The 72,089-nt window shown below is 39.6% G+C and overlaps 1 protein-coding gene across 2 annotated transcripts; it reads right to left on the bottom strand.

Annotated features, from left to right (window-relative positions):
- Positions 1-25,546: 25,546 nt before the first annotated feature.
- On the bottom strand, positions 25,547-70,635 carry LOC149555955 (methylthioribose kinase-like). 2 transcript variants are annotated; one of them, XM_089830077.1, is made up of 6 exons: positions 70,343-70,635; positions 28,218-28,530; positions 27,867-28,041; positions 27,508-27,709; positions 26,304-26,518; positions 25,547-25,925 (listed from the first exon to the last, which is right to left on the bottom strand). In XM_089830077.1, the coding sequence occupies exons 2-6, from the start codon at positions 28,486-28,488 to the stop codon at positions 25,760-25,762; spliced, it is 1,029 nt and encodes a 342-aa protein (XP_089686203.1). In that variant the 5' UTR covers positions 28,489-28,530; positions 70,343-70,635; the 3' UTR covers positions 25,547-25,759. The 2 variants fall into 2 exon arrangements, with proteins under 2 accessions (XP_089686203.1, XP_089686202.1); XM_089830076.1 differs by having other exon boundaries at positions 28,218-28,527.
- Positions 70,636-72,089: the final 1,454 nt, after the last annotated feature.

Raw genomic sequence — 72,089 nt, 5'->3', positions numbered from 1 at the left:
GGCTAACCAAAGAGGAATAGGTCTCCCCCCAAAAGGGTAAGCTTGAGGTGATAGAGAAACCTATCACCAGCTGGAACCAAGAAAGGAAGCAAAGATTCGGAGAAAGGACCTACTTCCAAAAAGGCCAGGCACAACAAGGAAGCTCAAGATACTCCCTTTGATTTGGAGTCTCCCTTGTTAGACCAAAGATACATATCAAAAGGCAGAACGGAGGGCTTAGTCTTTTTTCTTTTTACCTCGATCCAAACATCCTCCACCCTAGCCGCCGCACCAAACCAATCCTCAGAAGAAACAGAAGAGTGGAAGCCAAGGGGAGCAGGACCAACAAAAAACTCCCTAGGAGAGGAGGGCTGGTCTCCCACTGGAGCAACAACCGAGACAGGGGTAGGGCTAGGAGAGGAGCCAAAGGCCAGACTCGAAAACCTGCCAACCTTAGCAACCACTGGCATCGAATCAACAAGAGGAGAAGGCCTGACATCCACGCCACCTCAGGCTCTAGGATGTCAATAGCATGGGGACCATCCTCAGCCTCTGAGGAAACAACCGAAGACACGTCTGAGGGCTTAAGCACCATGTAGTCTTCAGGGGAGACCCCAGCCCAGCAGGAGGGTGGACGCCTTGGATTAGACTTCTGAACAACACAAGAAGCAACAATGTGTCCTGTCATATGACATTTTTTGTAGTGGAAGGGGATACCTTCGTAATCCAACATTTGAGTCCAGGAGCCCTGCGGATAGGCCAAACAAATCTTTTTTGGAAGGCCCTTTGAGTCGTTCATCTCAACAAGAATTCGAGCACATGTCGAATGGAGAACATCGAAAGTGGCTGAGTCAACATATAAAAATTCACCGAGAGATTCCCCGATAGTTTCCAAAACAGAGTCTATCCAGAGATGCATTGGGAGGTTTGGAAGCCGGACCCAGATAGGAACCTTGTTAAAGGATTCAGAGAGCGGATCAAAATTTATATGCCACAGTTTGGCCATAAGTGGATATCTATCTTGCCATGAAAAACAATTATGACACAATACAGACTTCTGGTCCTTAGCACTTGCAAACTTAACAATGAAGAAACCTCTGGCATTAGGAAAAATCTAAACACCATGATCTAAAATAGGTTCCCAGTGCTTGGAGATCCAAGCGTGGAGATCAGCCAGAGAGGGCCAAAAACCCCAGAAACGGAAAATGGCAGCAAGGGAAGAGCCCTTTGAGACGTTCATCTCAACAAGAATTCGAGCACACGTCGAATGGAGAACATCGAAAGTGGCTGAGTCAACATATAAAAATTCACCGAGAGATTCCCCGATAGTTTCCAAAACAAAGTCTATCCAGAGATGCATTGGGAGGTTTGGAAGCCGAACCCAGATAGGAACCTTGTTAAAGGATTCAGAGAGCGGATCAAAATTTATATGCCACGGTTTGGCCATAAGTGGATATCTATCTTGCCATAAAAAACAATTATGACACAAGATGGACTTCTGGTCCTTAGCACTTGCAAACTTAACAATGAAGAAACCTCTGGCATTAGGAAAAATCTAAACACCATGGTCTAAAATAGGTTCCCAGTGCTTGGAGATCCAAGCATGGAGATCAGCCAGAGAGGGCCAAAAACCCCAGAAACGGAAAATGGCAGCAAGGGAAGAGCCCTTTGAGACGTTCATCTCAACAAGAATTCGAGCACACGTCGAATGGAGAACATCGAAAGTGGCTGAGTCAACATATAAAAATTCACCGAGAGATTCCCCAATAGTTTCCAAAACAAAGTCTATCCAGAGATGCATTGGGAGGTTTGGAAGCCGGACCCAGATAGGAACCTTGTTAAAGGATTTAGAGAGCGGATCAAAATTTATATGCCACGGTTTGGCCATAAGTGGGTATCTATCTTGCCATGAAAAACAATTATGACACAAGATGGACTTCTAGTCCTTAGCACTTGCAAACTTAACAATGAAGAAACCTCTGGCATTAGGAAAAATCTAAACACCATGGTCTAAAATAGGTTCCCAGTGCTTGGAGATCCAAGCGTGGAGATCAGCCAAAGAGGGCCAAAAACCCCAAAAACGGAAAATGGTAGCAAGGGAAGAGAACTCCTTTGCCGTATTAAGAATATATACAGTGATATCAATGTCTAAAAGAACCATGATGGGTTTAGAAACACATATAAGAACAACCTTACGAGGTTGAGAAGGCCCAAAACCAACGAGAGCAGCACCACGAAGACCTGCATCAAAGGCTGCCACGTCGGCATAGGAAGCAGTCCTACCCCTTGATAGTGCAGGAGAAGCCATCCCAGAGCCATCGCCACCAGAACAAGCTACCAAGGGAGAGCCGACAAGAGGCCCTAAACCAACCCCCGAGACAGACCCATCCGGCAAAATAGGCACAGCAGCGCAAGCAGACACAATGGCAGCCAAGGAGGACGGGGAGGAGGCGGAAGGCCCTAGAACAAGCCCATGAGCCGCAAGTCCAGACACAAGAGAAACCATGGGCGGAAGAAGGGAATGCGTGAGCGGGAGCGGTATTTCAAAAGTTGCATCACACTTTGCGTACCATGTGTTACTGTTATAAAAAGTTTAATGCTTGATATCATTTATATTGAATCAAATTTTGTCTAAACTGTGACAGAACAAGACATATTTGTATTCAACTCTAGCAAAGAGCATTGAGATTATGTGGATAATGTGTTAATTTATTTGTGTTGTACTTATGATTATTGTTTTCTATATTTGAATACTATGTAAACAAAAAATTTGACACGTGATTTTTTTGATGTAGATTGAGTGAATGACTCAAATAGTCATAGGTCCACAAATGGGTATGTATTAGCCATGTTTAGAGGAGGTGAGTTGAATGTGAAATACAACCCATAGTTGTTATATCCACTACCACAACAAACTTATAATTATTTTGAAGCAATATGCTTAAAATGATTATGCCAAGTATTATTTCTAATTATGGGACAATTCAAAATGGTTTTGATAGCTAGTGTACAAATTGTCCACCAAATAAATCTTATGTATCATGCCACATTAAGCATTTGTGTGTTTAGTACTACTTTTTTTTTTAAATGATACAAATGAACAAATTTAGTTTAAAAAAATAATTACTTAAAAGAATGTTGTACTTAGTCTTACCAAACTTATAAGCATAAAAATATTCATTTAGTATAATAGATACAAGCCTTATTTCTTATAGATTGTTGATTTTGTTTTCTCAAAAATATGTATACAATATAAATCTCAAGTGAAAAAAAATAGATCTAAGGTGTTATCAACCTTAGAAATATTTTCATTTAATTATTTTGGATGACAATTTATACGCATTTATAAGATGTTCTATTGACAAGTATTTATTATTTACTGATTAAAACCATATTTTTGTAATTTTATGATGATAAAGGTTAAACTAGGTGCTCCTAATTTTTAAGAATAAAAAGTCAATGAAACTAAAATAAAGTCATATGACCCTTTATAAGAGTCTTGGTTTAGTTCATTGGAAACTTTTCTTCAAACTTTGAAACATGATTTTTTACCCATATTTGTAATATCGTTAATGGTGATTGAGAAGAATACAATTCATAATTGTTATACAAGTGCTTGAAAAAGGTAGATGGTTGTAGAGTTTCACAAACTCACAAACTTTGACAATTTGAACGCTCAAAAATTAGAGTGAGTGTCTTGTCTTCTTATTTCATTTTCAATTGATCTTACTCCATTTAATATTATATAAATCTCTTAAATTTATTAATTTCTTTCTTATTTCTAATCACATTTCCATAAATCTCTATTGGATCATATAGGATAAATTTTAGGTTTGTAGTGTAAAAATTATATTTCCATTCAAGCAAGTGTTCCTTCAATCACAACATCTAGATATTTGCAATTTAATTACAATCCAACAATAGAGCTTTGGGAGTCAAATTGTATAGGATGATGAGAATTCCTACCCCTACCAACCAAATAGGATCATTGCTAACCAACATCAATACATAGGTGTAAACATTGTTTTATAAAACCTCAAACCTAAACAAGGGTCACGTAGTAGCTAGTATTTGTCGATAAAATTTAATATTTAGAAATTTGATTATTAAAACATAGTATGAAAATAAAATTGATTATAAAAGCATAGTAGAAATGAATAAAGAATCAAGCAACGGTAATGTCAAAATAAGAAGAAACATTTTATGATATTTTCCAATTAATTAATAGTTTAAATATAATATAAATATAAAAATTATATTTATTTAATATTTAAATTTATGTGATTCCTACAACATTGATGAACATAACTTGAGGGAATGATGAGGAGAAGTGATGGATGTGTCTTGGGTTAGGGCTCAATCCCTAGCCCCTATGCTTGTTTGTCTTTCTTGCTGAAAATTTTTATTGTTCTTTTTTCAATTAATGGATGCTGGATGTAGTAAGTGTGGGCTCCAAATTTTGGTGAACATTTGCAGACATTGTTGGATTGGGGTTTTTATTGTTGGCATGGCAGGGCATGGACTTTCTTCTATGTTGATAATGGCAGATGGATCTTCTTTTCAAATGCATGCAACCAAATCTAAATCATTTCATGTGGGACAGGACTTCAAGCTAAAAAAACATTAATAGATGTATTCCACAAAGTCAGGACCGCCATGTTCTGGTTATTCCTCCACAGGTTGTGAGGGAGGACATTAAGTATTGGACTAAGCATGCATTTAGATGTAAATTTCTTGGAGTGCAGATATCCTTATCGGCTATTGAGGCATGGATTCGATGTTCGTGGCAGGTGAATGGAGATATGGAGATCATGTTGGCTGGGAATAGCTATTTCTTTATAATGTTTTCTTGCATGTATAATTAGGATCGTTATTTGAAGGAGGCCCTTATATTTACAACCATGTGGAGTTATTTGTTAAACCTTGGTATTCAAGATTTAATTTTGTAGACGATCACCCCTCAAAAGTCCCAATTTGGGTTCACTTACCTCATCTACCTCTTAAATTTTGGCAAGAGGCCATTCTTCATCAAATTGCAACTTTGCTTGGAAAGCCAGATGTGATAGTGCATCAATCCCTAGATAAAAAGGTTATTTTGTTTGCTCAAATTTGTGTTGAAATTGATTTGAGTAATCCATTACCAGATTCCTTAGAGATTTGTCTTGGGTCTTCTTCCTAGGTGCAACAACTAGATTATGAATACTTCCCCTTTCGGTCTTAGATATGTCATGAGTATAGTCATTTGCAATGTCAATGCCCTCGGGTTTCAACGTTTAAGGAGGTTGATGGTTTTGTTGCTAGTAACAATGGTGCACAAACGAATAATTCATGAAAAGGAAAATATCAGATGGATAACTCAACCAAGGAGAATATCCAAGTGGGTAATGCAAGTAAAGGAAAAGCCCAAGTGACTAAGGTAGGCCCAAATTAAGATGGTTTTATTTATGTTTGCGTGCAAGATAAGGGATGGACGGAATAGACCCTTCAAAGAATGACAAATTCATTCTAGTTTTAATCAATTCAAGGTCCTTGATAGTCTGGCCTTAGAGAAGGGTATGCCTCATGACCTCTCTTCTAATCCGATTGGCTCAAATGGTGGAGTTCTAACTCATGAATCTTGTGCGTCTTCCCAGATTATGGTTCATCAATAGAGTGAGGCCCATACTGCTCCTGAGTCTGGAGCTTTGGTGACTTCGGTTGTGCCTCAGAATAATGACAAAGTTTTTGTAGACTTGGTTAAGGGTGTGCTAGCATCTGAGAAAGGTAAGGGGTCTCCTCTACGTTTGGGTTTGATGCAAAGGCCTTTTAAGTGGATTAGTTTTACTCCTTTAAAGAATGGGCATAAAAATGATCGAGAGAAGATCAAAATAGCAGGAGATGTGTTGATAGAGTTTGGGGTTGTGAAACCCTTGGATGCTCATTTCCCCTACTCTACTCAATGATGATTAGTCTCTCATGGAATGTTCGGGGGTTGAATAGCATCCCTAGACAAAAGGTTATTCACAAGTTGGTGATTGATCATTCTCAAGATATCTTTTGAGTCTAGGAGACTAAGCTTTCAATTGAGTCTTTGATTCAGTGTGCCTCTAGCATTTGGCGTCACGGGCAGTGCCAATGTGTTGGTGCCATGGGGAGTTCTGGTGCTTTGTTTGTCTTTTGGGATCCACAAAAAATCTCTCCTCTTGGTTAGATATCTTCTCACTCTGCCCTTTCTTTGGTGGTCTCTTCTTTGGATTGTGGTGAGGTAGTTCTAATTACTAATGTCTATGCCCCTATGGACTACGTGGGAAAGGTGGGACTATGGTCACACATTCAGTATGTAAGAAATTGTCATCCTTACCATCTTTGGTTTTGGCAGGAGATTTCAATTCAGTTCTAAGTCTTGAGGAGAAGATGGGTGGTTAAGCTTATTTGGGGCCTTCCTCTAATCTTCTTCATCAATATATTGATACGTTGCCTCTTTCTGATAGCAAGCCAGCTAATGGGCTATTTACATGGAATAATAGAAGATTTGGGATGGAAGCTATCTCTAATGTTTGATTAGATTCTTGGTTTCCTGCTTCTAGGTTAGTGGCTCTCTTACTCTCTCTTTCGTAGGCGGGGTTCTGATCATTGACCAATTATACTTTCTACTACTAGAGTGATTATTCCTAAGCATCCTTCGTTCAAGTTTCAATTGATCTAGCTTTGAGACTCCTCTCTTTATACTCTTATGGTTGGTCGGTGAAGAGAAGGTGTCCCTGCCTATGGTACGCCTATGTATTCTTTCTCTAAAAAGCTTCAATATATCAAAAGACAGCTCAAAAAAATGAAATAGAGAATGTTTTGGGAATCTACATACCACAAAAGGGAAAGCTCGGGAGTGTCTCAATGTCATTACCATGCAGACTAGGGATCTTGGTTTCTTTGAGGCTTTGGATAAAGTTGAATCCCTTGCCTCTAAAGATCTAGAGGAATGGGAGCTTCGTGAGGAAATATACTCGAAGCAAAAAGGCAGAGTTGATTGGCTCCAAGAGGGTGATAGGAATACTGCCTTTTTAAATAAAACAACGCAATCTTGTGAGAATCAAAGCTATATTTCTTCTTTGGTTAACTTTGAAGGTCTTCAGTTGTCTTCCTTGCTTTCTTTGTTTGAGGAGGCCACCAAATACTTTTATGCCCTCTTTTCTAAGGACTCTATGTTGAAGTAAATGAAGAGACTATTTTTTCTTGTATTTCGTCCCTTGTTAGCCAAGAAATGAATGATTTTCTCATGTGACCACTCTCTATGGCTAAGTTGAAGGAGGTGGTCTTTGGTATGCATAGAGGAAACATTCCTGGTCTTGATAGTTTTCTTGTTGAATTCTTTCAAGAATTTTGGGATATTATTAATCATGATTTGTTGGAGGTGGTTAGGGAATATATTTCTAGCAAGTAGATGCTCTGAGCCTTAAATTCTACCTTCTTGGCTCCCTACTATTATCCCAAAAGAACAAGGAGGTTTTATTGCAGGATGACAAATTTTATATGGGATTGTTATTGCTACTGAAGCTATTCACTCTATAGCTAGTTCAAGTGAGGGATCTATGTTTATTAAGTTGGATATGGCCAATGCCTATGATAGAGTTCCATGGAGTTTCCTCAAGAATATTCTTCTTGCCTTTGGCTTTAGCCTAGAGTGGGTAAGTTGGACTATGAGTTGTGTTACTACTACATCTTCCTATGTTCTTAATAGTCAACCTTCCCAATTATTTGGTGCCTCAAGGGGTTTGCGCCAAGGTGATCCTCTCACCCCTATCTCTTTATTATTATGGCTGGGGGCCTAGGGAGATTTATTAAGTATCAGGTTTCTCATAATTCTATTCATGGTGGGCATTGGGATAATGGGTTACCTTCAATTTATTGCTGGTATTGCACTTGCGAGGATTGCTAGGGTCCAAGAAGCTAAAGCTATTTGACATACTCTTGACATTTATTTGGTGGCGTTAGGCAAAAAAATTAATGAACATAAGTCCTCTTTATATTTTTTAATTCTCCTCAAGCTATTCAAAGTAAGATTTCGAATATCTTGCGGTTTTAGATTAGGTCACTACCCGTGACATGTCTCAGTATTCCTATTGATGTTTCTAGGCAACTACATCTCTTCTTGCAAAATCTACTTAACAAGCTTCAGGAGACGGTAAATAATTGAACTCGTAGATGGCTTTTTATTGTTGCTCATGTTACTCTTCTTCAATCTGTTATTCAGGCTCTTCTTAGTTATAGGAGCATGGTTAAGGTTGCAACTGTGTACTTTCTCAAGGAGTTTAATGCTCTTTCTCCACAATTTCTTTGGAGTGGTAATTTTTGCAATTCTAAATGGAGTTTAATCAGTTGGGAGACTATTTGTCAGCCTAAGGACGGTGGTCTTGGCTTGTGCTCTGCTATCTTAAGTGGCCAAGCTTTGGTTGTTGAACTTTATTGTCATTGGTGCTTTGGAAAAAATCAACTTTGGGCCTATATAATCAATTAGAAGTATTTCAGGGGTGTTGATCTACATTTTATTTCCTCGCTTCCTTTAGAAGGTCGTGGCTCTATGGTATGGCAAACTCTTAAGAAAGGTGCTCAACTAATTAAGAGAGGTCTTTTTTGGATATGTAAAGGAGGCTATGAGACTTTGTTTTGGTGTGATGCTTGGGATGGTAACCCTCCTATCTTGTTTGTGTACTGCCATCTTCATGTTCTCTGTGATTCTTTTCTTGCTACTAGATGAGATAGGGTGGTTCATTATAAGGCCCCTTATCACTTGGGCCTTGTTGTTGGCTATAGATGGAAGGCCTCTTTAGATTGACCACCTAGGGGCTTAGAAGAGGACTGCTTGGATCTTTTTAGGATTTTGGCTTCTAGAGAGTGTTGCTCTTTGCTAGGGTTAGATGTTTTGGCTTGGGGTTGTGTTGCATCTGGTAAATACTCTATTTTTGTTGGGTACCAAGAGCTTACTGGACAATTATCTAGAGATGACATGGTGCCTTGGTGGAAACCTGTTTGGAATAAATTTTCTTGGTCCAAATGTAATTTCTTCTTGTGGCTGGTGGCTCACAACTAGTGTCTTATGTGGGATAATCTTTGTAAACATGGATTTCATGGCCCCTCATTCTGTGTGTTGTGTGGTAATGGGGAGGAATCTGTCTCCAACCTTTTCTTCCATTGTTCCTATTCTACCCCGATTTGGCAGATTTGGTGGAATGCTTGAGGTTGTCCTTATAGGCATGCTTCATCCTTTTCTGCTTTCTAGGATTGCTTGGGGAGTGCCCCCACTAAAGCCTTTCCTCTTCAACCTGCATGGGTTGTTGGCCCTTCATTTATTCTTTGGCATTTTTGGTTGGAGAGAAACAAGAGAATCTTTAAAAAAATTTGGATCGGAATTATGCAACTCTAGTGGTAGATTTCTCACTCTTTGCATGAGACAATTCAAGCTAAGTGTGTATTAGATGGGGGTATGGATCCTAGTGACATTACCATCTGTAATTGCCTCAATTTTCACCTTCAGGGAGGGGTCACGAGGGTTGATGGTCAATGGTTGCATGGTTTTCCTAGACAACATAGGCGGAAAATGAAGCGATGAGTGAATTGTGATGTGGCATTGGACTCCTCTTGGAGTTCTAGAAGTCAACACTGATGGTTCTTCCTGAGGGAATCTAGGTCCTATTGGCATTGGGGGAGTGGCTCATTGTAGTTCTAGCAATGTTCAATTTCTTTTCTCAATGCATAAGGATTGTCATACTAATAATCTTATGGAGGTGTTGGCCATTTCACATGTTATGGAACAACATTGTTTGAGGGGTTGGCATAGGATTATTTGTGAGTCTAACTCCAAAGCGGTCGTGGACTTGTTGAATTCGTAGGCGCTTCCAGATGTTAATTGACATTTGGCTTTAGTTGTTAAACTAACTCTCCTCTTTTGTAGAACATTAGAATCTGTTAATTTTACTTACATCAAGGACGACACAAGGAGAGGAGCAACACAATGTAACATGTGTTACTGTTATAAAAGGTTTAATGCATGATACCATTTACATTAAGTCATTTTTTGTCAAAACTATGAGAGAACAAGACATACTTGTATTCAACTCTAGTAGAGAGCCTTGAGATTATTTGGATAAGGTGTTATTTTATTTGTGTTGTACTTACGATTATTGTTTTCTATATTTGAATGCTATGTAAATAAAACATTTGACATGTGATTTTGTTGATGTAGATTGAGTGAATGTTTCAAATAGTCAAAGGTCTAAAATGGTTATGTATTCGCTATGTTTGGAGGAGGTGAGTTGAATGTGAAAGACAACCCATAGTTGTTTTATCCACTGCCACAACAAACTTCTAATTGTTTCGAAGCAGTTTGGTTAAAATGATTATGCCAAGTATTGTTTCTGATCATAGGACAATTTAAAATGGTTATAATAACTAGTGTACAAATTGTCCACCAAATAAATATAATTTATCATGCCACATTAAGAATTTGTATGTTTAGTACCACTTTGTTTAAAGAATGATACAAATGAGCAAATTGAGATTAAAAGAATGTTGTAGTTAGTCTTACCATACCTATAAGCATTAAAATATTCATTTAGTGCATAATAGATACAAACCTTATTCCTTATAGATTGTTGATTTTGTTTTCTCAAAAATATGTATACAATATAGATGTCAAGTGAAAAAAATTAGATCTAAGGTGTTATTAACCTTATAAATCTTTTCATTTAATTAGTTTGGATGACAATTTATACATATTTGTAAGATGTTTTATTGACAAGTATTTATTATTTACTGATTAAAAGCATATTTTATAAGTTTATGATGAACAATGTTAAACCAAGTGCTCCTATTTTTTAAGAATAGAAAGTCAATGCAACCAAAATAAAGTCAACTCTGACCCTTTATAAGAGTCTTGGTTTAGTGCATTAGAAACTTTTCTTCAAACTTTAAAACATGATTTTTTACCCATATTTGTAATATAATTAATGGTGATTAAGAAGAATATAATTCATAATTGTTATACAAGTGCTTGAAAAAGATAGATGGGCATAAGAGTTCCACAAATTCACAAACTTTGACGATTTGAATGCTCAAAAATTAGAGTGATTGTATTGTCTTCTTATTTCATTTTGAATTGAGCTTTCTCCATTTAATATTATAGATAAGATAAGATAAATTTATTAATGTCCAACAAGAGACCAATGAGGGTCTAAGGGACTAGAAACAGTGCAAAGGGCAAACACCAGCAGTGGGGCACCAAACAGTGTGTACAGAAAGAACGTGAAAGCAAAACAACAAAAGAACCAAGAAAAAGAAATAACAATAGCTAAGAACTCCTCATAGGTGAGAAGTAGTCTAGAATGGAAAGGTGGACACTAGTGCAATCAAGTACTCTGGAATGTCGCCTCTGAGGTCTACTAGAGGGACGTTGTCGAGTGTAATCTTTGTGGGATCTCATAGATCTGGTGGGAACCGAAACAGTGCAGAGAGGTCGCTTCGATCCTCGGGTAGGAACTGTAGGACTGAAGAAAGAGGTGATGAGCTGCGTAGGAGTCGATGTCGAGAAAAGCTGGAGTTGTATAGTGTGCTCACGAATCCGCATGGTCTCCTGAAGGTAGAGTGCAAGACAATGTTGGTCAATATATTTGAGGAATGAGGGAAGAGATTGGCACTCTCTAAACAAACAATAGAATCTCCCTCGAGTCTCATAGTAAATGGGACAATGAAAAATAAAGTGAGACTCAGTCTCGACCTCCCCGAGGTGACAAAGCCGATAGATCTTGCCCTCCCTACCAATCTGGTGATCAGTCTAAATACGTAGCTGGTGAGATCCCACCCTAAAAGATCCCAAGGAGATGCAAAGAGCATATAAATCTCTTAAATATATTAATTTCTTTGATATTGCCAATCACATTTCCATAAATCTCTATCGGATCATATAGGATAGATTTTAAGTTTGCAATATAAAACTTATATTTCTGTATTATTGTTGGCGTCTTCATTTCAAACAAGTGTTCCTTCAATCACACCATCTAGATATTTGCAACTTAATTACAATTCAACAATAGAGCTTATGGGGTCAAATTGTATATAGGATGATGAGACTTCCTACCCATACCAACCCATACCAACCAAACAAGGTCATTGCTAACCAACATCAATACATAGGTGTAAACATTGTTTAATAAAACCTCACCTAAATAAGTGTCACGTAGTGGCTAGTATTTGCAAATAAAATTTAATATTTAAAAATCTAATTATTAAAACATAGTATGAAAATAAAAATTGATTATAAAAGCATAGTAGAAATGAATAAAGAATCAAGCAATGGTAATGTCTAAATAAGAAGAAACATTTAATGATATTTTTCAATCAATTAATAGTTTAAATATTATATAAATATAAAACTAATATTTATTTAATATCTAAATATATACCATTGCTACGACATTGATGAACATAACTTGGGGAGCGATGACAAGAAGTGATGGATGTGTGTTGGGCTAGGGCTCGATCCCTAGCTCCTGTGCTTGTTTGTCTTTCTTGCTGAAATTTTTTACTATTCTTTTTTTGATTGAGGGTTGTTGGGCGTAGTAAGTGTAGGCTCCAAATTTTGGTGAACATTTGCAAACATTATTGGATTGGGGATTTTGTTGTTCACATGGTAGGGCTTAGGGTTTCTTGTATGTTGATAATGGCAAATGGATCTTCTCTTCAAATGCATGCAAGCGGATCAACTCATTTCCCCAAGCTAAAAAAAGTTAATGGATGTATTACACGAAGTCAGGATAGCAGGATGACATTAAGTATTGGACTAGGCATGCATTGATATGTAAATTTCTTGGAGTGTGGATATCCTTATCATCTCTCAAGGCATGGATTCGACGTTTGTGTAAGGTGGACAAAGATATGGAGATAATGTTGGTTGGGAATAGCTACTTCTTTGTAGTGTTTTCTTGCATGTGTAATCAGAATCATGTTTTTGAAGGAGGCCCTTATATTTACAACCATGTGGGGTTATTTTTTAAACCTTGGCATTCAAGATTTAATTTTGCAAAGGATCTCCCCTCAAATGTGCCAGTTTAGGTAACCTCGCCACGTCTCCCTCTTAAATTTTGGCAAGAGGCCATTCTTCATCAAATTGTATCTTTATTTGGAAAGCTAGGTGTGATAGCGCATTAATCCCTAGATAAAAAGGTTATTTCTTTTGCTTGAATTTGTGTTGAAATTGATTTGAGTAACCCATTACCAAATTCCTTGGAGATTTTGTCTTGGGTCTTTTTCTTAGGTGCAACAACTAGATTATGAGTCCTCGTTCTGGTGTCGGATATGTCATGAGTATAGCCATTTGCAATGTCAGTGCCCTTGGGCTTCAGCGTCTAAAGGGGTTGATGGTTCTACTGCTCTTAATAGTGGTGGCTAAATGAATAATGCAAGAAAAGGAAAGAAATTGGATGGATAACTCAACCAAGGGGAATATTCAAGTGGGTAATTCAGGTAAAGGAAAGGCCCAAGTGACTAAGGTAGGCCCAAACAAGGATGGGTTTATTTATGTTTGCTTGCAAGCTAAAGGGACGTGGACAAACAAGACCCATTAAAGACCAACAAATTGATTATAGTTTTAATTGATTTGAGTTGCTTGATAATATGGCCATAGAGGAGGGTATGCCTCCTAACCTCTCTTCTAATTTGATTAGTTCAAATGGGGGAGTTACACCTCATGAATCTTGTGTGGCTTCCCAGATGGTTGTTCATCAACAGAGTGAGGTCCCTAGTACTCTTGAGTATGGACCTTTGGTCACTTCGGTTGTGCCTCAGGATAATGACATAGTTTTAGCAGACTTGGTTAACGATGTGTTGGCATGTGGGAAGGGTAAGGGGTCTCCTCTACATTTGGGTTTGATGCGAAGGCCTTTTAAGTGGATTTCTTTTACTCCTTTAAAGAATGGGTGTAAAAAGGATTTAGAGAAGATTAAAATAGTAGGAGATGTGTTGATAGAGTTTGGGGTTGTGAAACCCTTGGATGCTCATTTCCCCTACTCTACTCAATGATTATTAGTCTCTCATGGAATGTTTGGGGGTTGAATAGCATTCCTAGACAAAAGGCTATTCACAAGTTGGTGATTGATCATTCTCAAGATATCTTTTGTGTCCAGGAGACTAAGCTTTCAATTGAGTCTTTGGTTCAATGTGCCCCTAGCGTTTGGCCTCATGGGCAATGTCAGTGTGTTCATGCTATAGGGAGTTCTGGTGGTTTGGTTATCTCTTGGGATCCACGAAAAATCTCTACTCTCGATTGGATATCTTCTCACTCTGCCCTTTCTTTGGTGGTCTCTTCTTTGGATTATGGTAAGGTGGTTCTAATTAATAATGTCTATGCCCCTGTGGACTATGTGGGAAAGGTGAGACTTTAGTCACACATTCGATATGTAAGAAATTGTCATCGTTACCATCCTTGGGTTTTAGAAGGAGTTTTCAATTCAGTTCTAAGTCTTAAGGAGATGGGTGGTTTAGCTTTGTTGGGGCCTTCCTCTAATCTTCTTCATCAACATATCAATATGTTCCATCTTTCTGATATCAAGCCAGCTAATGGGCTATTTACCTAGAATAATAGAAGATTTGGGGTTGAAGCTATCTCTAAATGTTTGGATAGATTTTTGCTTTCCTGCTTTTGGGTTAGTGGCTCTCTTACTCTCTCTTCTGAAATTCTAAACTAGCGGGGTTATGATCATTGACCAATTATACTTTCTGCTACTGGAGTGATTATTCCTAAGAATCCTTCGTTCAAGTTTCAATTGATCTGGCTTCGAGACTCCTCTCTTTATGATTTTGCCCCTGCCTACAATACTCCTATGTATTCTTTCTCTAAAAAGCTTCAATATGTCAAAAGGTAGCTCAAAAAATGGAATAGAGAATGTTTTGGGAATCTTCATACCATGAAAGGGAAAGCTCAAGAGCATCTTGATGTCATTACCATGCAAATTAGGGATCTTGGTTTCTTTGAGGCTTTGGGTAAAGTTGAATCCCTTGCCTCTAAAGATCTGGAGGAATGGGAGCTTCGTGAGGAAATATACTAGAAGCAAAAAGCTAGAGTTGATTGGCTCCAAGAGGGTGATAGGAACACTGCCTTTTTATATAAAATGGTTCAATCTCATCAAAATTAGAGGTATATTTCTTCTTTGGTTAACTCTAAAGGTCTTCAGTTGTCTTCTTTGCTTGTTTTGTTCGAGGAGGCCACCAAATACTTTTATGCCCTCATTTCTAAGGACTCCTCCCTATAGTAAATGAAGTGACTATATTTTGTCTTGTATTCCGTCCCTTGTTACCCAAGAAATGAATGATTTTCTCATGCAACCGCTCTCTTTGGCTAAGTTCGAGGAGGTGGTCTTTGGTATGCATAGAGGAAAAGCTTCTTGTCTTGATGCTTTTCTTGTCGAATTCTTTCAAGAATTTTGGGATATTATTGATCACGATTTGTTGGAGATGGTTAGGGAATCTTTTTCTAGCAAGCAGATGCTCCAAGCCTTGAATTCTACCTTCTTGGTTCTTATTCCAAAACATGATGGGGCTAATCAACTGGAGTTTTTAAAGCCTATTGCTTTGTGTAATGTGGTCTACAAAGTTGGTTTATTGTTGAGAGGCTCAAAAGGTGGCTCCCTACTATTATCTCAAAAGAACAAGGAGGTTTTGTTGCAAGACAACAAATTTTATATGGGGTTGTTATTTCTACTAAAGCTATTCACTCCGTGGCTAGTTCAAGGGAGTAATCTATGTTTATTGAGTTGGAAATGGCAATGCCTATGATAGAGTTAAATGGAGTTTCCTTAAGACTATTCTTCTTGTCTTTGGCTTAGCCTGGAGTGGGTAAGTTGGACTATGAGTTGTATTACAAAATCTTTCTTTGTTCTTCTTAATAGTCAACCTTCCCAATTATTTGGTGCCTCTAGGGGTCTACGCCAAGGTGATCCTCTCACCCCCTATTTTTTTTATTATTATGGTCGATGGCCTAAAGAGATTCATCAAGTATTAGGTTTTTCATTATCCTATTCATGGTGGGCATTGGGATAATGGGTTACCCTCACTTTCTCACCTTTAATTTGTTGATGACATTACTCTTGCGAGTATTGCTAGGATCCAAGAAGCTAAGGCTATTCAACATACTCTTTGGTGGCATTAGGCCAGAAAATTAATGAACATAAGTCCTCTTTATATTTTTTTAATTCTCTTGACGCTATTCAAAGCAGGATTGCTAATATCTTGTGGTTTTAGATTGGGTCGCTACCCTTGACATATCTTGATATTCCTATTGTTGTTTCTAGGCAACTATGTCTCTTCTGGCAAAATCTACTTAAAAATCTTCTAGAGAAGGTAAATAATTGGACTCGTAGATGGGTTTCTACTATTGCTCAAGTTACTCTTCTTCAATTTGTTATTCAAGCTCTTCCTATTTATAGGAGAATGTTTCAGGTTGCTCCTGTGTACTTTCTCAAGGAGTTTGGTGCTCTTTCTTTGCAATTTCTTTGGAGTGGTGATTTGCACAATTCTAAATGGAGTTCAATCAGGTGGAAGACTATTTGTCGGCCTAAGGAGGGTGGTCTTGGGTTGCACTCTGCTATCTTAAGTAGCCAAGCTTTGGTTGTTGAACTTTATTGGTGTTGATGCTTTGGAAGAAATCAACTTTGGGCTCGTATAATCAATTAGAAGTATTTCGAGGGTGTTGATCCGCATTCTATTTCCTCTCTTCCTTTGGAAGGTTGTGGCTCTATGGTATGGCAGACTCTTAAGAAAGGTGCTCAATGAATTAAGAGAGGTCCTTTTAGGATATTTAAAGGAGGCTTTGAGGCTTTGTTTTGGTGTGATGCTTGGGATGGTAACCCTCCTATCTTGTCTATGTACCCTCATCTTCATGTTCTATGTGATTTTTTTCTTGCTATTGGATGGGATAGAGTGGTTCATTATAAGGCCCTTATCGCTTGGGCCTTGTTGTTGGCTATAGATGGAATGACTCATTAGATTGGCCACCCGGGGCTCCAAAGAGGACCACCTAGAACTCTCTAGGATTTTGGCTTCTGGAGAGTGTTGCTCTTTGTTGGGGCCGGATGTTTTGGATTGGGATGGTGTTGCATCTGGTAAATACTTTGTTTTTGTTGGGTACCGGGAGCTTACTAGACAATTATTTGGAGATGATATGGTGCCTTGGTGGAAACCTATTTGGAATAAATTTTCATGGTCCAAATGTAATTTCTTCATGTGGCTAGTGACTCACAACTGGTATCTTATGTGGGATAATCTTTGTAAACATGGATTTCAGGGCCCCTCATTCTATGTGTTGTGTGGTAATAGGGAGGAGTCTGTCTCCCACATTTTCTTCCATTGTTCCTATTCTACCTAGATTTGGCACATTTGGTGGAATGCTTCAAGTTGTCCTTGTATACATGCTTCCTCCTTGTCTGCCTTTTAGGATCGCTTGGGGATTGCCCCCACTAAAGCCTTTCCTCTTCAGGTTGCATGGATTGTTGATCCTTTGTTCATTCTTTGGCATATTTGATTGGAGGGGAATAGGAGAATCTTTCAAAATGTCTAGATCGGAGTTATACAACTCTAGTGGAAGATTTCTCACTCTTTGCATGAGACAATTCAAGCTAAGTGTGTATTAGATGGGGGTATGGATCCTAGTGATGTTACCATCTGCAATCGCCTCAATTTTCATCTTCAGGGAGGAGTCTCGAGCGTTGATGGTCAATGTTTGCATGGTTTGCGTAGACAACATAGGCGATAGATGAAGTGACAGGTGAACCATGAGGGCTATTGGACTCCTCTTGGAGTTCTAGAAGTCAACATTGATGGTTCTTCCAAGGGGAATCCAGGTCCTACTAGCATTGGGGGGGTGGCTCATTGTAGTTCTAGTGATGTTCAATTTCTTTTCTTTGTGTGTAAGGGTTATCATACTAACAATCTTATGGAGGAGTTGGCCATTTTACGTGTTGTGGAACAGTGTTGTTTGAGGGGATGGCATAGGATTCTCTGTGTTTGACTCCCAACTGGTGGTGATGTTAGTTGGCCTCTGGCTTTAGTTGTTAAACTAACTCTTTTCTTTTGTAGAACTCTAGAATCTGATAATTTTACTTACATCCCTCAAGAGTGGAATGGTGTTGCAGATTGCTTGGCTAAATGGGCTTTTGATCATGTGCAAGATTGGAATGTTATGGATAGGAGGCAATTACTCCCCAAATTATCTCATGGAATTGATGACTTTATTGATCGAGATAGAGCTCTTTGTTGAAATCTCCCTTTTGTGTCTCTTCTTATCTTAATAAATTTTTTACCCCTTTATTAAAAAAAATTATGTATAAATAATAAGTAAAAAATAAAAAATAACTTTGTATCAATATTATGAAATTCTGTAGGTTTTAAAATTACTTAATTTAACAACAATACACGAAAATAATATTTATTTAATCATTATTAGTATTTGTCGTTAGGCAATACTATTGTAATAGTGTGGAAAATAAAATGACTTCAATATTTTTTCATAACATATAACATATTATTGAAATTTTAATGAGGTAGTGGATCCAAAGAAATTGCTTCAAAAGTCCTAATAGACATAGCCTTTCTGTAAAATCTAAGGCCTCAAATTTATTAACTAACGAGTTAAGAAAAATAATTTTCATCATTTTGTTATTTAAATATTTTACACATTATTTTGGAATAAAAATTAAGAATACTAGGCAAAAGCTTGCAACGCAACGGTAACTTGTGAGCCTCTCATGTGGGAGGTCTTGGGTTTGAATCTACTTTCGCTTAACATATAATAATAATTAATTATAACAAATAATAATAATTAATCTAGGCTTCAGACGTTAAAAAAACTAGATCTAATTGGTTAAAATAAATTTTATTAATAGCTAGTTAACCAAACTGAATACAATAGTCTATGTCTATCAGCAATTACCGAAAAGACATACACTTGAAATGGTGCATGTTAAATTTGGCATTGTAACTTGTTGAACATGTATCAAAAGTATGATACAAGCCAAATTGTAAGGGTGAGATCAACAAACTTTATGGTGCATGTTAAAATTGGCATTGTACCACTACTTAAACATATGGGTCAAGAAACTTCGTTAGGAGGAGTTTTTTCGCTTTGCTAGGGTTTTCTTGCTTCATGCGAACTTTCAATTTTTTTTGCGTACGGCCTTTCGCTTGCACTCCCCTTCTGTCGACACTTGTCATACCGCATTTACTGCAGGAGCTTTAGGTTAGGATATAATGGCTCTGGCCAGTGGTGAACCAGTTGTTTCTGGTGTTCACGCTGTTGCTTCGGACTGCCATGGCACCGCCACCGAACAAATGCCCGCGCAAGTTTGTCCCGAAGGTTTTCCACGAGGTAATCCTGATATTGTCCTGCCTTTACAAGAATTTGATGCTGCATGTGACTGGTTTGAACAACATACCTTGATAGGGTATTTTGTTGGTAGGACTCCCCCTGAAGCTATGCTCAGAGAATGGGTCAACAAAAGCTGGACTCCTCATGGCGTCCGCCTTGACACTGTGCAAAACCTTACCAAAGATTTTTTTTTATTTCGCTTTGCTAACCCGTTGCAAGCTAACACAGTTTTTACCAACGACCCTTGGTCTGTGCATTCCTCTCTGCTTGTTTTTCAGAAATGGTCGCGAGACTTATCTGTCTCGGACGATAAAAAGCTTAGGGTTCCTATTTGGGTCGAATTCCCAAGTCTACCCTTGCCCTACTGGCCTTTTATTGAGTCTATTGCCCAAGCCCTTGGCAAAGTTGTTACCAAGGAGCCAGAGAAATTTTTTAATGCTCGCCCTCAGCAGCGTGTTTGCATTGAAGTTGATCTTTCTAAAGATCTCAAGGATTCTGTGGAAATCCAGATTGGCGCTCAAACCTTCGCACAAAAGGTGCTTTACTTGAACCTACCTAACACCTGTTATAGGTGCCAGTCTGCGGAACACAAGATCAGGGATTGCCCTTTGGCCACGCCTAAGATCAAACCCCAGCCTAAAGCGACGCCTGTCAAGCAGGTCGAAGGAAAAAAAGCAGAATGGGTTACTGTTGGGCGCAAAGGCAAGCCTGCCTTGAATCCTTTGGCCCCCAAGCCATCCTATGTGGCAATTACCGCGATTCCTCCTGCTTCTACCGAAGTGTCAGCGCCTGCTAGCGTGGAGACGCCAGCAGCTTCTGTTGCACTTGTTTCGGTTTCGCAGGTTTCAAACCCTGCTGGCTCGCAGGGGATTAAAGCAGCCGCCAGGACCTCGTCCTTGGCTGGGGCTCGTTCTCCTCTTGCAGTCTCTTCCATAGTACCACCAGCAACAAGGCGTTCTCACAGTCCTCCTGGATGTGCGGAGATATCAGGGGTCAAACGGCAAGCTGTAAGTCCAGAGGATTTCCCATCTGACTTTCACCCGGTTTCTACCTTTTTACAGAATAGTTACTCCTCTCTCGAGGACGAGGATGATATGGAAGATTTTTCATGAACTTCCTCTCTTGGAATGTTCGGGGCCTTACAGACCTCCCCAGAAAATTCTATGTCCGGGATACCCGTCATAGACTTGGGAATTTAGATTTTCTTTGCCTGCGTGAAGTTAAGATTTCTGGTTTCATGCTTTCTGCTACATGCCGCGTCATTTGGCAGGATAGCGTCATGTTTTCTTCTCCACATGAAGCTGGCCGAGGTGGTGTAGTTACTCTCCTGTCACCTCGCCTTCATTCTGCTATTATTTCGCACGGTTTTGACCCCACACACCGTATTATTTGGCTTTTGCTTTCCATTAACAATCATTCTTTTGGATTCATTAATGTTTATGCCTCCAATGATGCTGTGGAAAGGGCGCAAATGTGAGTTTGGCTTGCTGACAACCTGCCGCCAGCTACTTGGGTCTTGTGTGGGGACTTCAATATGGTTGAAGTGGCCTCTGACAAAGATGGCATTCTGCCTTTCCGTTGGACAGCTGGGGAAAAAGAAGCCTGGTTTAACATGCGTCATAAATTGGGCCTCTTTGATCCCAATACTAGCTGCCATCATGATAATGGGGCTTGGCACACTTGGTCCAATTTTCGAGCCGGTCCTGACCGCATATTGAAACGTCTTGATCGTGCTATGATCTCGGCGCAATCTTTTTTGTATTTTTCTGAAGATCGTGATCTACCTGTCATTCCCTTGACAGATGTGACGTTGTCAGACCACTATCCCATTTATTTTGGCATTTCTTAGCAAACAGTTGTCCCCGAAGTGGTTAAGTCCCAATTCTTCCTCAAAACATTTGTGCTTTTGCATGCCTCCACCATCTCCCACATACGTGTCTGGAATTTGGAACCACGTCCACATTCCCATCGAGGTTGGATTCAATGGTGGAATGATGCCATTACCAGAACGGCTCATTTTTTGCGCATCTACGGGCGTCAGCTGGCAATTTTCAGAAAACGATCTTATGAAGCCAACACCCTTGCCCTCAAAAAAGCCTCTGAAGTGCTCACCTTCAACCCCTTTGATGTGGATCTTCAACTTCAGCTTACCAAGCTTCGCCATGAAAAGCAAATTGCTGATAACTATGCTACCCGAGGAGCTCAAATCAAAGCCCTTCTCCACTGGTTGGAGGTTGGCGACAAAGCCTCGAAGGAGTTCTTCCAGGCTCTCTGAGCCCGTCATACCAATATTGGGATTAAAAAGATAAAATAGGGAACCGATGTTCTTTCCAATCTACCAGACATCCTGCAAGCTTTTGTTCTTCACTATGAGAACGTTTTTGCTTTGCAGGGCCATTTGGTTGCTCAAGAGGAGGCTCTCAGAAAGTGTATTACTGTTACTCCAAACCACCTCGCGGTTGAGCAACGCGCTTTCTGTGAGCAACTTCTTTCCCTCCGAGACCTTAAAAAGGCAGTTTACTCCATGGCGGATGACAAATCCCTTGGGTGTGATGGATTTCCCTGTGAATTTTACAAACATCTTTGGGAGAAAATTGGTCCTGATCTGCGCAAAGTCTATCTTGAAGCATACCATTCTAAAAGCTTAGGAGCGATCATAAATAAAGGCAATATTAAATTCATACCTAAAGCTGGTGATCCTGAGGACATCTGCAACTGGAGGCCCATCACCCTCCTGAATGTGTCTTATAAGATCATTGCTAAGGCGCTCTCTCTCAAAATCTGCCATATGCTTCTTCTAATTGTGCGGCCTGAACAAACTAGCTTCATCAAATCCAAGTATATTCTTGACAACATCATTGCTGTCTGGGAAGGTATGGAATGGGCCTATAAGTCCAAGCAGCAAGCTATCTTTTTAAAGATAGATTTTGCTAAAGCCTATGATCGCATTGAATGGCCTTTCATTTTGGCTATGCTCCAGGCTCTAGGTTTTGGTCCCAATTTCCTTCAGTCCGTGGAGATGCTCTTTGGTGACGCTAATGCTTGCATCACCATCAATAATTCGCAATCTGAAGCTTTTGGACTTTTTCGCTCCATCAGACAAGGTTGTCCGTTAGCTCCAGCGCTTTATGTCCTTGCTGCTGAAGGTTTTGGTTATTTACTTGCTCACTCTGTGTCTTCAAGGCTGGTCCGTGGCATTTCCTTCCCTGATTCTTCCTCCCAGTTAGTCAATGGTCATTTTGCTGATGATTCTTTTCTTACTCTTCTTGAAGATGAAGAAAATATCAAAAATGCTTTAAATTGTCTTGACACTTTTTGTCAAGCCTCTGGCTCTGCCATTCAATGGCATAAAACGCTCTGTTATCGACAGTCTTTTTTGCCAGCTCCTCCTTGGCTCAGCCAATTCCAATGGAAATGGGTTACTCATGGAGAAATTTTTCGCTTTCTTGGCATTCCCTTTGCTTTCCAGGCTTCCCCTGTGGAACTTTGGAATGTTGTGCTTACAAAGATTACCAAAAAGCTTGATTATTGGATCACTAAGCCGCTTTCTCTTGCTGGTAAATTCCAGATTTGTTCTAAGATTTTGGCTGCCACCCATGTGTTTTATTCTTCTTGTTGGGCTCCCTCCAAAGCTTCCTATCTCAAATTAGAACATTTGCTCAGAGATTTTCTTTGGGCCTCTAGTTCTGACCATCATGGTTTTCACAGAGTTGCTTGGGATTTTTGTTGTCTCCCAAGGGAATCTGGGGGTCTCGGCCTGCTTTCCACTCGAAAGCAGGGCCTTGCCCTCTGTGCTAAATGGATTATCAGAGCTATTTTTGGAGATGAAGCCTGGAAAATTCTTGTCAAGCATTGCATCTCTTCCGGCTTCCCTGCTAACAGACCGGCGTGGAAGGGAATTGGTTTTCAGACCCTTCTCACTATGCGTGAACCAATGGTCATACAGGGCTCTTTAGTTATAAAGAGCATCTGGAAAGCCTGGGAAGCTGTTAAACCTTGGCTTTGTTGGGGTGGTGATGAGTTTCGCAATGGGTTGTCCTTAAATCAGCAGAACATTTGGTGGTCTACCCTGTTTGCCTTCCAGGGTATTGCTCTTGCCAAGACTCAAGGTGCTAGTGCTCTGCGTTTCTATAAACGTGGCATTCGCACTACCAAGGACATTTTTTCAAGAGTCACCATGAATTTCAGGTTTTGGGAGGATATGCAAGTTCAATACCGCCTTGTACGTGCTGATCGCCAGACTTATGAGCTTCTGTTGTCTTCCATCCCTGTGCACTTACTTCATAAAGTGGGGATTTAGTCTGTTTGACCTTGGTGGTATGATTGGAAGTGGTTTCCTGCCACTTCATTTACCAATTATAAGCCCAATATGGGATACAAATGGCTTTCGCCCCACCTTCCGATGGTGGACACGCTTAATCAACGGTGGCATTTGCATTCTTCGCTTTCTCAATGGAGAAAACGGTTTGACACCATTTGGAGTGCCATTACAGAACCCAAGATTGCTCACTTTGCTTGGTGCCTTGCTTTCCAAGGTCTTCCCCTGGGGCCTCGGCTCAAGCACATTGGGGTTCCTGATCCCAGATGCCCCTTCTATGGCCAACCTGAGTCCTTTTTGCATATTTTTTGGTTTTGCAAGCGTGCTCAGAATTATTGGCACTGGATTCATGATTTTTTCAAGCCTTTCAGGCTCGAACCTTTTTCATGGCACATGATCCTGCTGGGTGATTCCCCCAGATTTCCTCAGAAGTTTTCCCAGATTTGGCATACCTTCAGGATGGAAATTTTGTTTTCTCTATGGAAAGATAGGAATGCAGTTTTATTCACTCACAGTTTTTTGGATGTTAACATTGCAATGTACACTAAGGCATGCATTTGTAACAATGTCATTATGCAGATACAGGTGCAAGCTAATAAAGTTGCCCTGGAAGTTGCCCACTTACAGGAATTGTTAAACCACTGGGGCAATGCTCCTTGTACCATTGCCAAAGTGCCTCTGGATGCCTCGGCTGATGCCTCCTCTCGCGGTCGCCGTTCCAGACGCCAGTCCTCTGGTCGCCATTCACACACGCCGCGCTCCCAAGGTCCCCACCACCGCTCTCCCAGCGGTGGTCATGGCGGTTGGAGGCGCCACTCCGCTTCCCCACCACGTGGTGGTTTTGGCTGGTCCCCGGCTCCCCCCCCTGGGCGGGCTTCTGGCCGGTCTCCGGCTCCTCCCTCTGGACGGGCACACTCTGGCAAGTTTCCCCGGCTGGCCCTGGCAATTTCTCCTCCGCAGCCAGACAAGAAGGATGCGGAGACTGCAACTACCCCAGATCCTGCAGATGCTGCTGACGGCTGGACTGTTCCTAGTCCGCCTCACAATCCCACTGATGCGTGGGGATTTTTTGATAAAGATGATCCTCCTCCCTCTGTTGGTACTACCTTGGCAGCATAAGGTTGTTTCAAATGTTTTTTTTGATGAATAGTTTATAGTTGCTAGCTGCGGCCATGTTGTTTACTCCGGCTTCGGCCGATTGAACTCATTCGCGGGGTGATCTTGTATTTCCCAGCCCTTTTTTGTGAATTGTAATCTTAGTAAATTTTATTAATTGAAAAGGACTATTCATCAAAAAAAACATATGGGTCAAAATTATGAGACCACAAAATAAATTATGAAGGCATGATTAACAAACTTCCAATTTCATTGTGTTTTCTTCAGAACTTTTTGTTTTTGGTAGTGTAGAAGATTTAAACTCAGCACCATCTACATTCCTAGAACATAGACTTCATCATTAGACCAAATGTCCTTTGACGTATATGTTAAAACTATTGATTAGACAAAAGGTACAGCTAGTAAGGCAAAGGATGCCTTTAGGGGTGTGGCAAAAAGATGAGACAACCCAATTGAAAGAATAAGGTTCAATTGACAAAGCTGCAGCCCTAGACCATAAAAATATACCAGACCTGCTCAAAATCTGTGTTTTAGGGCTTCCTTTAAATCTAACTCTTCCTTATTTTTTTGGTTGCAAATCCTGAGACGATTATTCTGAATAAAAACAAAATGACAGATCAATTTTTAAGGGAACGTTAATCATACCTTAGCAATGCCCTCGAGTAGGTTTGGTTCTATCTGCTTTCAGAGACTTCAAGCTTCCACAGTCTGTTGTAATTAACAGGTAAGCTTCTGGATGAGTGTAACACTTGTTTCTGTTTCATCAATAGTAGTAAATACCATTATGTAATACTGGATTTTTGCAATGCTTAAAAAAGTTCACCATCACATAAAAAGCATCAAACTTGTTTCAGAAAGGCAATCTTCTAGTGTATTTATGTCCAAACACTGAAGGAGATCTCTCTCTCTCTCTCTCTCTCTCTCTCTCTCTCTCTCCCTACATATATATATAGAAGGCCTAATCATTTTCCTTGAATAGCCTGTGCAACTTGGCTGATTGTATCAAAGTTACGTCTTTCCTTCATAATCTTCTTTGCAAGATTGAGAGCTTGGCGCTCACATTCTGCTCTCTTGCTTGCATCTTGTATTGACTCAAAATCTTCTACATGAGCCACCCCCACAATTCGCCTGCACTCCAGAACACAATTTGTCAGATTCTTTTCTCCAAATGGGTTGACCATGTACAGAACTTCTGAATGTAGAAAGTGAGCTACAATATGGACTAGCTGAAATCAGCATATGGAGCGGTAACAACATGCTGTCAGGATATAAGCAATGTTGACAACTGAAAAAAAACAGATACTTGCAAAGAGATGCAAAAAGAATACATGTAGATGACAATATTACAAAAGAAACTTGTATTGACATGCATGTCATGCATCTAACATGAAATAAATCTGGAAATAACAAGCTTATTCTTTCATTTTTTATTACACCTAAGACAGACAAAACTTACGAAGTTAAATAGTACAAGAATGTAAAATTATGCATAGTTGCCATCATAACCTGATCATTTTTGCAGCACCAAAGCCAAGGCTGTCATGGAATAGGTCTTTCATGTACTTCTGCTGCACAATCAATTTAAGTTCAGGGGTGTTGTATACGGCTTCTAGATAAGCATCTCCACAGTGTTCTGTGTTGTTATTCCATAATGCAATAAACTTTGATTCAAAAAGGTTCCATGTTTCTTGTATGCACCTCAGAATCCAATGTTTATAGCCCTGAAAAATCATTATCACAAAGAATCCAATTCCTCAGCATATAGTATAGCATACATAAAACCAATATAAGCCATAATGTGGATAAAAGGCATGATATGGAGCATAAGTGAGTATCAGTTGAACTATAATCAGTTTGCTAGAAATATTTAAAACAGTAGATAACCTAAATATTTAAAAACAACAGAAATAATAGAACAGAAGCCTGGTTATGCACCTAACATGTCTAAATGCAGGCTAAAGTTTGACTTTTCAATGCCTAGATTCGATGGTGTTGAGCTATGTCAAATGTGCACGTAAATTACATACATTAGGGGAAAAAGTTAGAATGAAAGTATGAAATAGAGAACCAGATTCATAAAAGGCAACATTGACAGGATCAAGGGAGCAAAAAAGTTTTCAAAAAGGTTTTAAAAGATTCAATGAAAATAGGAAGAATCAATGTAGCAATATCTATATTTGTGATTGTTAAATTATCCCTAATATAGCTTCATTGATTTTCTGCAGACATTTCCTCACTTTCAGAATCACCTCATTGTTAGCTTAGCATTTCTACTTTTCTCCCTTCTTTAGTTTTTTACCATCTATATACGTTTTGTACAGGGAAATCCTTCAATTCTACAATTCTCTTCTAACATTTATCTAGGGTTCATTTTGAGAAACCTTCAGAATGCAAATTTTAACCTTGAGTCCGAACCCCAAACCAGGTGAGACTCAAAACCCAACATTTACTTTTTTGTTTAGGGATTAGACCTCTAAATAATTTAATTTATACATTTTCACAAAGCTATAGAAATAAATACAAACAATTTAAAAACCAAATATTAAAAGCTAGACAAATGGCAGCTACAATATTTGAAGGTGTTCTTCTTTGAACTGTCTTCATCTGCTGTTCTCAATTTTAGAAAATCAGAGATTTTTTCAGTTCATTAGCAGCGCACGCAAGAATAGAAGAAAGTGATAGCAAACAATATATTGAATTTTATACTTGCCTCACGCTCATTTGCATATCTGCTGTGTCCATCTTGTGCAAAATAAGCTAAAATTAAGTTCCCAAGAAAGGCACCTATGTCAAAACCCATAGGCCCATAGAAGCCAAACTCTGGATCTATAACTTGAGTTGAGTCACTTGTTACCATTATTGATCCAGTATGTAAGTCTCCATGAATAAGAGCTTGTGTCCTTTCACAAAACCTATGTAAATGATGTAATAGATGCTGAGAGATATAGCCAACATTTGAGAAAGGGATAATGAAGAGCTAAAGAAAGCCAAGTTATATTTCACGCTGTATATGCTACTCAAACCCAAGTAGAACACACATTTTTCTAGAATAGTAAAGTGAAACAATACTTTGATTTTAATTCAGCAATTTCCAGCTTCAACTGATTATCTTCCCGTACAGCTTTAACATCTTCATCAAGATAAGGAGTAGTCCAACGACTGATTGGAGATATCATATAGGGATCTGATAATACAACCTGCTCTGTAAGCCTGCACATCTCCACATTGTTGCAGAATCGAGCAACTGTACAGAAAATGCAAATACAAAAAATTAGGGATAAGCTAAATTAAACATAGAATGAAATTCACTATACCTATCTCCATACATATGCTCTGAAGGATATTATACAGTATTTTAAATAGAATCTATGCACAGATGAAACTAATTGACCACAGCACTAATAAGGAAAAATTATTTACCTGCAGCTTTGTGCTCTTTAGTAGAAAGATATAGAAGAGAGTTGTGGAAAAGAGTTTTGGAAATATAATCTGATATATGCTCTGCCAAATATGGGTACTCGATGCCAGCAATCAGGCCTTTGCGCAGAATAATGTGTGGGGGCTCCACATAGCACATAGCAATTATAGCCATTGTAGAATCAAAATGATACACTTCTGGGACATGTTTTGGGCAAAACTGACCGTGCTCTTTCAGAATAGAAGCCTCAAAATATGCACGATCCTTTGTCATTGACCATGACTCCCCCAGGCAGCGAACATAAGGTAGAGCCTACTGAACAAAATAAAGTTGTAAACCATGCCACCATACATTTTTTTACTCTATAAAGTCATAGGCATGCATTGGTACAATGTAAATAAAAATGTCCCGAAAACATACATTAAGTTTAAACTCATTCAGAAACATTTAGTAAAATACTATTAAGGTTCCCTATCTACAAGGAGATTTACATTAATGTTCAACAGATAAAGCAAGGACAACACCTAAAATAAGCTAGCAAGGTATATATCAAACTTCAATACAGTTCTGACCATATGATATGCAAATCTATCAGCATGGATTTCTTGCCTAGCTTGCTAATAAAAAAGAATCAGTCAAACTCTATATTTGCCCTTGTTGATCATGTATTATAAGTGGTGATCATGGCTGATGCAAGAAGACAATTAACACACCTAAAATAACCAAACTCTTCTTCCAACATGTTTGGGTACACTTTAAGGTCATCCTCTCCAATATGTGTATCTAATTGAGATCCAAAGTTTGTAATCACTTAAAGCAGTTGTTGTGGGAAACATTAAAGCACACAATTGGTTAGGTGGACATTTTCTTGTACTAAAAATAAAGGGCAAATTTATAAAAAAAAATTACACAATTGTTCAATTGATGTGAATCTGCAAGATGCTCATTTCTAATGTCCCATTTAGGGATAATCTGGAATTCGGGACAATTTTCTTGCAAAACCAATTGCAAGGGACCTATTTTCTTCAGGTCTTTAGAATTGTGTTCTATGAGACAACTTATGAATATATTCTTGCTGCAAGAACAAAAGAGGACCGGCTTTTGTTACTTAAAATTGTGCGTTTATTTACAGAACACTAAAGTCTAAAGATCCAAGAGAAATCTGTGTTTTTGGTTCCCTACAAAAATGAAGAGCATACTTCTTTGCTCTCTGAGATCTCCTAAGGACTTTCTAAGACTCAATACTCTAACAACCCAGGCTGATTTCTCACTCTGAAATCTTATGTCGAGTTAAGAAAGTAACTCGCTTATATAGGAAAACATCACCACCTTTTCATGCATTGTCATAAATTAGGATTTGAAATCCACCCATAGAAAGAGGATACTTGGCAACTGGAAAGGCTTATCCAGATGAGATGTCCACTAAAGGGTAGACCCCAATATCTCAAATGCAAGACAAGCACAATTGACAAATAGACAACCATGTGGGACTGGAACATGTGGTGCGTTGCTATACATCCGAAAGTAGATATGGCAAAAACTCTTTGATCACAGGAAGTCTATCCTGTTGTTACAATGAGGTGGTAGCCTTACCCTTTAATCTGTGGTCTGGTCTACGTCAACCTTTTGCTAACCAAGAGATTGATGGCTCAGATGAGTGACAGACCCACTCATTAGCCATCACTATCAACTATTCCTTCAATACATCTTGGACAAACACAGTCATCATGTATGTGCTGGAGGATCAGGTTCTTTCCACATAATCTTCATGGTTTTGGTTTTGCAGCTGCCGTAGATTCCCTAAGCTTGGTTATTGGGCTCTCCAAATTCTTGTTGAGAAGTGACAGTGTAAATCCAGATTGCCTGCTGTGAATTGTGAAGATGGCAATATCTGGCTCCATTAGTTCAATTTTGGACCATTGGTTCTGATCCAAGTAGTCCATACTGATGGTAAACATACCGGTTGAATAAGTTAGCATGAAATGATCCAGGGCAAAAGGCCTCCTTTATATCCTGAGATATAAAATTGAAGATCTCGTGGATATGGTCCCTGGAGTAAATCCCTTATATACTGCATTCCATTTTCTTGATTCGTCCATCTTTCAGGTCTCTGAATATGAGGGTTCAAAAATTTGATAGGGATTTGAAATGGAATTTCTAGGGACAAGATCACCTCTTTGATTGTTTCATCAACTGGGTCATCTTGTGTGGGTATGTGGAAAAATCATCTTTGGTACCAGATTCCTGGGATTGTTAGGATTTGCTTTGCCTGCAACACTTTATGGCGATCAAAGAGATAGTCATTAGCCAGATCAAAAATTTCTTTAGTCACTTCGTTGGAATGGGTTATTATAGAATTCTAGATAGGTTTTCTCGTACCATCTTTTTTCACAGATTTTTATGACATGAACATTATTAGTGGCAAATACAGTGCCTTCTCTAGAAATAAAATCAACAAAAATATTCTTTTTTCCTAGATGTTCTATGTCAAAATCAAAAGTATTTAAGAATTGAACCCATCACAACAGACGACCACAAATTACTTTATCTTTTGATTCTTCCTTGAAGAATCCTTTAAGGTTTTGCAAATCACTTCTTATCAGAAATTTCTTATCAGCTAAAACATGTGAAAAGCTTTTAAAGAGTTTATTACAGCTAGAATTTCTTGATGAGTACTGTCATAGTTGACTTCACTTCCCTTGAAACTGCCAGAGGTATACTTGACAATTTCTTCTTGGCCTTGAGTGGTTAATTCCTTCAGGATACCTGCCCATTTGTGTTCACTGGCCTCTGTCTCTACTATGGCGCGGGATCCTGGTAGCCGAAGAGCTGGCAGATCTCCATATACCAAAAATTACTTTATCTTTTAATTCTCTCTTCAAGAATCCCTTAAGGTTTTGCAAATCACTTCTTATCAGTAATTTCTTAAAGGCTAAAACATGTGAAAAGCTTTTAAAGAGTTTATTACAGCTAGAATTTCTTTATGAGTACTGTCATAGTTGATTTCACTTCCCTTGAAACTGTCAGAGGTATACTTGACAATTTCTTCTTGGCCTTGAGTGGCTAATTCCTTTAAGTTACCTGCCCATTTGTGTTCACTGGCCTCTGTCTCTACTTTGGGGCTCGATCCTGGTAGCCGAAGAGCTGGCAGATCTGCACATTTTGTTTTAATTCTCCCTATTATTGCATCATGCTTGGCTTTCCTAGTTGGAGGATTCTTCTTAAATAAATTATTCATCTCGGTCCTGTCTTGAGCAATATTAGAGTAGAAACCAGAAATGTAATTGACAAGACCTAAGAATCACTAAGTTCTTTTAGATTTGTAACTGGTAAATTGACAATTTGTGATAAAATATGTTGTGTTTCCATTCTCCCCCTAGGAAGAAGACGAATGCCAATGAAAATAATGGAATCCTGAGCAAAGTGGGTTTTAGTAGGATTAACAACAAGACCATGTTGACAAGTTGAAGGAGCTGACATTAGGTGCTCGGGATGACTAGATGGACTTTGACCAAACACAAGGATGTCATCAAAGTAAGGTAAAATGGATTTGGAGTACTGACAAAAAATTACGTCCATGTGTTGTAGGAATATAGGAGTTGTTTTAATACCAAATGACAAAATATTCCTTTCATACAAACCTTGAGGAACAGAGAAAGAAGTTTTATAACAGTTGGCTGGATGGAACGCTATTTGCCAGAATTCCTTGGTTAAGTCAAATTTAGAGTAAATATTGCTCCCTTGAATAGTTTTCCATATATGATCTTTTCCTGGCAAAGAATGTTGATTGTCTAAGAGAACTATTTAGAGGTTTATAGTTAACTACTAACTTCTTTTCTTGCAATTCGTTTCCATTTTCATCAAAATTTTGAATTACATGGCATGACAGGAAAATGGTGAGGAAGAAGGTAAAATTAGTCCCAGGGTAAGAATTTCTTCAATTTCCTTCTTACACGATTCTGATTCTTGAGGACTTGTCAAAATATAGTTAGGTTTGGCTTTAGGTAATAGTTCATTACCTTCAAAGTCCTAGTCGAGAGGTAATATGTTGACCAAATTGCATTGTTTCTTTTTCAAATCCATTATCATTACTGTGTCTGCAAATTGTTTTCTGATTTCCCTAATTTCAGGTTCAATTGCAAGTGCTTGCTTTGTCATCCAGATAGTATTTCTCTTTTTAGTGTGCAAAGGCGGACTTATGCTTGTTTTGTTAGTAACCTGGGTACTTCATGCTAATTTAAGCTGATAGTATTTCTAGTAATCAGAATTGGTTCCCAATTCTGCATGGATTTGCTACCTATCACTCCATCAAATCCATCAATCTCATAATGGACAAATATGATTTCATCAATATGACCATTAGAAAATTCAATTGGAGCTCTGTACACAAGGTGAGATGCATGTTTACCATTACCAAATGTAATCTTTGTGTTTGCTTCTATCCATTGGTTAGCAAGAAAAGAGTTACATCTTGCAATATTCAATTCTGCAAAAATATCCCATAAGAATGATAATAGATAGGATTTGATATGTTGTCAAGAGAGTGGTTCTCCGAATCTCCAGCATCTGGACCAATTCCATCTGCTTGAATGGCTGCTTCATTTGAGAACTGTAAGACTTTTCTTGACAAAAAAGAGAAATAGTTACTGGATTAATTTAAAGTGAATTTTCTTGAAATACTCAATTCTATCTTGAGATGAATTATTCCATCTCTTTTCCCTTACTGAGTTCTTCAGTAAATTATTCATTTTCTTCATCTTCCAGTTCTTGTATTTCTTCATTTGTTGGAATGATAACTTTCTGAAGAAATTCTATTATGTGCTGACACCATAGTTGTCTAGCCATACTGCCAGTGGCGGGGGCTTCCTCTTTACTGCCCGGTAGGAAGTGGGATCTCGGAATATCTAGATCATCGTGTAGTGGATGAGGATGCCTATTGTTACTGTCTTCGAAAATGATGCTTTTGTTCTTCTAGATTGGCCAGTTTGAGTTTTTTTTTTTTTTCCGTGTTTCTAGACCAATATTCATTTCATTCTGAATTCTTTCTAAGTTACAAATTTCCTAAATTATATTTTCAAGAGACTGTTGACTTGAAGAAGTCCTTCCTTTTACCATTCTACAAAAGAATGATACTTCTGAGAGATCAGAATCAAATTCTGATTGTGGTTATTGTTCCACAGTACCTTCAAATTGTTCTTCAAATTCATCTTCTTCTTTATCAGAAAAAACAATACCCTCAGAATCATGAATATATACAAATTCTTCTAGATTTTCTAATCCAGCTTCCTTTACCATCCATGCTTACCTCTGTGTTTGTCTTTATTCTTTTCAAGGCACTTATTGGCAAAATATGAGCTTTGCAAATATAGCAAGTTGGTTTCCACCTTTTTTCCCCTTGAATTTGTCTTTTTTGCGAAAATACCCTTTCACCTAAAGAACTTCATTCTCTTCGAAAATTTTCCTTTCTATAAGAGCACTCGATACATTGCGTATATCTAAATTTGTGCTTTTGGTAACACTTTCCACAACCAAAACTTGGAGTTAATGTCTTACACAGTAGGAGAAATTACAAGTTTTACCCTTTTATTTCCTTTTGTTGTTTGACTTCTTTACACACTTGTTCATTGATCTCAGTTAAAAACTGAATCAGCTGAGAAAATGTAATTTCGCCTACAGTCAAATGTTCTGTAATAAGATTTTCCAATACCCTTTTATGATAATATTCTCTTCGACCTTCAAATGAAGGTTGTGTACACAATTTCATGATTTTGGTCTTACCTTGACTGATTAATCTTTTGAAATTGTTCAGCACAAAACTGATCAAACTTTCAGGTCACAGCATGTGGAGACACAACCCACGAACAGAATCAACACAACAGAAAAGGGAAATTGTATTAACTGAGAAAATAAGTAAGTACAAATAGTACAGAGAAAATAAACTTCAAAACTTGCCCTAAGGGCTTACAATAGCATAAATCTGGAGATAATTTCTCCTTTCAGTGCCTCCTCTCAAACTCCACTCCGAACTACCTTTTACAATGCCAGAAATCTCCTTAAATAGACCCCGGAGGGTTAAGGACTAGGAGTACATTCTAGAAAGTGCTAGTAGGTATCCACTGACCAAATAGAAGGTTCCGGAAGCTGCGTTAGAAGTCGGTGCAAATCTAGAAGAATCCAAAAACGGTAACCGAACTTCCGGGAGGCATAACTTTTGAACCGTAGCTCCGATTGACGAACCGTTTACATTTTCGGAAAGCTCTCAAAGCGCTCTATAGCCCTATGGACCAGCTTCGCTCGTCCCCCATTTTTCGGCCCTTGTCGAGGTCATTTAATGCCCCTAACCTGACTTTGAAGCATTCTTAGGAGGTCTCCAAAACCCAAAAAACTGCAATAACTTTCAAACCGTGGGGCCTTTTGACCTGATTCTTTTTTTGGAATGCTCTAAATCACAATTACATTCATCTGGCCAATTCACACCTTCTAGGTCACCAAAATGATGGCCAAATTGCATGCTCCTATTTTTTCGGGATTTTCAAACACACTGATAGTTGAACTGTGAGAGTTGGAACCTTTATTTGACCCAAATGGGTATCCAAAAATGTAAAGACATGAAACAGAAACTAAGTCTAAGTACTTTTTTTGGGTGACACAGGATTGCCCTTATACCTTTGGATGCTCCTGCATCAGACACCTAGGGTAGATTGAAAAGTGACCCTGTCACTTTATGGATGGTAGAGGAAATCCCAAATGGGAAACTTCAGCTGCTGAAATCCAAGTTGAGTCCTCGATCGGCCGTCCTTTCCATTTGACAAAATACTCTTCATACTGCCTGTTTCTGGTACTCCTACCCACACGATGATCTAGAATGTCTTCTATCTCCTCCTTCTTAGAAGCAGGAATTGGACATGGCTCTAACACCAGCTCCTCATCTGCACCATCATCATGATACTCTGTTAAATCTGCAATGTTGAAAATGGGAGAAATGTGAATACCATCTGGCAGCTCCACTTCATATGCATTTCCTAAGTCATGTTTCTTCAAAATTTTGCAGGGGCCAAATTTCTTCATTTTCAACTTGTTGTAAGTACCGACTGGAAATCTTTCTTTTCGTAAGTGCACCATGACTAGATCCCCTACTTGGAATTCCTTATGTCTTCTCCTTTGATCAGCCCTAGCTTTATACTCTTGATTCATCTTGGTAATGTGTGCCTGAACCTCCTCCTGTAGACGCTTGATATGTTCAACAAATTCTTCCGCTTCAGCACTTGTCCTCTCCCCTTGCTCTATCTTCCTCAATTCTGGTGCAGTCCTTGGGCTATTCCCATATACAATTTGGAATGGTGACTTTCCAGTACTCCTATTTATAGAGTTATTGTAAGCAAACTCTGCTTGTGGTAGAATCAAATCCCATCCCTTGGGCTTATCCCCAACTAAACATCTCAGCAAATTGCGTAGACTTCTGTTTACTACTTCTGTTTGGCCATCAGTCTGCGGGTGATGCGTAGAACTGAATTTTAGGTCTGTTCTCAACTTCTTCCACAATGTCCTCCAGAAATATCCCACAAATTTAGTATCTCTGTCAGAAACTATACTCCTTGGAAGACCATGTAGTCTTACCACCTCTTTGAAATACAAGTCTGCAATATGGACAGCATCACGAGTTTTGTGGCATGGAATGAAATGTGCCATTTTGGAGAACCTATCAACCACCACGAATACTGAGTCATTACCCCTTTGTGTCCTTGGCAATCCAAGAACAAAATCCATACTTATGTCCTCCCATGGCCTTGATGGAACAGGCAACGGCTGATATAGACCAGTATTGTGACTAAACCCCTTGGCTGTTTACCGTATGGATTAATTAAGCAGCGCACACAAACAAGGAATACGAACATGAACAGCAACCAGCAGAACTCTTATTATTATTCGCATATGCCAACAGTACATTATACTTTTCTCATATGATATGGTAATGATAAGATAATTACAATGCTTCCCGAAGGGGTTATAAATACTTTCCGACGAACCTTCCCGAAGGTATCCGTCGGCTAAGTACATTATACCCGTTACAAACTGTTCACCGTCGGCTACATAACAAGAACTTTCCCGAAGGAACCCGTCGGCCGATACAAAGAACTTTCCCGAAGGAACCCGTCGGCCGATACACAATTTCTACCGACGACATCATCCCCCCCAAAAAGAAAAGTCGTCTCCTGACGACTAGCAAAATTACGAGACAATCCATACTGAAGAAGAGAAGAAATACTAGAGAGAAGGAGGAGTCCCAGAAGAGTGTAGTTGACGACGCAACTCATACACCTGGTCAGTCCGGAGGCGCAGATCTGTCTGAATCTGTGAATTAACTTCTACGGCCTCCTTCAGGAGAAGCGCAGCATCCATAGCTTGTCTCTTGGCCAACTGTAATTCATGCTCTGCTGCCTCTTTATCCCGGATAGCTGCGTCCTTCTCCTGTACCACTGCAGCCATATCCTTCAAGAGTTTTGCCCGCTCTGCTACCCATGCTGCCTGCTGGTCGGCAAAATCAGTGGCTAACTTTTCTCTGGCCTCTTTTTCAACTGCTAGGGATCTCTGAGCTGCAACACTGTCTGCGGCCCTATCCGCCTCCGCACGCTGCCGTGCATAGTAAACTTCTTTGTACAGTCCCACGATCTCATGTGCCAGCTTCATCATTGGAGTGTCACTCGGTCCCAGCTCTGGTTCAGTGGCCCAGTCTGCCAACATCTCGGGTGTCTCAATGGTCGGCCACCCTCTATCTCCAAAACAAGTTTGAAATCGTTCAGGACAAATCCTACGAATATACGTTCGAATCAAATGCCACTCCCTTCGCCGAGTGAGAGCCTGAATGGCCACATCATGCCCCTTCTTCAATGCAGACTTCATGGTCCTGAGGTAGTCCCTGCACCTGTCCTCATCCGACCCATAATCCTCCTTGGCGAAGTCCTCGAATGACCACTCGGAGTCACTATTGTCCTCCTTATCGGCGGGAGTCACGCCCACATCTGGTGCCACCTCTGCTGCTGTTGGTGCAATCCCGGCATGTGGCGTTCCCTCCTCCTGAGACTGGGGCTGTGAAATAGGTGTTACTTCAGAATAGCTGGGAGACTGAATGGATGGGCCACGCTTGTCAGGGACGAGTTGGAACTGCTGCCTCAGAAAAATACTGGCTCTATCCATAACCTCTGGCTGTGCTGGATCCGTACAGTCCTGTGCTCCTCCATCTGATACGTTCTCTACTGGGGGTATCTGGGTTTCTGCTGACGGTGCTACTGTAACAACTGCTGCTGGCTGACTTAGGGCAGACGCCCCGGGTGGTGCTACCGGAAGAGCTTCAGGAGCTGACGAAGTCTCACGGTCTACAGGTGCGGCCAGGTGGGCGAAGCCGACCGCAAATCCTGCCCCTGGTCGGACAGGAGAAGGCCGTACCCCATGTTGCCACGGTACGGCTAGTGTAGCTGCCTGGTGGGATCCTCCAGTCATCAATATCGGTTGCCGAGTTTGTCCAAACGCTGGAATGTGAGCGATGTGCAGACCCCGAGGTGTCAATGCGGAAGACATAGGGACTGTAGTACGCGGAAAAAGCAAGGGAGTAGCCGTGACGATCTGAACCTCTTCATCATCCTCGCCCTCCCCCTCGTCTTCTTCCATACTGTCTTGCTCAGAAGATGTCTCCTGTCGGCCACTATCACTATCTCCTGCCCTGTCTACCCGTGGCCTCTTTTGACCTGCTGAACCCTTCTGCCCAGGGATTGTGTCCAAGTGCTTCCATTGCATGATAGGAGGTTCTCCTGGAACCAATGGTCCAGACTTCGCCTCTAACTCTTCTGATGGAATCACCCGTGCTATAGCATCCAAAAATAGACCAATGGCGTAATGAGGCATATAGAATGTCTTGTGCTGGAGAGTCATGAATTCATGCATCCGCTCAGCTAGTACAGACGCCCAATTATACACTTTTCCAGTCATTATGCCGTTCATCATAGATACTTGCGGAAATGTGATATCCGATGCCCTAGAGGATCCCGTAAGCCTTCTTTTAACCAAGTCCATTAAACACCGCCATGGCCCTTCTTGAATGTCAGTTTTCTTTAAACCCCTTCCCTTGGATGTCTCGGCTAATGCCGCCTGTTCTGCTTCAGTCAAATCCCCACAAACTAACCTGATTAAAAATAGCTTCCCATCCTTTGGAATTTTTTTCGGCTGAATCTTTCTGCCCTGCTGCCCTGGAATGCCAAAAACCCGTGTGAAATCTGTGGCTTTGAATGATACCACTAAGTTCCGTCCCAGATACTGAAATGTGCTTCTGCAAGAGGTTCTGTCATATGTTTCAATCATGGTACGCAGATACCCTTCATAATCTCGAATGCAAAAAACAGGCATCTGAATGGCCCATTCCACCTGCGCTTTTCTGATGCTTGCTTTAACTGGATGGTCCTCAGGGGTTTCTTGCCACCATTTCCGGCAATCTGTGCCATTTAATCCCTCAAATTGTATAGTCTGTGGTGTGACTTCTGCTGCTGGAGGTGCTACCGGCTTACGCTTCTCCTTATTGCTACTCGAACCCACATTCAATTTGCCTGTACCTGCCATGCTCCTCCTGGTTTCCTCAAGTCTGGCCTGCGCTAATTGTTTTTTCCACTGCCGTTTACCTGCAGACTCCATTATCTCTTTGTAATGGTCTCCCCAAATCCGTACAGTGAGAAATGAGTCCGTACGGTGAAGAGTTCCTTCAAAAATATGTATGGCAAATCCCCATCCGTACACGCAGGAAAAAATCTGCTCAAGGTAGAAGTTGGAAGAAAAAATAAATAAAATAAGAAGCCGTACCTCCCAAATCCGTACCAAAGTTTCCCTCCTCAAGTCCGTACGGTGGTTGTTTTTATTACCTGCCTGTGAAAAATGCAGAATCCCTTCAGTTCCTCTCTTCCTGAAAGCCGTACACCACAGACTGTATTTCTGATGAAATCCGCACTGCCTGAAAATTGTACAAATTGTGGAAATTCCCGTGCATACAAAAGTTATAAACCGTACAGTGCAAGAGAAGTCCGTACGGTGAGAATTAAGGCGTTTTGTGAACCGTACTTCACTGTAGGAAATCCGTACGGTCTCTTAAAAACCGTACCATTCCCCAACTTCCGTACTTAAAAACCGTACGTCTTTCACACTTGTGTTCCTCTGGAAAATCCGTACGATGCAAAACCGTACGGTCTCTTTTAATCCGCCAGAAATCCGTACGGTAAGAAATCCGTACGGTACCTTTTAAAACCCGTACTCCCTTTAAGGAATCCGTACGGTGTAAAAACCGTACGGTACCTTTGTCTTTATTTTTTTTTATTTTTTTTATTTTTTTTTTTTTATATTATAAATTTGCCGTTCGACCGTCGTCACCATCAGTCTGCAGTGACGGAGGGGTCTTGCGAAGGCCGTTTTGTGATGCAGAAGGCTTTCGGGCGTAATAGATTTTCAACTTTGACCCATTCACTGCTTGAGGCACTTCATGTCCATCTAAAGTCCATAATTTGATTGCTCCATTATCCCCTACTTCTCGAATTTGGTACGGCCCAACCCACTTAACCTTGAACTTACCCGGTTTGATCTCATTTCGACCGTCGTACTTTAATACCCACTGTCCGGGCTGAAACTTGTTTAGCTTCAGGTGCTTATCGTGCCATGCCTTTCGCCTATTCTGTGTTACTTCAGTCGCCCACTGTGCCAATAATCGCTTTTCCTCTAACTTGTTCAGTTTATACAACCGCTCTCTTAAGCTTTCCATGTCGCCCAACTTGTTGTCTAGTGCTATCCGCAAGCTTGGTATCATAAATTCCGCTGGTACTACGGCCTCCTGTCCAAACATCAGTTGGAACGGCGTGTGGCCGGTTGTGACTTTGTATGCCGTGCGGTAAGCCCACAGAGCAGAAGGTAATTTCTCTTCCCAATCTTCCCCTTCGATGGCGCAGGATTTGTATATAATTGATACCAGGATTTTGTTGGTAGCTTCGGCTTGTCCGTTTGCCCTTGGGTAGTACGGACTGGACAGTGAATGGTAAATTTTGAACTCCGTGGTGAGCAGCCGGATTACATGGTTTACAAAATGCCCTCCTCTATCGCTTGTTAATTGTAACGGAATGCCGTACCTAGTAATAATCTGCTCATAAATAAACTGTGCTGTACTTACCGCCGAGTTGTCTGGTAGTGCACGCGCCTCCACCCATTTAGTCAAGTATTCCGTGGCAACCACAATGTAATGGCATCTTCTGGTTCGGCTGGTCTTCAGGGGTCCTATAAAGTCCAAACCCCATCGTTCAAAAAGCTCCCGAGCATGAGAAGGATTCAAAGGCATGAAATCTCGTTTCAAGGGTTTTCCAGCCCGCTGGCATGTATCGCATGCGACAACCCATTCCCTGGCGTCATTGTATACGGTTGGCCACCATAAGCCTGCTAAAAGTATTTTTCGGGCAGTTGTGTCCGGCCCCATGTGTCCTCCTGCCGGTCCTTCGTGCGCTTCCTGCAGTATCCGTGCAATCTCCTCCTTCAGAACACAACGCCTCAGGATCTGATCGGGTCCCATTTTATACAACAATCCATTAATCAGCTGAAACGTTCCACTTCGGATCACCAACTTTCGTTTTTCATTAGGTGGCATAGTATTTGGAAACTGGCCTGTGGACAAGTATTCGCCGATGCTTGTATACCATTCTGGGAGTGCAGCGATCTGAAATAGCTGTGCGTCAGGGAAGTCATCGTTTACACCGTCTGCCGGTTCCCCTGTGCGGAGACGGGATAAATGATCTGCGCTTACATGTTTGCTTCCGGGTCGGACAATGATTTTGAAAGTAAACTCCTCCAACAGAAGTAGCCATCGGCTGATTCGACCTTGAATGACTGGTTTGTTGATCATATACAATAGGGCCTGATGATCTACATAGAACACAAATGGAGTGGCCAGCAAGTAATGTCGGAATTTCTGTACAGCATAGACCATCCCCAAGGCTTCCCGTTCGGTGGTGCTATAATTTTGTTCAGCTTTTGATAGTAACCGACTGGCGAAATAGATCGGCTGATCCAAGCCATGGCTTCCCGTCTGTGCGAGGGTTGCTCCAATTGCATAGTTCGATGCATCCACATGCACGTGAAACTCCTTCCAATCTGGATATATTAGGATAGGCGCGGTAGCCAGCCGTACCTTAAGTCCCTCAAAGGCTTCATCCTGCTCCTTGTCCCATCGGAATGATGCTGTCTTGCAAGTTAATCTATCCAATGGATATGCTATTTTGGCAAAATTTTTGATGAACCGTCTGTAATACCCGATATGTCCAAGGAAAGATTTTACCTCTGTCACATTGGTGGACGGTTGCATCTCTAATATGACCCGTACTTTGTCCGGATCTGTCTTTAGGCCCTCCTTACAGACGATGTGTCCGAGTAACCTTCCGTGCGGGACCATAAATCGGCACTTTTTCGGATTCAGGGCCAACCGTGCACGACGGCACCTTTCCATACATTCGCCTAGGGCTGCCAGATGTTTGTCCTCCGTACTGAATACGGACCAGTCATCCAGGAACGCCTCAAAGTTTCCGACGGACATCTTGTTAAAAATGTGTAGTATGATCCGCTGAAATGTAGCAGGCGCGTTGCATAGGCCGAACGGCATCCGATTGTAGGCATAGACTCCATCTTCTACGACAAATGTCGTCTTCAGTTTATCCTCTTCTGCGATTGATATTTGATTGTAGCCGGAAAAACCATCCATAAATGAGTAGATCTCGTGTCCTGCTACCTCCTCCAGAATGCTATCCGTGAATGGGATCGGGAATGGATCCTTGATGGTGACCGCATTGAGACATCGGAAATCAACACAGATGCGTATCTGAATGGAGTCCTTCTTTAGGGAGATCACGATCGGAGAGACCCATTCACTGGTTTGTACTTTGAAAATAATTCCAGCTTCTAACATCCGATTGATTTCTTCCGTAACCTGGGCCGCATAATTTTTGTTCATTCTGTAAGGCCTTTTCCGTACAGGTATTGCTCCGTCGATCAATGGAATGCGGTGCACACATAATTCGGGTGGTACGCCCTTCAGGTCCTTATATGTCCATGCAAAGACATCCTTATATTCTAAAAATATTTTGAAGGCAGCTGCTTTTAGTACGGGGTCCCAATTGTCCCCTACTAATATGGTCCGTGGTTCAGCGTCATCTCCCAAATTCATGGTCTGCAACGCGACTTCATTATACTTGATGGGTTCTCCTTCAGGGAACTGATGTGCCGGGGTGACATCGAGTGACGCATCTCCTTCCTTTATTTGAGTAAACTCTTTTGGGAAGGCATTGATCTTGTTTTCTTCTATTGTTAGTATATTGCAGGTTGGAAACAATTCATAATCCTCTATCTGCCAATGGTACAGACCATGTACTGAATCCAAATCGTCATCTCCTTCCAATCGTAGGACTCCCTCCTGATCGGGTTCCATACTCTGCCTCCGCTCATCATCTTCTCCTTCGGAATCTGAGGATAGAGCTTCTTCTCCAACCATCTGAGTGTGTAGATCGATGACATACTTTCGGCCTTTGCTTTCTAGTGATAAAGTATTTTTCTTCCAATCGTGCTTTGCCTTGGCTTGTATCAGCCACCCCCGGCCCAGAATGGCATCATATCCTCTCCGCTTCAGTGGGATCACGACAAAGTCCAACAGGAACGGTTGTGTTCCAATCGTCACTGGTTGTGCTGTCAGGACTCCCAATGGCTTGATTCCATGTTGATCGGCCGTTAGCAGCTGGAATGTAGGCGGCCATAATGTCGGCTGTCCCAACTTTTTCCAAATGTCTTCAGGCAACACATTGACATCGGACCCTCCGTCCACAATGGTTTCCGTCAATACAGTCCCGAGAATTCCCATTTCGACGACTGCTGGATGGCGTCCGGATGAGAGGGCTAACAACATTGGATCTTCTGCACTTGCGCCACTTTCCTTCTCCTTTTTGTGTACTGTACTTGCTCCACTTTCTTGCTTCCTTCCATGTTCTCCTGGTAGTTGAGCAGCGGGAACAATGTTTGTGAGTGCCGATCGGAGCTGAGGCATAGTGAGCAACAGATCACTTATCCTGACAGGTATCTCGGCTTGCAAAATTTGCCGGACAATGTTCTGTTCTGCGCAGTTCCGTACGGAAGTACTCGGCGTGTCCTTCAGGTGTGTCGTTTCTGCCTGTGTTGCTTTCTGGATTTCTGCCCTTGCTTCCTCCAGTCTCCTCTTTTCTTCTGCTGGGTCAGGATAAAGCTTTGCTTGCTTCCGAGTGATGGCCAGAACTTCTTCCTCCTCTGTTCCTACAGTAATCAGATTTACTCCGGACTTTGGGCACTTGGTATCATCATGATCACCAGGTCCACACCAGCGGCATAGTAACTTCGGTGTATTTGGTGTTGTGCACTCCCGGGCGAAGTGACCCCACAGATTGCATGCGCGGCATTGAACAATTGGCCGACCATTTGCATCGTACTGAATGCGACTCCTTCCTCCATTGTTGCTGTTGCCAGCATTGTTGTTAGTGCTGTTGTTGTTTGGACCGCGCCGGTTGTTTCGATATCCGCCGGATGTGGCACCTTCCGTACTGGTGTTCCCATTCCCTCCGGACGGAGAGGCCTCCTGTGTCAGGAACACCTGCTGTGGTGTTCTTGTTTTCAAATTGAAAGGGCAGTCCTTTATTGAGTGTCCCATAATCTGGCAGATCTCGCAAAATTGCTCTTTTGGGCAAGATCCCTTCGTATGGCCTTCTTTCTTACATTCCGTACACCATAAGTCATTACCCTTAGGTTCCTTGTTCATGTTCTTGAATTCCTTCATCATCCGAAGCATGTCTTTCTGAAGGGCACGAACCTTCTTGTTGCTTCCTTCGTCATCGCTGCTATCATTTCCGGAGGATGCATCGTCATCTGAATCGGACGAGCTGGTCTTCTTCTGCTTCTTTGTCTTCTGATCACTTTCGAGGTTCATTGCTCGGTTGTAAGCTTCATTGTATGTGGATGGCGGCACGATCTTCATCTTTTTCCGCAACTTCGGGTGAAGGCCTTCAATGAACCATCGTTTCTGTAACCCGTCAGCTGGTTTATTCTCCATCTTACTGATTAAGTCCTTCAACCTCCTGGCAAAGACCCGTACAGTTTCATTCTTCTTTTGCTTGGTATTGAATATCTCTGCGACAATTTCGTTGTCATCCCGCAAAAGTTGAAATTCTGCGATGAACTCCTTCTTAATGTTATCCCAACTATTTAATTTCTGTGGATCGGCATCAGTAAACCAATCAATAGCAACACCGCGTAGGGTTGCGGGAAATTGTCGGATCCATTCGTTTGTATCTGTGATGCCATTCGCCCTCCAGATCGTTTCACATGTTTTACAATGCTGAATGGGATCAGCTGCTTCATCACCATCAAATTTAGGCAATTTTTCCTTCGGACCTGCCATTATTACTGTATGTGGAGGGTTTTGTTGTGTACCTGCGCTGTTTTGCACTCCCGTGCTGTTTTGAGCACCCGCGCTGTTGTGAACACCCGCGCTGTTCTGGACACCCGCGCTGTTTTGCACACCCGCGCTGTTTTCTGCGTCCGCGCTGTTTTCTGCTTCCGCGCTGTTTTCAACACCCGCGCTGTTTTCTGCTTCCGCGCTATTTGGTGAAGAAGGTTTGTCAACCGTAGCTGTCCGTTCCGGAAGTATATCTCGGACGAAGAGGTCACTCCACGCTCGTGCTCCTTCTGCACTCCGAGCCGTGCGAGTCGATCTGCTTCCGTCAGGATTCTCTTCCCGTGGCGTATGCAGGTTCAGAAACTCCTCCCTCGCTTCTTCCACCAAATCAAGCCGTTGTCGAGTCTCTTTCAACAATCCTTCCGTACTCTTGCTTCCGTCGGAAATCTTTTGAAACCTCCTTCGACGCTCTATCTGCTGAGCCAAAATTAAATTTTCCTGCGCAACGCGTATGTCATCTTTTTCCTTTAGCTTACTCTTGTCTTTGTTCAACTGATTCGGCATTTAATTCATCTCCGCCTGCCTGCGTGCCAGATCCATCGGGCAACGGCGCCAAATGTTTACCGTATGGATTAATTAAGCAGCACACACAAACAAGGAATACGAACATGAACAGCAACCAGCAGAACTCTTATTATTATTCGCATATGCCAACAGTACATTATGCTTTTCTCATATGATATGGTAATGATAAGATAATTACAATGCTTCCCGAAGGGGTTATAAATACTTTCCGACGAACCTTCCCGAAGGTATCCGTCGGCTAAGTACATTATACCCGTTACAAACTGTTCACCGTCGGCTACATAACAAGAACTTTCCCGAAGGAACCCGTCGGCCGATACAAAGAACTTTCCCGAAGGAACCCGTCGGCCGATACAGAATTTCTACCGACGACATTGGCAACTTGACAAACTTGGCAACTTTGTACGTACTTCTTCACATCCTGTGAAATTTGAGGGCAAAAATAATGTTCTCTAAGAATGGCAATGGTCTTATCTCGACCAAAATGTCTTGCCATCCCTCCACTATGTTTCTCCTTAATCAGATTTTCCCTCATGGAACTCCTTGGAATGCACAATTGACTACCTTTGAACAACATGCCATCCTGAATCAAATAGTCTAACCACGTGGTTCTATCTACAGCAATAGGCTCTTTACAAGCTTTCCATGCTTCAGCAAAATCAGGATCCTCAGGGTACAAATTCTTGAGTTCATCAAACCCAACTACTTCAACCTGCATTATTGTAAGCAACAACTGTCTCCTACTTAGTGCATCTGCAACCCTATTAGATTTTCCATTTCTATGCTTCAACACAAATGTATAGCTCTGCAAGAACTCTACCCACTTCATATGCCTCTGATTCAATTTACCTTGACTATTTAGGTACTGTAATGCCTAATGATCAGTATACAAAACAAATTCCTTTGGCAATAAATAATGCCTCCATTTCTTTAAGGCTTGAACTATTGCATAGAACTCTTGATCATAAACAGAATACTTCTTCTTTGCATCATTCAATTTTTCAATAAAATATGCAATAGGCTTACCTTCTTGGCTTAATACAGCCCCAATAGCGCTGCCACTGGCATCACAATCCACCTGAAAAACCTTTTTAAAATCTGGAAGTGCCAACACAGGCTGTTCTGTTACCTTCTTCTTCAGCAATTCAAAACTTCTCGTAGCTGCTGCAGTCCATTTGAACTCTTTTCTATCCCCTCTTATTGTATCAGTTAGGGGTGCACATATGCCACTGAAATTCTTAATAAACTTCCTATAAAAACTAACCAGACCATGAAATGATCTTACCTCAGTAGCAGACCTTGGAGTAGGCCATTCCAAGATGGCTTTTACCTTCTCCGGATCTATTTTGAGACCTTCGGGTGATATAACAAACCCCAAATAGACTAACTCCCTTTTTGCAAAGTTACACTTTTTCAGATTAATTAACAGTTTCTCTTCCCTTAGCCTTTCAAGGACACTACGAATATGCAGTAAATGTTCTTCCAAAGTCTTGCTGAAAATTAAAATATCATCCAAATAAACAATAACAAATTTTCCCAAGAACTTCTTAAGTACCTCATTCATGAGCCGCATGAAGGTGCTTGGGGCGTTCGTCAATCCAAAGGGCATGACTAACCACTCATAAAGACCCTCCTTGGTCTTGAAGGTTGTTTTCCACTCATCTCCTTCTCGAATCCGTATCTGGTGATAACCACTCTTCAGATCTATCTTTGTGAAGTACTGAGCTCCACTCAAGCAGTCCATAATATCATCCATCCTTGGCAAAGGAAACCGGTACTTGATGGTGATCCTATTTATAGCTGGAGAATCTGTACACATCCTCCACTCTCCATCCTTCTTTGGTGCGAGTACTGCAGGTACTGCACATGGACTCAGGCTCTCTCGAATCAAGCCCTTCCTCAACAACTCCTGAACCTGTCTATTTAGCTCCTCTATTTCAGTAGGAGTCATCCTATGAGCAGCCTTGTTAGGCAAACTAGCTCCTGGAATCAGATCTATCTGATGACTGATTTGCCTTACTGGTGGCAATCCATCTGGAACATTATCAGAGATAATGTCTCCAAACTCCCCTAGTAAATCTGAAACTTCAACTAGTATTTCACTACTACCTTCTTTATCTTTCCTAGGAATCAAAGCATAGCACATATGCTGATGTTTCATGCCATCTAAAAACTTCCTTTCATCAACAAGACAAATCATAGCACTGCTACATACCTTTTCACCTTCCTTTTTCATGGGCTTCAATTTGTGGCGAACTCCATCCTTTGTCAGAGAGTATGTGTTTGCATGCCCGTAATGTACTGCATGTCTATCAAACTGCCATGGTCTACCCAACAATAGATGGAAAACATCCATTGAAATAACATCACAGAGAACTTCATCATGGTAACTCCCAATTTTGAATTTTAATAAACATTGTTCACTTACCAGGACCTTATGATCATCTTTTACCCAAGAAATCCGATAGGGCTGGGGATGTTTCTCCCTCTTGAGCTTCAGCTTAGAGACCATCTCTTCTAATACCAGGTTATCAGTACTACCACCATCAATGATCACCTCACAACATTTATCCTCACACTTGCACCTGGTACGGAACAAACTCCTCCGTTGTCCTGGTTCATTCTCACCACTTAGTAGGACTCTTTCATTTACCAAGGTCTCTCCTCTTTCTGCATCCTCTGAATGTGATGATTGTGCATCCTCATCCACATGAGCAACCCTAGCTTGGCCCTCAATTCTCCTATCTGTTCTTCCTTGTCATTGAGGGCATTCAAAGGCACGATGACCTTCTTCATTGCAATGGAACAGGTACCACGGAAGCCTCCTCTTCCTTGTCCACATCCCCTACCTCTTCCTCTCTAATTTCCACAGTCTTGATCGCGGGAGCAGTTGAAACCCTCATTCCTCTGGTTCCTGCTAGTACCCTCATCCTCATTTTTCTTTTGAATTTCATTGCGGCCTCCAGATGATCTACCGCTTCCCCTTCCTCCTTGACCACGCCCTCTTTGTCTTCCTTCAAACCTCTTATTTAGCTTCTCTTCAACTCATAGGGAAAACTGGTATGCCTCTTCAACGCTGGTCATTCTTACCAGACTTAATTCCTCCTGGATGCTAGGTCGCAACCCACTGATATAATGAGCAACCTTCTCCTTATTTGCTTCTACATGTCCCGCTCTAATCAAGAGTTGGTAAAACTCCTCTGTATATTCTTGGACTGATCTTCCTGCTTGCTTTAACGCATGCATCTTCTTAAACAGATCCAACTCGTAGTCCACAGGAATGAACTGCTTCTTCAATTTGTCCACCATGCGATCCCATCTTGTGATCTTCTCCTTTCCTCTTCTGTTTCTTTCCAATTGAACCTCTTGCCACCAAATTTTGGCATGGCCTTTCAGTTTGGCCTTTGCAAACTTAACCCTATCTGGGTCCCTGATATCCTCATACTCAAAGTATTCTTCCAGTTCATTGATCCAATCAATCAACTCATCTGGTTTCAGATTTCCTGAAAATACACCCACTTCAATTGTGGGTCTTTTCCCAAACTTAGTAATGGCCCTAAAAAGCCTTTCCTCTGCATGATTCAGAACTTCTCCGTCAAATTCCTCTTCTGGTCCCATTACTTCTTCTTCATTGTCATCCTCACTGTTGTCACCAGCGGCAACATTTGCTCCTCTACGAAGCTCCTCTTGCAATGCCTGCACCTGCCTTTGGAGGGCTCTAACCTCCTCAGGATTAATAGCTCTGGCCCTTCCACCACGCTCTCTTCGTGGAGGCATCTTCTAACTTGAACCGACAACCACACAGTCCTGGTGCAAACTGCCTCACAGTTGGCACTCTGTCTACACACTCAGGAAAACCTGCTCTGATACCACTTGATGGAGACACGACCCACGAACAGAATCGACACAACAGAAAAGGGAAATTGTATTAACTGAGAAAATAAGCAAGTACAAATAGTACAGAGAAAATAAACTTCAAAACATGCCCTAAGGGCTTACAATAGCATAAATCTGGAGATAATTTCTCCTTTCAGTACCTCCTCTCAAACTCCACTCCGAACTACCTTTTACAATGCCAGAAATCTCCTTAAGTAGACCCCGGAGGGTTAAGGACTAGGAGTACATTCTAGAAAGTGCTAGTAGGCATCCACCGACCAAATAGAAGGTTCCGGAAGCTGCGTTAGAAGTCGGTGCAAATCTAAAAGAATCCAGAAACGGTAACCGAACTTCCGAGAGGCATAACTTTTGAACCGTAGCTCCGATTGACGAACCGTTTACATTTTCGGATAGCTCTCGAAGCGCTCTATAGCCCTATGGACCAGCTATGCTCGTCCCCCATTTTTCGGCCCTTTTTGAGGTCATTTAATGCCCCTAACCTGACTTTGAAGCATTCTTAGGAGGTCTCCAAAACCCGAAAAACTGCAATAACTTTCAAACCGTGGGGCCTTTTGACCTGATTCTTTTTCTGGAATGCTCTAAATCACAATTACATTCATCTGGCCAATTCACACCTTCTAGGTCACCAAAATGATGGCCAAATTGCATGCTCCTATTTTTTCGGGATTTTCAAACACACTGATAGTTGAACTGTGAGAATTGGAACCTTTATTTGACCCAAATGGGTATCCAAAAATGTAAAGACATGAATCAGAAACTAAGTCTAAGTACATTTTTTTGGGTGACACAAGATTGCCCTTATACCTCTGGATGCTCCTGCATCACAGCATTATTATTCATCAATCTATTGTGGGCCATTCTTTCAATTGAATTTGTTCTGCCTAGGAACATTCTTATCAGCAGGGAACACACTTGATCTAGTCCTCTATTAAATAAGTTCATTCTTGTAGGTGTCAACTAGACAATCCCAGACTCTTTTTGTTGTCCCAAAAATTGAATTCAGGGTTTGTTTTATGACATCTTCTTCACTCACCCCTGTACTAGTAGCAATATAATTTGTATTCCATGCCCTTGTAACATCTATGCTTCTCATATTTTTTATTTCATCAAACCTGCAAAATTAAAAAGCAGTGGTGTCTGAGCCTTATAGTTTTGAAGATTTCTATAAGGTGAACCAGATCCATTGTCATTGCCATCACCTCAGGCCATATGCATTAAACCCCTTTGTTTTCTTCAGGTGTGGCATCTCTCATTGTTCCAGTAGTTGTATCCTAGATTTTTCTATAGTTTGTTCAGGTAAATTAGGATTTAACGCTTTTCCCTTTGTGTTGGGCTTTTAGATAACCAGCTGAACAAGTAGGAAAATTCAATCTTTTAACAAATTGAGCTACTTGGACATTTATATTGGAAACTTGAGATCCAACATATACTACCTGAGTCTTGATGTTCTCAACTTAAGTTTTAATATTAGTGGATTCTCTTATGACTGTTTTCTACGTGCACTGTTGTTTAGCTAATGTGTTGAGACAGAACTTCAAATCTCAGCATTTTGAGATCTTGTTCATAGGTATGTTGTGTTGTTTATTGGGCTATCCAACAGGCCTCTTCTTGCTGCTTGAATGTACTCACTCAACACAGAGCTGGGCAACTTCTTTGAGCATAGCTTTTCACCATTCCTCAGTAAGGCGAGACTCAAGAATTTGCAAATGAGAAAGAATAGAATTGTTATTGGTTTGATAGCTAGCATAAAGCTTATCTTTGGCAAGGGTATCGGCTTGCTGTTGATAGCAAATATCCTTGGTAAGCAACATATGTCTATGCATACATCGGTTAGACTAAGTTCAGAAGTTTACTTTGTCTGGAAAGTTAGCTTTCACCTACTGGAGACCCATGTTGAAGCCATGAACCTATTGGGAATTTTCCTATCATGTCATATTGCATAAAATCTTTGAATTGAGGAATTAGGCCTGAAATGATAGACTTACCAACAGAAGTATCAATTAGAGTCTCCCCAGTATTGGTATTATTAGGAATGGGAAAAGAAATTGCTTTATTGGACATCGTCCGGACTTTGTGAGAGGGAAAAAAGTGTTAATGTTGTAGCTTCAGTTGGATTTAATTGATCGAGAGTCAATCTCCTATGGTTATTGGTTAACATTATTGCATTTGATTGATCCTCAATTATATATACATATATATGCCTTAGTGCATGTTGGGCCACTATCTCCTCCTGAACACTACACCGGGAACCCTTTGATGGGTGGACCCTACTATCATTCTAAGGGTTGTCATTCTAACAATAGGTAGCAAAAGTGGTTTCTCTAGCAGGAGCAGGGATATGGGTCGCAGCAGATATATATATATATACATATATATATATATGTATGTATATATATGTATGTATATATATATATATATGTATGTATATATATATATATATATATATATATATATATATATATATATATATATATATGTATATATATATATATAATCTCTAATGGAAATTAACTTACAATAACCAATATTGATTAACACAGAGACATGTCTCTTCTACTACTATAAATATGCATTCGTATCTGCACTTGGAAAACACATAAAAGCATATAGTGCCATTACATTTGCAGAGATCTTCAATTCTTTAACATGGCATCAGAGCAGGCTGCAAATGTTTGGCGGAACTGTTGTTGGACGACATGAATAAGTATTAATTTTGAGTCAAATATTGAAAGCAAATATAATTCTAGAGATGAGACCTCCAGCCAGATTCAAAATCATTTTCAAAGTATGTGAGAGTATGTGTATGTAGGAAACCACAAGAATTGGGATTTGCCTGTCAAATAACTACCTCTTCAATTGTCGTTTGGGAGTACCAACTTGGGAAATTTTCAGATGCCTTCATTATTGAGGGAATGTTGAAACACTATTGGGAATTTTCCTATCATGTCATATTGCATAAAATCTTTGAATGAAGGAACTAGGCCTGAAATGATAGAATTACCAACAAAACTATCAATTAGAGTCTCCCTAATATTGGTATTATTAGGAACGGGAAAAGAAATTGCTTTATTAAACATTGTCCAGACTTTGTGAGTGGGGAAAAAGTATTAATGTTGTAGCTTCAGTCGAATTGAATTGATCGAGAGTCAGCCCGCTATGCTTATTGGTTAAACATTATTGCATTTGATTGATCCTCAATTATATATACATATATGTATGTATGTATGTGTGTGTGTATAACAGTATATATATATATATATATATATATATATATATTGTTGTTGATAATGTCTAATGGAAATTAACTTACAGTAACCAATATTGATTAACACAAAGACATATCTCTTCATGAGACATGTCTTTTCTACTGCTATATATATGCATTCGTATTTGCACTTGGAAAACACATAAAAACATATAGTGCCATTACATTTGCAGAGATCTTGAATTCTTCAACATTGTATCAGAGCAGGCTGCAAATGTTTGGCGGAACTATAATTGGATGACATGAATAAGTATTAATTTTAAGTCGAATATTTAAGGCAAATATAATTCTAGAGACAAGAACTCCAGTCAGATTCACAATCATTTTCAAAGTATGTCAGACTACGTGTATGTAGGAAACGACAAGAATTGGGATTTGCCTCTCAAATAACTACCTCTTGAATTGCTGTTTGGGAGTACCAACTTGGGAAATTGTCAGATGCCTTCATTCTTGAGGGAATGTTGAGACTTGACTGGCGTCTCTTGGACGTCGCTTGAGTGCTGATGAAAGTTGTGTTGTGTATGTGAGACTTTCAATATTGGCAACCACAAGGTTTTATATTGTTTGGTGGAATATATTTTTGGTGAAACCAGGCTAGTCCACCGTCAGATAGGACAAGGAGAGAACAAGGCGCACAGTCAGCATACAAAAAGAGTGTGTCAATCCACATTTGTGTTGGGGGTCTATAGTTATAGTAATGCCACAATCTGCGAAACCCAAAAGACAGACAGACCCCCGATCACTGTGAGGCATGCACATCAATCCAACCGTCCAAGACATAAGATGTCCAAGCAAGACAAGGTGTCTGCAGTCAAGTTATGGTGGGTGGGGCCAGATTCTGTGGTGGAACACATTGAAGACAAGATCGCCAAAGTGTTCGGCAAACTTAGGCATTAACATATTCACAAGGATCAAACACCAAATCATTCTATGAGTCCCGCGCATAGTATTTAGGTGCAGGGTATGGACGGACCAGCTATACAGTATGTGGCAGAGACATCCACCTCAAACACAATCCTTAAGCCCATTTTTAATAGCAGAGACATAAAAGGTGAAACAGTTAACACAAAGGATAAAGCAGCACCTTTGAACTAATATCTATCGCTGAATTCACTAGACCAGATCAAAGACACTCAGGTATTTGTCGCAAAATCCCTTTATCAGATTGGGAGCTGGAGTATTAATGTGTTGATGTAATCTATGCATTGAAAAGGACAACTAAAATAGAAGTTGATAAAATCTAGGGCAAGCCATATAGCTGGTTGCCACCTCCCTACCAAAATATATCATTATTGTGAAGAGAATTATAACGACGATAAAGTTATAAGGAGCTGCCAACAGATACAGGGAATATTAATTTTTCCAGCATCTCGTATTATTATATTTAATAGATTCAAATAAGAGTTTCAGAGTTTAATAATTAAACAAAAAAAGTGTAATAAGAAAATGAGTATTGGAAGAAATGAATAGCATATGAAATGAATTAGCTGAGTGAATATAAAGAAATATATAGATAAGAAAAAAATAAGGGTACCATCAAGGACATAAGGATGAAGGATTTTTCAAAATATATTATAAGTGACTCAAAATATTTCAAATATTAAATTGGAACGAGAATCAAATAAGGGTGAATCCTAAGGGATCATTACCGTGGGAAAAGAATATGGAACAAAATAGTTTCAGCCTGGTCAGCATCCAATAAGACATCACATAAACAGGGAGATTGCACAAGATTTACCTCAGCATGTGCAGAGGGAATAATGGATCATCAGACAAAAAGAGATGGAGAAGTCAGTGGAGATAAGGAAAAGATAATCCACAACACCAATCAAATTAACGCTTTGAATCCTACAATGAGCTGCTAAGTAGAATGGAGGCCAGTCATCGATAGACATTTGAGTAACAACAAACTAAGGCGAGATATACAGACCAATCCTCAAGGATGGGAGGGGAAAGTATATCATTTTCCAAACTCAACGATAATCATTTATTTTCCGAACTTAGCGAGAAACATATGGAAGAGATACAGACACTAGAATATCATAAGAACTAGTCTCAAGGAATCAATAGTTTGGCCATTCCATTAGAGACTAGAATTCACTGATTCAATAAAGATTGCTATTGTTTTGAATGTCAATATTCACCTGCTGATCATTATTCCCTGTTGAAGAGTGAAATCCCAGTCTTACATGAAGATTCACTTCCAGATTAATCGAATAAGTTTCTTCTGGACTTGTATTGGTAACTGCCTTCATTCTCACATATTTGGGTGTTCATAAAAGTTCAAATGTCAAATAGAGGATTGAATGTGCAAGCTAATGGATCTGCTGTTATAGATGATTGCAGAAGATTGACTGGATGCAGACAGAATAAGTAGCCAAAGACTGTTCTCAAAGGAAACATTCAGCAGTAGAAGACGCCATCGATGAGGAGGCTAGTGAAACATACACATACATTCATCATCAGATGAATAGTCTGTTATTATGGAAGAGCTTTCTTGTTTTCTCCAGACATCTTTGACTGATCTTCTTGGCAGTAATTTCACTACACTTATTCAGGAACAATAACTATTGGTGTAGTCATTATTCCCGATTCATATTCATGTTGTACCTTTGTTATCAGCAGCAAGAGAACGCAAACTGAAAGAAATATAATGCAGTAGAAATCGAGGCCAATAGCTCCATATCTACAGCAACATGCTCTGTTGCTATAAGCAAATTATATTTTTGTCGAGGAGGCATTATGATATAGATAAGATGGTTTCTCTTGTTGGTACAGCTTATGAATTGATGCTCCGTATTCTACCTGCATATGTCTGTGATTGGATTATCAGTTTATGTGATTGTCCTACAGAAAGTTTCATTGAGGTTTTCACTTCAACATGGTGCATTCATCAACTACTCGATGACGTGTTCTCCAAGACTCAAGCAGCTGGGTATACTCAACTTTTCGGTGGTTGTGAGCTATGGTGAAAATAAGAAGTTTTCCATATTTAATGTGATGCGAAAAAATTCAACAATATAAGAGAGGGAATTTTACATTGTGGAGGGAAAATAATAAACAATGTTCCATTCCCACTTAAACCATCTTTAGAGAGGAGATGTTCCATTCTTAAATGTCTATGGACTCTCATGTGCAGATAAGTATTCTTATCCTTGAGTATTACATTTATCTACTCGTTGAAGTCTCTCTCTTATTTGTAATTCTATGCATACTATAAGAGTTATTTGCCTTGATCTTTTCCTTTATGTTTGACAAAGTTCCTACAGGAAAAGAAGGTTGGTACTTTACACATGCTACCAAATATTGTGTAGACTCAATCTTATGACAGTAGCTCCAAAGAAGTTTTGATCTAGAATTCATTAGTCAACTGATGATCGGTCTGGATAAAGTGAGGCTCTTAAAGTGAATATCTTTGATGATTGAGATTATGAGTATCCTTCTGTACCAAGAGGGAATCCGATACCAGTTTTAGGGGGACTAACATTCCATCAAAAGCAACCTTGGACGGAAAAAGTCAACAGTTGAGAGGGAGAAGTTGGAGGTGAAAACCCTTGTTCCACTCTCTAGGAGCAACTATGGTGGATCCACCCTTTGACATGGTTCATGGTGGAGATCATGTGAGTTACTACATGATTATGTTGGAAAACATCATGAGAGGTGATAATATTTCATCGATGTTTGTTTATGGTCACTATTGTAAGGTAATGATCTTAACAATGGTGTGACATGTTGTCATGATGGACTACATTAAGTGGTTGTCCCAGAGATCATGATGGACTACATTAAGTTGCTGTCCTAGAGATCATGATAGCTTACTTGTTATTATGATGGACTACGTTAAGTTGTTGTCCTGGAGATCATGATAACTTACCTATTATTCTGATGGACTACATTCAATTGTTGTCTCGGAGATCTAATAACATGTATTCGACTTGGAAATGACATGGTGTTTACACTATATGCAAATATTCTCTTGGTAGATATCATGGACTTGATGCCTATGCACATACCAAGAAAATATAAGTATGATATATATCATATGATTTGATATTCCATGTAGAATTATACTTCTAATAATATCGAAAGATAAAATCTAATTTGGTGGGTATGATTTGATATCCTTAAATATGTTATTTCCAAGAATATCATATTGAGATGATATCACTCTTTATGCTTGAGAGCATAATGTGTTCTATAACAATCCTCCCTTGCTACGAGGGAGTGTTTATGGTGTAGCTTCAATCAGATTGAATTGATCTAGAGTTGATCCCCTATAGTTATTGGTTAAACATTATTGCATTTGATTAATCATCAATTAGATATATGTTTACATATCTATATGTCTATATAAATATATATATTGTTGTTAATAATGTATAATGGAAATTAACTTACAAAAACCAATATTGATTAACATAGAGACATGTCTCTTCTACTCCTATATATATGCATTTGTATCTATAGTTAGAAAACACATAAAAACATAGCGTCATTACATTTGCAAAAATCTTTAGTTCTTTAATAGAAAGAAGCTATAAATTCCACATTTCAATTGTCCATCCTCAAGTTCAAAAATATGTACATGTGAACAAGTAGGATTGAGACCAAATATTGGCTCTCTCGAAAGATTAAAACACATACTAGGAAAAGAAAAGAAAGACTCCCATCTTGTATTAGGTATAACTATAACTAGTTGTTGAGAAGCTACAGTAAATATGGGTCAGATGACTAGGCCAGAGTGACTACTGGAAGAAGCATATCTCATAATTTGGGTTCACTCACACCAAGAGTTGCAAAAGTTTAATACTACTTGATCATCTATTTCTTCAATACTTATCCCTTACAACTGTGGAGGTTTCCAGGGTGAGCATCCTTACTCCATAATTCCAATGCCCATTGAGTAGGCATTTTAATGTCTTTGTATCTGACTATGTTTTGGTCTCTTAACTGAGTAGTAGGATTTGTGAATTTCCAAATGGTGGACAAAACTTCTTCAGAAAACATTACTCTCTATGGGTTTATCATCAAAAAGAGAGATTTTTTGTACAAGCAATAGTGAATAAGGAAAGTCAGTGTATGATCTACTAACTAAGTCTTCATGAACATGAAACTCACAAGTCAGAACATCATTTAGGTTTGCATCTTTCAGACTTAAATAATAGTCTAATGAAAAATCAATATAAATTGGCCATTTTCCATTGAATAGTAGACTCCTCCTAACAAGGCTTGAGATGTCTGAGTCATACGAGCATCTTTAAGAAGCATCGTAATTATTATGGGCAAAGCTTGCCTATGATTACCTAAGATCCCTATACACACATATGACATGTGCATTAACTGAAAGTTTTTAGGATCCACTCTTGCTTGTCTTTTTAATTCCCTTATTTCAGATTGAGTAAATAGTTTCAAACCCCTTCTTAACTATTTGTTACGGTGTGTTGTAACTCGGCAACCGTGTATTTACTAGCACGCTTATAAGAAAAGAACTCTCTTAGCCCCTTAGATATATCCCTACAAATCTTAGAAGGATTAATTTTAGGAACTCTAAATTCTTTATAAGCAAATCTTTCACCATAATCTAAACTACTGGTAGACGCTAAATTATCTAAAGTACTCGATTAAGATTCGTGTAAAGTAAAATTTTGTTCATTCTAAGCAAAGAAGTTTGTGAAACTTGCCTCTACATTTCTTGAAGATGTTTGATCTTGAACTCCTTTATCGGCTATTGGGCATGCTCAAATGCCTATTTTGCTCAAGTTGTGGTAAAGACTCCAACGGCGCCGTTAAAGTAGCTATACTAATCAGCACTAAGGTTTGTGTCTCGGGCTAATTTGTACCCATACAAAGATTTAAAATTCTTCGTCAGTCATGTTTAATCATCAGTTCATGCCTACTTATATAGCCTCACCTAAGCAAGTCGGCTAAAAAAAATCAACTAAACAAAACCACCTAAACTTATGTCAGCATCACCAGGTGACCTATAAATGAAATTATTTAATAGTAAACTTTATTACTACTTATATTTATTTAATAATTTATTTGGTTATTTATAAAATAGACATGAGAAAATAGAAGGGTGACGACCCTCCTAATCGAGGTCATCATAGAGCAACCGATGGAAGCATGTAAAGTTATGGACAATACATCTAACGTAATGAAGAGAGGAATATGTAATGTGGAGCATATAAATAATTGTCAAGGGAAATCAAACTTCACTAGAAATAAATAGGAAAAGAAAGAGTAGATGGCAAAGGCATCATACTTGATTCTTTGTGAAGGCATTTTCCAATGTATGATCTACTTATTCAAAGTATGGACTACTTTCAAAGGGACCCCACTCTGCATTGTACGACGACATAGAGTAATTTATCTTTTAGACTTTTACAAACCACATTTTTAATAGTACGACCAACTTCACTTTACATCACATCACATTTTTCTATTTGCAACATATGGTCCCATTAACAATTCCATTGTGTACACCAACTCCCTATATAGCAACATAGTATACAACAACTTCACATTGCATCAGTACAACAGCTTCATCCTACACATTGTGTGCAACAGGTTCTTCCTTGCACAACAATATCATTCTCAAGAGAGTTTCCTGTTCTTTCCGTATGGCCCCCTTTGTCATTTTGTATGCCTAAATTGCTACATATGGCAACTTCACCTTGTGGCCATACAACTTCAGCACCTCCTTGTCCCTTGGCCTTGGCATTGGTTTTACATTGTACACCATGTACAGAAATACAAAGTACAGCTTCAAACTTGTGTACAACATCAACCTAGTATCGACTTTCAATATGTACAACCTATGCCCTTCTTATCCAGCATACAATAGATTCTTAGAGGCATTTGACAACCATTCCATCATTACATAGTTCGATGAAGAGGATTCTTCTTGAAATATTGATTTTTCCATGTTGCAAACGTTGGCTATGATGGAGGCCTGATTTTTGCAAATTAGCGCCTCCATTTGAGCGTCCTCTCTGTTTTTTTTTTTTGTAATCCCATTAGTAGTCTGTGTTTTGTAGATAGATCATCAGCAATATGTTGAACATTGATGTCACTGAGGGATTTGGAATTCAACCCGGAAGACTCTCCACCAGCGATCACAGCTTGGCATGAACAATCCAAAACCAGTGAACCCAGTTCAAAACCAGACCATCGCCTATTCGGCGATATTTAATAGTCTGAAATTATATTTGATTTATTCAATGGATCACTCAAAAGCGATACTCGTCGTCATCTAGCATCATCAATTCTTGGCTTGATCATACCACTTGTGTGCGGCTCTATTCATACAATTCATTGGTATCTATATCAAAGGATTGGTCCCATTGACATGAGTTTCAATGATAATCACATGCGAGCAAAACATTATCGACCAGAAAAATCAACATAACTATCAACTGTTAAAGTGTGGCATCATGACATTTATGTGATCTAGAAATATCATCATTTCAGACAATTTGGTTAGGATCTTATCATCCTACTCTATGTGTGGGCTTTCTATTCAAAGCACCGTAATTGCTGTCTTGGAGCTCGACAAGCAAATACATACACAGCAGCACATACACTCATTGGTTACAATGAATAATTCGACAGAGCCTGCGATCATATCACCTGAGAGAACATTCTAATCATCAGAATATAAAAATAGCAATACATGTCTATAGACTATATTTATATCGATTTACTGCCAACCACTGATCCTTCTGATAGGACACAGTTCATCAACAGACAAAGGGCCAAGACATCATTAATTGACAAGAGCCCATACAGCACATCACCTACTACTATCAAGAACAAGGAAGAAGTCACAAATGCATAGGGATAGTTTCCCAGTCTCCATGGAAGACCTGAAGTGTATTAAAATGAGTCCTCAAGCCGCCTGTTCATTCATGTCATTGGTTGATCTATTCATTAGTTTATGGATCGGCGCTACTTGATTTGGTAATAACAAAAAACTAATTATTGGCTGACACAGCGGTTGTGTGTATTTAGAGCCTTACAAGTATGATATATCTCCACTCTATGAAAGCTTGCAATATGAAACAATTAGTTACTTGTTATGAAGCGGTATGCAAGTTGGAAGGTTAATATGCACCTCTTCATACATATACAAATAAGAGATGTAAAAACAAACACAACATATGATATTCGGTGAGAGCACTATTGGGACATTCTTCTTTGTAACGTGGACTGTGGAAAAGAGTCGCGATTTGCAGCACAGCTAATGCATCCATTTCTTGAAAAATAAAATATTGTGTCTTTTGTTCATTGAAGGCATAGAGATTATTTGCAGGCAAAGCTGATCCTCTGTAGTCATCAAAACAGTTGGTGAAGTATCTCTGATTTAATTTGTACAGTAAGATTTTTAATAGCATTCATTGTTTGACAATCAAGGATTCTGTGAAAGATATATATTTTTCTTCATCATTGTCTGATTGATCTTCCTTTCAAAGAAGTTAAACTCCATTTAGACTAACATTGAATTGCATATGTGATTTAATCTTCTACATGTTAAATTTGGAGCAATTGATGATATCTGAATAAATATATCGTCCTACAAAGTTGCATTTAAAAATTTGCACTGTGTTAGACTCTGTAACCCAAGGAAACAAGGAACTGATCTTTAAGGCCATTAAAGGATTGTCATCTGTTTTGTGATTGGAATTAGTGACTCATTTCTGCATTTCTTCGTTACATGCATAAATTCAGTTCTCTCCTAAACTACACAAGCATTCTAATTTCTGAACATTGATATTTAATGCAATTTTATCTAAAGCATCTATATTTTGAAGCTATCATTAAGAGTTTTGAAGTAAACATATTTCCAATACTTACACATATTTGTTCTAAGTGGTCGAGACTAAAGGCTCTTCATATCCTTGCCATTTGGAGAACTTTATTGCATCAAAAATCAAACAATCTGCTATAAAAAGCCTAAAGCTGAAGGAGTGGGCTTAGGAATAGGTTTTCCCGCCTTGGTCCTGAAGAACTAGAAGTACAGAGGATGTGGATCAAGTTGATCACTCCTGTCATGTTGGCCATAACCGATTGTATATCCCAGCATTGAGATTGGCAAGGCTCATAGGATTTCAATCTATGGATTTGGGAACCAACAGGCTAAACACTCCAAAGTCTCTATTTTCAAGCTTTATTGAAATTGTTTATGGCATCTTAAATAATTAATAAAATGATGTGTACAATTGAACTCTATGTGGTTCTAAAGGTCTTAGTTTGGTATTTGGCAATGTGGGCTCCACCCCTCCACCCCAACCTATATTGTGACTAAAAGTGTGCTTCGTGCTTCCCCTCAACCCCAGGAGGGGCCCTTCCCCTCGACTCCAATAGAGGTGCTACTCACAGACCCCCACAAGGTCACTGCCCCTCAACCACACTAGGGACACTGCCCCATGAACCCACTAAAATATTCCAAACTAGGATATTTCAAATCTGATTTGAGCTTTCAATTTTTTTCACGTTTTGCTTCATTTCATCACAAAATAATAACTTACAAACGTGCAAAAGAAACAATATAGATCTCCAAAAAAAAAGTGATTACAAACTCAAATCTATTGATAATGATTATGATATAAAATATGTATGGCTGTTACATCGAATATATTATTGTTATAATGATAGAACATCCATAAGTTTTCCTCCAAAACCTGTTTAATACGATGTAAATCTGCTTAATGATGAATCCTGAGTGAGCCCAACTCTCAAGTAGCATTGGATTTCTGTCCAACCTACAAATATCCAAGGGCTTCCATCCTCAAATATGGCTGCTACTGACAAACCAGCAACAATGAAGAAATTATCAAGTATTAAATCAACCTATCATAATAGAATTGAGACTGAAAACCCCAATCTAACCTTTTATATATATCCATAGCCAAAAAGCTATTGATTTCCTCCTATTTTTTTTTTACTTGGCAACTTACGTAAATAATAATATTTGTCTCGCATTTGATAATTCACCCCCGATTTCTCCTTTTATTTAATTAAACACTTAACCCCCTTTATTAACTTAACATTTTAGCCTATGGGGAGAATAGATAATAAGCTAGCATTAGTCTTTATTTATTTATTGACGTGCTTGGCAAAAAGGGGGCATTAAAATCCACCCTTCTCAGAGATTGTTTGTCCTTAAGCAATCTGCACTTGAATACTGAAACCAAATGCATGCATCCTGTCATGTTCCCAAATTTTAATGTAATAATTTAATTATATTAATTAATTAAATGGTCCTAGAATTTAAATAATATAATAAAATGACCTTTAATTAGTTACTTTAATTAATATATATGGGGCCCAAGTTAATAATATTTGTATTTGTGGACCGATTGATTTAGTATATCTCAGACCCCTTTAATTTTAATTGTTTATGTAGGTGTTGTTGTCGGCTATCGTTGTAAAGTTAAGCCCTCGGAAGTTCCTCCGAAGGGTATTTAAGCACAACATGTAGGTAGTAGATGTCATGCGATTTGAATTATTTTCTTTGTACTGCGAATTCCTATTGGAGTTTCTATTGTTTGTCATTTCAAAAGTGAAAGATCTTCCCTACTTGGCTAGTGTGGTTTCGGTGGGATTCAAACCTCACCCTATTCCGATTCTCTATATTACTTCGCTCGGATCTAACAAATCCACGCACCATCTTCATTTGCACTTATAAATATTATTTGTGGAACTTCCTCAATTCTTTTGGCATCTATTTGTTCTTGCAATCTAGAGTACATATTTAATATCGTTGATCATTTGGAATCATTTGTGCATAAAATCAGTATTGGAGAACTCATTGGTGTAAAGGCACCGTACAGCTCCACATACTTCACTAAACTACCAATCACTTCCATACGGACTCGCCCAACACCGTACTCTTTTCACTACTTTATACCCTCCTGATACACCGCACAGGATCACCCTATCATACTACCTTTTGCATTACCGTATGGCCTGTAGTCCACACCATAGGAATTGCCTTGGCTCTATCGTACGGGCTGTTCATTTACCGTATGAACAACATTGAGTGTTGTTTCAAAGTGTGTTCAACTTGCAACCTGTGCGCTAAGTCAGAGTATCTCAAAGTTTTCCTTCGGACCATTACAATGGTATCAAAGCAATTGCCGTCGTGCCAAGATTGTCGAGATCCCCTTCGGGAAGTCATTGTCTTTGGGTTGAGATCCCCTTTGGTCTGAAATTGCCTTCGATCGAGACTACCTCTGAACAGAGATCCCCTTCAGGTCGAGATTGCCTCTGGATAGACATCCCCTTCAGGTCGAGATTGCCTCTGGACAGAGTTCCCCTTCAAGAAGAGATCCCCTTCGGCCTGAGATCGCCAAGATCCTCTTCGAAAAGTCATCACCTTCAGGTCGAGATCCCCTTCGAGAAGTAATCACCTTCGGGTTGAGATCACCTATAGACCAAGATTGCCTCAAGATAGAAAGCCCCTTTTGGACAAGATTCCCTTCGAGTCGAAATTGCCTTCATATCGAGATTGCCTCCGGACAGAGATCCCCTTCGGGATGAAATCCCAGTTGGGCCGAGATCGTCAAAATCCCCTTCGGGCCGACATTGCATTCGGATCAAGAGTGCCTCTAGACAGAGATCCCCTTTGAGCTAAGATTGCCTTCGAGCCAAGATCACCTTCAAGACATTACACATCCCATATCAACTTTAGGTACACAGCTCCACCAATCTATTGTGCTACTCTAATAATAACAAGTTACAACATTATACCCGACGTTGTGAAGCAACATGCTTTGGATCCTTTTTACATCTTCTATGCTATGATGCACAAAATTTGCCCCTTACCAGTTGCATCATCAACCCATGTCTCGTGACTTATCTACCAAAACTTAAATGTCAACATTAGGTGACCCCATAACATTGTCTTTCTATGATTATGGGTTGTATTATCTTGAGGATGAATTCTATAATTATGAGCTACATTATCTTGAGGATGGGATATATCACTTTTGTTATAACAACCAGACAAGCACTTCTTCATTGAAAACTTCATACTCAATACTTCTAGACTTCTCTACATTAGTTATTTCATGTAAGTACTACAAACACGTGCGAATGAGAAAGTAAACTATCGTCATCCCAAATCATAAATTTTGACCTCTTTGCTTTCTTTAAAATCATCAATCGCCACCAAATTTTGGTTTGAGTCATTTTCTTCCCAAATAATTAAAGGTGGTAGTGTCTCAAATATATCATCTTCCCATATCGAGGGCCTGTGCGCCAAGTTTCTCAAGTATCCTAGAAATCCATGTTTTGATTTTTCCTCATGTGTAGGAGTTGTGTCATTATAGGAATCAACTAACACACTAGAAGATCACTCAAAGGATCTATACAATTATTGTCCATATCAAACTCATGCTTAAGATTAAGAGAAGTCATGTTCATCTCTCTTCTAGGATCATCTTTGCTTAAACCCTCATATGGCTAAAGTGAAAAATTAGTTGCATCTTCAAATGGATTCTCTCCATTGTGATGATTTACATGCTCGACGTCAATGACTTCAAGACGTTTATTGTTATTATGCCTCTTATCCATCTTTTTAGCTTCTTCCAAAAGTAATTTCTCTAAAAATAATGACATATCCGATTGATATTTTTAAAAAAGCTTGAATGAAGTCATTCATACCATTCATAAGTTTTTCCATATGTTGATTATTTCTTTGTAGTTTTTTCTATCCCTTTCTTTAGTTGTTGAGGCAGAAAGGAAACTACGTGTTGTGGTTCCACAACGCACACCCCTTTTTGCGATTTCACAAAAGGGGGGCCCCCTTTTACATTTTACCTTGGTCTTGCATCCTCCGTCCTCTAGGTTTGTCAACTTACGATCTCTTCTAAGGGACCTTGGCAATCGAGAAGCTCCGGGGTTATGTCTAGTAGGTTTCTAGATTAGTCTTTTGGCTAGCCTTAGTGCTCTTTGCACTTATGCACCATACGCAAGTGTGTATCTGTGTAAAGTGTGAAGTTTCCCTTAGTGTTTTTGCTTTGTTTATAATCCTTGCGCATGTTGTGCATTTGCAGAGCTCTCCAATTGTGTAAAGTCCGCGAAGTCCGGTCGTTGAAGATTTAAGGAACTGGTTAAAGCACGGATGCCTCTATGAAGTTGCGCAAGTGCGTAACTCCAACGCTTACCTGGGGATCACCTTCCTCGATGCTAACATTAGCAGCCCAGGGACCTATAGAAGGGCGTTGACCCTCCTCATTTGTGCACTACTACTCTCTGCTTTCGAGTTTGTGCACTTCTGAGCTCTAATCCTAGTTAGTCTCTAGTCCTTTACGTACTTGGTGTTTTGTCTTCGTGTGCAGGGGCGCACATGGCTTCCTCCACCCACGTTTCAAATCATTTTTGCTAAAATCCATTATTTCTACCTACACACCTGCAGGTCCGTAGCCTCTACATGCCACATATGTCCTTCTACTTGTCTTTTGCAACCCTAGGGATTTCCTAATCTTAGGCTTTGCTCAACCGTGTACCTACACAGGTGCGTAGATGCAATTTTTGCTTCCTTGGAATGCATTTCTGCACACTTGCACAGGTGCACAGCCCTGGGGATCCCCTTTTTTCAGTTTTAGAGCCTTTCCGCCTCACCACTCAATTTGTTCTCGTCTTTTTTGGCTATTTTTCATGTATGGGCTTGTAACTTGGTACTGACAAGTTGTCTTTATGCAGGTAATACAATGGCATCCTCATCAACAGCGCGGGCTAAAGTCGCATCTCTCAGGCTCATAAAGTATAAGTTCAAGGTGGTGCCTCTAAATCCAAGTTTATGGATCCAGACTCTAAGATAAAGGACACAGAGCTTGGTAATATTGATTGAAACCACTTCCTCGGCATCTGTAACAACCCCCAGGAGAGATCAGAAATGATATCTTCTACGGTGATGGTAGGCTTAGTAAATTTTGCTTCACCCCCAACATCAGTTCAATCCTTAGAACTCACCTTTAAACTGGCCAACCACTATGTCTCGGATGAAAAGTTGGTAAAAAGTGCGACTGGAGAGATTGTGTTGGACATAAGGCCAGACAATATCGAGAAGGTCTTCCATCTCCCCATATCCGATGAGTACTATGCCATCTCTTTCGAGAGTGCCCAAAGGTGGTACAAGGACAATAAGGAGGTTGATGAATTGGTCCAAACAAAATATCTAATCACTCTAACCCCACATGGTAGAGCTAGCAGGGTGGATTTGAGTTGAGGTTATATGATAGCAGACATTGGCTACTGTGTTGCGTTATTGAGTAGAGTCGAGGGATTGCCCGTCTTGAGTCATTTAGAGACGTGGATGATCCATTTCATTGAGAAGATCGGAAACAGGAGCAACAGGATAGATTGCGGTACCATAATTAGTGACTCTCTTGATGAGCAACTCACTCTGGTGAAGACAAATCCCGTTTCCACATGACTTCCTACTTGGATTATTTGTTGGTTGCTCAGGTAGAATATCCAAGTTTGTCAAAGAAGGGAAGCCTGCAGAACATAAATAGTTGACCTTATATTGTATACCCTCATATAGTGCCAAAAAAGCTCTCAAATAAATACTAGATTATCAATTATGCTTTCAAATTTGCAGTTATAAGATTTGTGGAAGGAGATTATGTAAAGAGATTGTATGTTGAGGTCGTTGAGTGTGTGACATAGATTGGCGCATACTTCATCCAATTCAAGACATTCACATGCATTAGAGCAGTTGGGACAACTTCACATTCCAAGAAGCTTCCAAGATATCATTCAGACAAGTTGATACTGTTGGAGATCAGCCGACAATTGATAACAGCTTATGAGCGATGCAGACTAAAGCATTGGAAGACTTGGGACTAGCCTATTTCGATCGGGCCATACACTATTAATTAAGGAATATAAAGACATTAAGTCTTTTGAGTTAGAATAGGAACAATACCCATTAGAGGACTTCCCTACTACTCATCCCTATTTTGATCCTATTGGAATGTACACCAATGTGATGAGGCGGGAGTTCACCCTTGATGCTACCGTGGAAGATCATTGGCTCAATTGCACAAATGATTATGAAGTGAGAATTTGTGATCACTGCCAGATGATCCTACCCCTCCCAAAGGCAGCAATTGGCCTCAAAATTTCTACCAAGGTTTGGAACATAGTCACACCACCTTGGGGGATGGGGGGACAGGGGAACGGTGGGACAAGTTTCTAGGACAGGGGCACAGAGGGGCCTTAATTTGGGGACGGTGGGGGGAACGGCAGTAGGGGACTGAGGGGGTTGTATATACTGTACATATGGTACTTAAAATGCTAGTTATGAAAAGATGTATTGCACTATAAGATATAAAGATGTAAAAGAGTAAATACTTGAACATTGCATTGAATTGGAACATCGTACATTGAACATAAATAGTCAAATCAGCAAATAGTTAACATTGGGATGTGCCCCCCATCCTCGACGGATGTGGTGGAATCTGGAAGTACCGCTAGGGATAGGGGAACAAAGTCCCCAAGTACACGATGCGTCCTCATTCCCAATGCATGGGGCAAAAAGGGGGGGTGCGTCCCCATGTTACTATGGTTTGGAATAAGGATTCTCTAGATGTTTTGGATCCCTTGTACAAAACTAACAAGATTTTTTACCAGCCCATTTTGAACGCCGCAGTGGACAAGACAAAGAATGATGATATTCAGTTTTGTGCAAGGCATGTGGTGGAGTTGACCAACAAATGGGTCAACAAACCTTACCCATTAGATCTAGTACCAGACATACCTTCTTTGGTAGTGCCGACATGACCAGAGAAAGGAAAAGGAGTTAAGGTTACAGCTCCTACCTAAAAATCTTCCTCACTGGTTAAGCCAGATATAGTGTTCCATCATGAGAGGGACGTGGCATACCTTAGCCAGGAGGAGAAGGGAAAGGGGAAGAAAAGAAAATTTCTCATCGTGGAAGAGGAAGAGGCACCTACAAAGGAACAAATTACACCCAAAGGACAGTACCAGTAATGATAGAACCTGGACCTGTGAAGGGGAAGGTATACAATAGAAAGAAGAGTAGTTACATTTCGCCCACCACCCTCAAGGCAATCCCTAAGGCACCAAAAGAAGAGGCAGAGGCTCTGGAAGATAATGTTCCTCTCATGAGGAGAACTCGTATTGGCACGATTGCCAAGGCTAAGAAGAGAGATTCCAGACACAGACCCCTCATGCACAGGAACAACTAATTCACGTTGATGAATCTACAGATCAAGGTAAGGGGGAGGCACCTGAAGAATAAGGATCGGATGTGTTTGAATGGTCCGATTTTGACTTTACACCCGTAGGAGCAAGTGGACTAGACACGTGGAGGAGCCTAAGGGCAATGAATCCACTATTCAGTCTACTGTAGGGACACCTAGTTAGTAGCAAAATGTAATTGGACTTGTGATATCCTTCTAAATTCTAATGCAAGCTCCCCCACCTTGATACATCGTGATCAATGAGAATCTCCTTCAACATGGATTCGCGAAGAATCCATAAGAACCTAATCTCTTAACTCAAAAAGCAATGTGACAGACTACGATTTTGATTGTATATGTCAACAATTCAATCATCATAGGGAGTTCTCCACAGATAAATGCAACAATAAAGAATGATCTCAAACAATCGACTGATATGACAAATCTCCCAACTCCTGCATCATTGTCTTGGACCTCGAGTGTTGCAATAAAAGAATCAAAATTTGGTCTCTACAATGAAATATCCCAAGGCATTGCTTGAGAAATTCAAGATTGAAGAGTGCAAGCCTATGCCAAACCCCATGGAAATAGGAATGCAACTTTCCCACAATGATTCATCAGTTCAGTTAAATGGTACTATTAATCACCAATTGACAGTCTCATGTACCTAAACCTACAAAAGGTCCAATATCAACTATGTTGTCAGCAAGTGTTTTTAAATTTTTTGCAGCAACTGCGGGTGCCTGTTGGAAAGCAATAAAGATTGTTTTGAGATGGATATGGTCACAGCAGAATATGACCTAGACTACTAAAAGATTACAATTTTCTTCACACGAATATACACATGCAAAATATGCAAGTTCTGTGAATGACAGAAGTCCGCTTTAGGTTTTGTTTTCCTTTTGGGACCTATTTCCACAACATTAGGGAGAAACAAGCAAACAACTGTTGCTCACTCTTCCACAAAGGCAGCTTGATTCTCCTCATTTAAGATTTTATATACTCGGTAATAAGTAGAATCCATAAACCATTAGCCCTAGAATTCAAGCCTTGAAACCTAATTCCTAAAAGATAAGATCAAGAGCTGTGCTGCTTTTTTCTGTAAAAGTCATCGATCACACTGAAACAAGAGTGTTTACTACGACGACTAGAAGAAAATTCTTTTAAAAGTGTTTAGTTTCAAAGGTCAAATACCCAAAAATTGGCTCTATTATCTGTAATAAAATTTGAAGCAATAAATAATGACTAAATCCTTGCCCGCACCCACGTACACACTTTCACATGCTCTATTCTGATAATAAACAGAGCAGAGCAGAATGGATCTGCAGAGATATAGTAAATGAAAGCAGCACATAAGTAACTATGCAAAAAACGTGTTTCAATTTACGTAATTTCAATAAGAGGCTAAACAAAAAAAAGAATATTTCAAAATAAAATAATTGTTTTGTGCCCACATCTCTATTTGTATATGAGCTCTAATCACTCACAGAACGAATCCCAAAGCCACGTAACGTAAAGCGGAACACAGAAAAGTTATCTGATCACTAAGAGAGTTAATCCTAAAACCAAGTAAACGAATTCAAAACATAGATAAAATTCCCGCCAGAGTACTAGTTTATGTTTCTTCAATCTGACAAAAAATAACAATAATTGAATGGAATAAAAGAGCAAAAGAAATGTAAATACCTGTTTCAAAACAAAAGATCCTTTAGGTCCATTGATAATATAAACAAAATTGAGATTGCCATCACCCACTTCTTTGATTTCAAGCTCTTCGGCATTCTTGTGTCCTGTCTTTTGAGCTAAAGTAGGTGTGCTGTTAATGTAATCTATAAGGCTTCCTATTCCATCCAATGCGAAGAAGGTTTCAAATTTTTTGCTACTCATTTCTGCAAGGGAGTTGGATGCGAAGCGGACTGGATTATCGACTAGAAGTTATTATTAATTCAGTGATGCAATCTACAGACTAAACTTTGTACAGTCGAGGAATGAGCATCCTAATGTAACTTAGAGACTACAGATTTTGTATGTTCAATGAATGTGGTCAGAAAGGGATCAAATCGGTACTATGAAGGAACATGCTTGACCACGGGCATTATTCAGACAGGAGCTACATCATCACCTCCAAGAATCATGCTTTGCTCTAACAATAAATAAATTAGGACGCATTGCGTCTAGTTCCTGCCTGCCAATGTATAATTAGAGTATTCTAAAAATATCAGACATTGTTAAAATAAATGTTAAATTATATATTTTCACTTTGGTGGGAAAGAAACAAGCATATCTTTTGTCATGTTTCTTCACATATGAGCAAGGTGCAAGATCAGATTGAGAAATCTATATCCGAAAGCATTAATTCTTCAATTGCTTCTGTTAGTTTTAATCACTATTTATCAGCTTGGGATAGTAGTATCATTCAGAATTGGAAAGCTATTCGCATTCCTATGGGTACTCATTCAAATCCAAAATTATCCAGCAAAGTTGATAGATCAAATGTCAAGTGGACTCCGTTATCTGGTTTTGTTAAGATTAGCTTTGACCAGGCAAATCAAGAATTGGAGCTTGCATTAGAGATGAGTGTGAAAGGGTTTTAGCAATTAAATCTCAACCTTTACCTCCAGGGACAAATAATATGGCAAAGGCACGCGCTTTGCTAGCTGGCTTAATACTAGCAAGAAGAAATGGTTTTCATTCAGTTCATATTGAGGGTGACTTAATGATTATAATTAAAGCATGTCTCTCAAAAAATTCTTTCAATTGGAAAATTACTTATATCCTAAAACAAATTTGGGGGTTATTGGATTCGTTTCGAGAGTATCAGATATCTCATATATATAGGGAAGGTAATTCTGTGGCCGACTATTTAGCAAATATGGGATGTGATGATCAACGTGTAGAGTTTGTTGCCTCGGCTTCACATCCCAATCTTAATTCTCATCCAATTATTCTGTCTGCCTTTCCTGTTCTAGCAGAACTTTTTATCCAAGACTCAAATTAATGTCTCCAATTGCAGCCCTTTGTAGTTTGTGTTGTCGTAGGGGAAATCTTTTGTGGGTTGCTTTTCTTCTGCTTATTTCTTTTGTATTTCAACGGGGAAATGGGGTTTTCTTTCTAGTTCTTTCCCCATGGAGTTATCGAACTAGCTATTTTTATATATAGTTTGTGGCTCCGTCCACATTTGCCAAATTTTTTTTTTTTAAATGTTAAATTAAATAAATAATAAAAAAGTTAATATAATATTAATTATAAAGTATCGTAGGAGAATTTTAAAGAAAGAAATACTTTTTATTCTCAATTCATTAGTAATCTTCATACTTTTAAATTAAATAAATCAAAAGAACCGAATGTTTAGAATGTTTAGTATTAGCCTACAAATGTACAACAATAGGAGTTCGTAGATAATAGAAAAAAAACATATAAGAACAAATGTTTA

The sequence above is a fragment of the Cupressus sempervirens genome, chromosome 5 (genome assembly GCF_028749045.1).
Source record: "Cupressus sempervirens isolate cs-2001-9-10 chromosome 5, ASM2874904v1, whole genome shotgun sequence".
Taxonomy (NCBI): Eukaryota; Viridiplantae; Streptophyta; class Pinopsida; order Cupressales; family Cupressaceae; genus Cupressus; species Cupressus sempervirens.
The sequence above is the reverse complement of the archived record's forward strand: the minus strand, read 5'-3'. Positions and strand labels throughout refer to the sequence as shown.

What these genes read in the sequence shown, in the direction of transcription:
- LOC149555955 (XM_089830076.1), bottom strand. Translation starts at nt 70,543, where the DNA reads ATGAGTAGCAAAAAATTTGAAACCTTCTTCGCATTGGATGGAATAGGA. An exon ending in GATATGCAAATGAGCGTGAG is followed by an intron (nt 26,519 to 27,507) that starts GCAAGTATAAAA and finishes ATGATTTTTCAG; the next exon opens with GGCTATAAACATTGGATTCT. An exon ending in GGTGCTGCAAAAATGATCAG is followed by an intron (nt 25,926 to 26,303) that starts GTTATGATGGCA and finishes TCTGGAGTGCAG; the next exon opens with GCGAATTGTGGGGGTGGCTC.